Raw genomic sequence first — 60,948 nt, 5'->3', positions numbered from 1 at the left:
CTGCAGCTGATTTCTGCTTCGCTGGGTCAGCCAAAAGCTCAGGCTGGGCAAGTGCGTTTCAGCATCATTTGTGTTTGAGGCTCTTAGGGCTTGGGGTGAGGCAGAAGCACAGAAAACTGATTTCTAAGAGGGAGGCTCTGTCCTGACCAGTGCCCTGTTTGGAGTACCACAGGGCACTTTCTGTGACTGTGCATGATCAGGCGTGGTGTCTCTTTTATTTATCTCTTGCTGAACTGAGAAATAGGGAAGAGAGAGGGGGAGGAGTATTAAAGTCATAAAAATTAGGCCGGTGCACAAGTGTCAGCTGAGACGTTTCAGCATTTAGGAAGCGAATAATTTAATTCTGAAGAAGTCAATTTAAAATATATTCCAGCAGTTCTCACCCTGCGCGGTCCCTCCGTGCAGGCTGGCACTTGACAGCAATCTGTGAGGAGTTTGGGTTCCTCCAAAGCTTCATTTTTTGGGGGACTTTGGTCAATGAGCGATGAGGCTGATTTCTCTTTTTTGTACATCACTGCTCAACTCTTTGTGTTACTCTGTGTCGTTCAGCAGCTATTACAGTCCTGTCAAGACGTGAGGCACCTGATTAGGATCAGCCTCCGTCGCGATAACTCACTCCATTAGGTCAGGATTTTGGCCCCGCCGCTGGATGCCCTCGAACCCACCCCTGCTGTGTCCCACACTCGGTGCAGCACCACCCGAGGAGCAAAATGCCTTCCTGAGGTTTGCAAGAGCTCCGTCCGTGCCTGCAGGCACAGTGAGCGCAAAGGAACCCTCTTCAGAAAATCTGAAACTACGCGGTTTTAATATTCTCCTTTCTTAATGAGCTGACTGCCATATTTTAAACCTGTCAAGTGTGTCTCACCTACGTGAAATTCTGTTTACTTTTGCTGCTCCTCGCAGTGTCCAGGTCTTTACCACGCAGGCTCTTCCCGGCGTTTTCCCCCAGGTGCAGCGTATTGTAATTCACTGCTTGTGACTGCCAAGAGATGACAATTCCAAGGGTGTCCGTGGTTCACAGCACCGTTATCTTGCTGGTGGAAATTCCATCACTTTTTCTTTGTAGTGAGTTCAGCGGAAAGCAACCAGAAGGCTAAGAGGGATGAGCCTCTCCCGTAGGGCGGGGAGGAAACCTTGATTGCAGATTTTTGCATATTTCCAAAATGTCCGGTCATTTCCTGGGGTACAGACAGCTCTTGGTCTCAGTGGAACAAATGAGCGCCTGCGCATTGTCACAGTCTCAGAAATAACCTCCTCCGTCCTGCCGCTTCTGCTGTAAATTCCTCCCCTGTGTTCTCCATGAGGTTTGTCTCTCTACTGCCAAAAAAAAGAAGGATTTGGCTCTCCTGTGTTCCTGCTGGATGTGGACTTTGTCCACGTCTAGGGTTTTATTCCTTTCATCATTTGTTTTTCAGGTGTGTTTAAAACATTTTTAATAACGTAACTGCACTGACGAGACCTAGTATAGGAGCAGGAGTAAATAGCTCTTTCCCCTTGTGCAGCTTAATGTTTTCTTCGGTTCAGAGAGGGAAATTGGTGGCCTGGCAGAACTGGAGCGATCAGTCGAGGTAGTACACTTTGTGTTGCCACTGGTCAAAATGAGGGTTATCTGCAGGGAAGGAGTTTCACTGTCTGCATTACATTTTCAGTGTTAACCATGCCAAGGGTACTCCTGCTGAGAAACAGAAAATTTAAAGCTGCCATCTACAGACTCACCTTGAAAACCCATATTGAAATATCAATAATTGAGGATAGCTGTTTGCTGAAAAGGTTACTGACAGGCAGTAATGATCACCGATAGCTGTAAGTGTATTTTATGCCTTCAAAATTTTCCTGGCAGACTTTAGTCTTTCATTGAGTTGTGCAGTAGCAGCTCTGGATTTGGACGACTTGTACTCAGAAGAATAGTAGGATGCTTTTTGGCGTGGCAGAGGGAAGAAAGGATAGCTTTTCTGAAATCAGTGGACAGTAATTTTCCTCAGTTGCCAAGAAAGCATCACTCCACAAACAGAGAACTGCATTTCAATTTATTCTTTTGCAGTATTCTGTATGAGAAAGGAGAAGACAAAATAGCTTTTCCTGGAGAAAACCCAGAATGTTAGTTAAAGAAATGGCATTTGGACATCCATTCCTGCCTGGCTGGAGCTCATAGCCATACTGGTATGTCGTGTCTCGTCCTCTCGTGAAGAGCTTTCCAAGATGATTTTCTCTACAAACACTTTTTTTTTTCCTGCCACTAGAGGTCCTAAAAACAGTAAGGAAAGGAGGCACAACACACGTGCATTTGACACTGGAGCATTCTCACAAAGTGGACCTGAGAGCCGGGTCTGAGAGACCTCCCGTGGGTCTGTGCCCGTGTCGGCTGCTGGCGTGGGCTAGGGAGTGGGAGGTAGGCTCTTCTTACACTCCAGCAATGCTCTGCCAATTCGTCATGCCACCCATGTGCATCCCATAGCATGACGACAGCAGGGAGGGCTGAGCTGCGGAGGCAGGCCCCGAGGCTGCTCAAATCGACCTGGTAAGGGAAACGGTAGGGGAATGCAGGAGGGAATCAACTGCCAAGGTATTAAACAGCTGGGCAGCTGCCACCAGCTGAAACAGCTTCGAGGACTTGGTTCTGGGTCCTTAATCCCCAGCCGCCTACTTTGTCCTCTCCCCTCCAGAGCGTGCTTTTGCAAACAGAGAGACAAAAGTCACTCCAGGTGCCAGAGAGAACAACAGAGAGAGAAAATGGCCTGAACACATGAAAACGTACAGAAAAGCTTTTTCCTGCCAGGCACTGCAGTAGGGGCAGGATTTGCAACTTAAACCTCGGGCTGCTGCTGGTGTCGTGGCCATGCTGGATTGTTCTGCTGCGCTGCGGGGCTGTAAAAAGAAATGGATGGATGTACTTGGAAACTGAACTTGAACTCAGCTTTTCTCATTTTCAGCTTCTCTCTCTTCTTTCTCCCTCGTAAGGAATGAATATTGATTTTCCCCGTTCTGCTGAGTCTGCAGTGTTTGCTAGCATGTAGTTGCTATAAACACTTTCACTAGAGCTGGCTATGAAAACGCCAGCAAACCAATTTCTATCAAAATTTGCCAGCTTGTTGAAAGCAAGACATCTCGGAGGCGGATGCTCTTTCTTGTGTTGGGACGACGAGGAGGCAGAGCCTGGCCCCTTGCCATGGGCAGCCCAGCCCCGCCACCTCTCTCACCGTGCCTCTGTGGAGAGCCCCGGCTCTGCTTCAGAGAGTAAAGGGAACGTCGGTTCTTGTTCCACACTGAGACCAAGCTGAACCCAGGAACCTTGGATGTTCTGCAGAAAGGAATTCCCGTCCTCTGCCAAGCCTCAGCGTCATGTTACGACTTCTAATGTTGAATGCAAATGTACAAAATACTATATTTTTCAGAAACGGCTGTAATTTTCTTGTAATTGGCAAGTTACGGTCTCCTTGTACTTGTTTTGCGTACCAAGTTATTTTTCAGTGTCGAGGCCTATTTTGTTTCAGCCTCCCCTCTCACCACCGATTTAAGAGTTGTTCCTGGCACCAGGGGATCTTTACAGCGCGGTGCTGGCCGCACGCGTGAGGCTGTTCCGCTAGCAGGAACTGGAGCCGAAACAGCTCGCTGTTTACGTGAAACTAAAAGTTATTTCCTTAACATCAGCACCAGTCTCTGTTCTTGAGGTTGCGTGCGTGCCTATCTACAGAGACGCCACGGGCTGACCGTGGCTTGCTCCACTAGGAAAGTAATGTTTCCTTTGCTTCTGCAGAGAAAGGAATCAACGCACGTGCATCAAGGCACGGCCTGTGGGCTTGCTGTGGCAGCGTGGGATCAACTGACCTGCAGAGGCTCCGCCAGCGTCGCTGGCGCAGTCAGATAAGCAGTCAGTAAGATTTGTTGATTGATCTGTAAGTTAAAACATCTCTTGGCACCGCCGATGACAAGTTTTCCACGGGTATGACATGTATGCAGATTAGGTAAGGAGACCAAAAGCCCGTGTTTCAGCTAGACAGCTTGGCCGGTGAAAATTTTTATGTAAGGCTTATTTTTAATTGACGTGATGAGTTTTATGCATCTGCCCACTCAAAATATTCTGATTATGAAACTGTCTCTTTGTTCGCTGCTTGGCTTTTGATTTCTAAGCAGGCAAAGCAAGCAATGTGTGCTAATGAAAAGGACACAAAAAGAGAAAGATGTTAATGCAACGTACTGCATTAAACATTTCGGTTTGCCCACGGCTTTTTGACCACTTTTGGTTTGTTTAGTAATCCCAAACCATATGTAAGTAGAGTGATTGACAAGATACATTGTGTTTGAAGCAGCTTCCCAATGGATTGTACTCAGATATAAATATCTGATGTTCAGAATCTTTAGAGATGAGCTCCTGATACATCAAAATACCATTTGATTTTCTTTCATATCTGCTCTGAAATTTTTCATGCAAATGCCAAATTAAAATGATGAAAAAGAGAGACTAAAAAAACCCAGTGGTTTTAACTTAATAGGATACTAACTTGAGAAGTTAAGAAAAAATACTGCGAAAAACGTAAAACCATAGAATCATAGAAAAACCAAAGGATGTAATCCTTTGAAAATCATTTGTGCCTATAACAACATAAAGGACATTATTAGATTAATTCTTATCTGTCTGTAAGACTGAGAGAGTAATAAATAAATGGCAAAGAATGGAGATTTGTTAGCAATCTTCTGAATAATTATACAAAATAGGCTACAGTGTTTAATGAATATTTAAAAACAATGGATGGTTTTCATCATCTTCTGAATTTGTAACACAAACTACCTTCGATGTAAATAAACGTGATGGTATTATCAAAGGTCATGGACTTTACCAAAGGTCATAGTGCAGCTACTTAGAAACTGAATGATGTGTTCAGCCTTCAGGTTGGTGTGTGTATAAATTAGGGTCAAGCTGAAAAAGAGAACCTCGCTAACAATCCTGACACCTTTATCTGTTCTCTGTCATCAAAATTCTGTTGTGTCTTATGCACAATAACCCCCAGCCGGGCAGCTATTTTACAAAATCCACCATTTGCAGCTAGAAAGACAGCAAAAATGCTGTGCCTGCCATCCATAGCGGTGTAGCCAGATTGCTTTTGCAGAGCGCCCTTCCAAGCCACCTGGTGGAGAAACGCCCGTGAGCTGGAGGCATTAGCCGATATCATATCATAATAAAGAATACAACATTTCACTGTGCACTGATATACTTTATTGAGGGCAGAAGTGGTGCAGTTTGCATAGCTTAAAATCGTGAGCCAAGAAGTTACCAATATTTGCAAAACACTCCTTTTTGACTCTCTTGTGTAAGACTCTCCAGTACGTTTATAATCTGAATCAAACTGCTGGAGATAAAATGAGATATGAGGTGCAAAGGCAGAGACTGAAAGCTCTCACTTGCATGTCACCATCCAGATGTCATGAGAAGAAATCTAGGCTGCTACTGTTGCCTTGGTTGCCTCAGCATAGACCCATTCCATCCAGGGGAAATCTGTACTCACGGCTGTTGCATTTTAGTAAGCAGTGTTACAGCTCAGCCAGGGTCTCTGAGGGAGGACCTGCAGGCACTTGCACATGGACTGGGAGATGCCCTGAACGTTGCTGTACGGCAGGATTTAGCATAAAGCTTGCTCTAACCATCCCCTTGTTCAAACTTCGGGTTAATCCACAGATTAAATGCTGCCGTTCTCTGTCTTAGTGATGATGTCCTTACCCAACAGGACAAGCCCCAGACTGCTGCCACTACCGACTTCATCATTGGGTCTAGGTTTAAAAGTAAGTTGAATAATACTTGAGGCCTTCATGTTCTTCCATTTCCAGTTAGCTGGAGGAGGAATAAACCAGGCTGCTTAGGAAGCGCTGTTAGCCGCGGGGTGACCTGGTCTTTAATCTGACCTTTTAACTCGTCTCCATGGGTGGGTTTGGCTCCAAGCCTACATTATGCCTGGGTTGCCAAATTCAAAGGAACAGGTGGAGTTGGACTATAAGGTGTTTATTCGTGTTATGCTGGAATTCCTTTGCTCTTGCCTGAGGCTCTACTTGGGATGTCGTCAGAGTTAACAATGCTATTCCATTCTTGCCTGAAACATTTTGTTCTTACATTTCTCTCCTGTCAATTGGAATTAGAGGAACCAGAAATGTTTTTCCTGTCTAAATACAGAGCTAAAAGTAATTCCATGTTCTGTGATGCTCGGAGCATTTCTTTCTGCTTGTGTTGTGTGAAAGATATGCAAGAGTGAAGAAAAAAAAACAAAAACCTAGCACCCTTAGCAGAGACCCTTTATTGAGCTTTCTGTGAAACCTACATGAGGAGAAGGGTCTTGTTCTTAGATGTGACAACAGGGGCAAAGTGTACATCACCACAATGGGAGAACAATCAACCAAATACAGGGCATACAGGAAGGAAACTAGGAAAAACAGGAGATAGATGTTTTATTTTGTGTGCGCGCGCACCATAACAGGTTACGTTTATATTAGAGGGAAGTGCTCTGCACAGTATGGGCCACAATCCTTGCCCCCGTGCTGTCCCCATGTGGAGAACCCCTGGACCATGCTGTAGCTCCTTTCTGTCCTGTGCTCTGGAGATTAGTTCCCTTGGAAACCAAACACACATTTACACAGTTACTAAATGCAACAAGTATAATAACAATTATTCCTCAAATTGTACTGAACTATATATTTTCATTTTATTGTTGGAAGAGGTATTGTGTAACATATTATTCTATTGTACATATATTTACAGCAACCCTTACCTTCTAGGCTTTTATCATTATGCTAAAAAGCAGTATAAGATGAGGGTGTCCACATCTCTGAAGTTTTATTCCAAACTCTTCCTCTCTAAACAAAAATATTTTCATTCTTGGTGATAAATCCCACTTGTGATCAGTTATAGTATTTGTATAAACATTTTTAAGCATTAAGCTAAATGCTGAAGGAATGATATTCCCAGTGTAGAGTCCAAAATAGAATAAATAATACATAATTTAAAAATCTGGCATACTTATAATTTAAAAAATAAAAAGGAATCACATTTCCTTAAAACATTTCAATCGCAGCTTTTCTGCAATTTTAGCAATTTTCATTTCTCACCCTAGATTTGGGCAATGATCAGTGATCGCTTATTCTGGAAGAAGTTGTTTCCATCCTTTCAGCTGAAAATTGAAGCGTTTTCAAAGACGTCACAGGAAAATTTAAATGGCACAGCAGCAAATGGTGTTAGATTCTGATGCTATCAAAGAAGGAGTGAGTGGTGATTAGGGTGATTGGAGTGATGCCCGAACACGGCGTGGAAACTGCAGCACTCAAACTAAACAGGGACCCAACCGAGGAATTTTTTGGACAACATAACACGGAATGCTGTTCATGTCTTCTATTGTAACTAATTCTATATGCTTGAAACAAACTTATTATGATTTACTAAGAGCCGGTGACTGGAATACTCTGGGCAGAGTATTCTGTTATTCTTTCCGTTGTCTGAAGCACACACAATATGCTGTACATTTTCCAAAAAAAAGCTATTTTCTGTCTCAAAAGAAATATCAATAGCAAATTAGGTTTCATTAATGATACTATCCCCCTTTAATAAATATTTGTGTCTATGATTGATTTACATTATAAATCAAGTGTGGAGCTGACATGGGAAAACTCCCAGATCTTTGTTCTTCTGTCGTACAAGGCTCTTGGAAAGTGTCCTCATTGTTTCTTTTAACTCCCAAATCGAAAGTGCCGGAACAAAATACTGATAGAAGTTTGCTTTGCTAGTGCACACTGAGGCCATTCTCATTACCTAACATGAACTCTCATTGACTTCTGCGAAAGAGAGGAGGTCAGAGGGGATGCAGGCTCTACAGCAGCTTGTTTAGAAAATTACGCGTGTTAGTATCTTTTGAGGATTGGCTCAGAGACCCGTGACAGCAAGAGTCTAAAAATCTTGGCGAAAACTGACAGTGTAAGACTTACTCAGTGTAGTAGGCAGCGAGCAAGTGGAAGCAGACACCAGTATTTTCTTCCTATGTAGCCACTGTTGAAACCTGTTGTTTCCCTTCGCTTGCTCTTTCCAGCCAGCATTTTTGTCACTGGAATAATAATGAGCTCATCCCACGGCTTTTTAAGAGCAAATGGATGCCACTGATTCTTTCCGTTTCAGAATAAGCAGGGGAGCTGTTACTTTTCTCTCACGTCTAATTCAGCCATCTACCATATTCCACAAAAGTTTCCTGAAGAGTTGTTCTTACGTTGCATGAACACTAAAAAAAAATGTTAATAATTCAGTCTCTTTCTCCCATCCAAATTAGACTCTGGACGAAGGACATAAGGAAGGGTGTGCCAAATGCTGAAGACTGTTGGTATTCCAAATCAGTGAGAGCAGTTCGTGCCTAATTAAGTGCTAATTTATGCCCTCTGCTATCTCGTGGAGGGTAGAAATTTGTCTCAGGCTGGAAAATTCTTTTTCTAGTTATTACATATTGAAAGATCTACTACTTTTATGCATACAAGACCTACTTTGTTTTATATGAATTGAGTGCACTGTACAACAAGGTTAAACTCTCATCCTGATTTGGCTGACTTCCTCTTACAGTTTGAAAAGTTTCACAAACATTCATTTTCCTGTATCCTCAGAAGTCACAGAGTATGCTAAAGACAGGTTGTCTGGCAGCCAATATTCCACGTTTCCTTCAAAGGGCAAACTTAACTGTCTTCTGCAAAAGCAGAGTTGAGAATCTATTGATGCTCACAGTATCTTTATTCCTTGCTTCACGGAATAAATGGAAATTTTAGCTCGAGGTGAGTAAACCAGGAACTGGCAGCGACTAGTTGAGCCAGGCTTTGAAGGAGAGACCTTCCTAACTTTCCTGTATGCTACAGCAAACACAAACATCTTTCTTTTCTGTGTGGGAAATGTATCTTGAATCCCAAAGAGAAGTAATGCTAAATTTTGCTGACTTGATTTCTCCACAGACCTGTCAGTCATCTCTGACGTAGCCCATGGGAACGTTCGAATCGCCACAGCTGGTTTGCATTCTTGTTACATACACACAAAAACAAGTCCTCTTCATCTTCACGCTTCACTGCCTCTATGCATTTGCCAGAAAGGACATGGACGATCAATCCATTCTGCGAGATGAGAGAAGGGGAAAAAAGAGCAAATAAAAAAATAAGGGATTTCCAGTGAAAACTAGGCCATGTTTCTGAAACTTCTAATATACAATAGGTCATCAATAATGACTGGTTGTTCAAAAACGTATTGAACATGATGACTAGGTTTAGCTCTGAGCCCAGGACGTTGTGAGAACACGTAATTCCTTTGGAAGCTGACAGGCTGCAGAGGTGCAGAGCTCACTTTCTCTCTTTTCCAACACTATTTGTTTCCTGTACGTAAATGCTGTCATCAGCAACAACTACAGTATTGGAGGGTATCAAATTTCAAAAGGACCAGTGCTTCCCTTAGGAATCAAAGCATATTACAGTAGGTACTGTACCCAGGGATTGCAGACTGCCTATGACTACTGTAACTGCTATTTTCCCAGGCTGTCCAAGAGCATGACATTTTTCAGTCTTGCAGAGGAGTTTCTACTCTGTTGGGTGAAGTCCACTGAGTATTACTGAACTCTTCTAACAAGAGGTTTGCCCTTCTGTAATACAGGAGGAATTTTAAAGATTCCCCTACTCCCAAAGGGCTCTTATCTGGGAGAGTTCAGATTCACAGTGCCTTCCCCTATCCAAAAGAAGTGGGCAAGGATTTGTCCTGCTCTTACTTACGCAACCTCTTACAATTCTGATTCTATTCAGACAAGGCCAGGAAATTAAACAGATAAAACGAGGGCATGTGAATTTAGGTAGGATTTCTGTACTTTGTATTTGTAAACAAAATTTATTTTGCACAAGCAGTGTAAATGCATAAACAGCATCCTAAATTTCCTGGGTGAAAATGGTCCAGAAATGAAAACTGCCGTTCAAATATATCATCCTTCCCTGCACATGAATGCTGTCAGTCACTCAGTGATGGCACAGTTGCCATCTGCAGCCCTCCCCTCATGGCAGTGTCAGTACGGACCTCCTGGACATCCCAGCGCTGCTGGCTGTTGTCTGTCTCCTTCGTACAGTTGTGAGGGATAACCTTCCCGTGTCTGACATCAAAGCAAAACAGCGGAGCGGACCCAAGCCGGATCTCCTTCATGTCATTATATTCAAAGTGCTGGAAAAAAGAGGGTTTGTTTGAACAATGACAGAAGGACATCCTAATGCATTTTTAAACATTCATTCCAAAATTTCCCACTTGTGATTCTTAATATGCAACCCAAGTATGAATGAAGGAGAACCAACAGGCCTGGTCCTGCGAGGCAATCCCTCCAGCTAGTTTAGGCATAGATACCTGAGACTATTTTTTTGAGGAAAGGCTTTGTGGGCTGTAATTATGCATAAAGTAAACCCACCCTACAAGAAAATTTTCTAGTTTAATAAATATTTGAACAGAAGGGAGTTTCTGAAGTTGTCTGTACACATTGCAGTTAAAAATGTGCCTGCAGCTACCCTGAGCTCAGTGTAAGCAGTGGAACTTGCTTGGGACTTAGAGTAAATATCTGCAGTCAGTCTGTGCTGGCTTGACTTCTCTCAGCACAAGAACTTGCTAGTCTAATGCCAGCTTGGGTATCTACATGAATTTTCTTCCTGTATTTGACTGCAGTTTAGACACTAGAATATGGGAGAAACCACCCCTGTTATTCTAGAATTGATACGTATTTTTTATGCCTAGTCTTTTTGTTCTCCAGGCACTATCAAGTATACTAACAAATAACCACTCAATGATGTCTGCTGGAGAAAATTGTGGGGGTCAGGCCTCAGTGAAACATGGAACATTGCCATTTTGTAAACGATAATCAGCTGCACAAGGATGGGCAACATTGCCTTAGCACACATCTGATGTGTCAATATTTCCCCTAATGTCAACCCAGCCATTTACATGTTGGACTCACTATTTTCTTAGTGGCTCCTTAAATCTGATGCAGTACCCATATACTTAAAGTGTACGGTACCTGGGTGGGGCTGTCACTGCAAGGAGAGAGTTCGATGGAGCCGAATGCAGTGGCCCTTCCAGGTCTGTAATCTGCACAGAAGCCAACACCAGTATTGTAAAGCTGTAAATAAATGTTTATACTGAAATAAAGCACAGTCAGATACAAAGAAAATATCCTTCAGCTAACTTTTTTGTGATTACATCCCCTTACAATAGGTGTTTTTGCTTGCAGTTCAAACAACGGATTTTTTTTTCTTTCAGACTAGATCTTGCATTTTGATCTTGCAAAGTGATCTGATATACAAGGGAGAGTCTCACCAAAGGTCAGTGACACCCAATGAGTTTTGTTTAAGTTACTGTTACCCACTTCTGGTTTAAACTATTGCAATGGTTAAAAGAAATCAGCCAAAACTACTTTTCTGCTAATGGCAAATTGCACTTCATCCTGACACTGTAATGAGAAAAAATCAAGTTGTTCCAGAGGGAAAAAACATTTCCTGTGATCCACAATCAGTTATTATGCACTTCTCAAGCAAACTTTGATAATAAGGAACAGACAAAATAGTAAAAGGACACAGTAAAATCTGTCTGCAGATACCAGGATGTGACTTAATCAGTAGACCTTGTTGCCTTGTTGGGGGGAAATCCCTTCCAGTAAGGCTGCCTGGAATAAATTCGTATTTTAATTGATGATAATTATCCACTTACATGGTTTTAAAAATCATTGAGAATATCACCTCCTGTACACAGTCTGCCAAGTAACTGCTATTTCCACCACCTCTGCCTTTGGGGAAAGTGCAGGACTGGAGAAATGCTGCTTTCTCTTCTTGCACATGGATCAGCATAGAGATATCTCAGCTGCTGTTGCAGTTGCCATCCGTGTGAGGCAACACAGTTCTTTTTCTTTGCTAATAGCACCTAAAAAATCTAAGGTTAGGATCCTCTGATCAATGACACCAAACTGAAACAGAAAATCTGGGTTCATCTCCTGGCTGGAGTTCAAGGCTTATGTGAGAATTTGGACCAGCTGTTTGTCTCTGCAGTCCTTTTGCTTCTTGTTCCATTCTTGTTGTGTAGCCTGTTTGGACAATAAGCTTTTCAAAGTGGGAACAGCCTCTTACCGTACACTCATCGAGTACCTAGTACAAGGAAGCAATACTGGGGTCTTTGATCAATACAAAAATGCTAATCCTTTTTTTAGCGCATTTTCTCTTACTTTGCCAGAGAATCTCGGTGTGTCTTCAGTCTGGGAGAGTTCAGGGTACACATTTGAAAGAAACCACTGGAAATTTCTACAGCCCAATCTCTTCTGTAGCTGAAGACGCTCACTGCAGTCTGGCTTCTCTGCCTTCATGGAGAAAGCACAGGGCAAACAAGGTTACTAGTGTATTTGTGTTAGAGATGCTAGAAATGAAAATGACTGCACAGGAATTATTTCCACCGCCTCTCCTATCCTGCTTGTTATAGATATTGATACATATCTCTCAAGATCAAGCACAGGAGGAGGACCAGCTGTACCCTTTCTCTAACTTTGTGTTAAAACAGCATTTTCTCTGGTGTTGTGACAGAAGTTAATGTTTCAGAAGTAGCACACACTGTGAAAATTAGTATTTCCTTTAAAATTATTGTTATCCTGCAAGATAAGTCAGATCTTTTTAATTAAGAAAGTCTGGGTCAAGTTTGATACTTGTTGTACTGAAATCAGTGGGATTGTATCATATTGTCATTAAGTATAGAGTTTGCCCTCCCTCCCCCAAAAGATAGAAATCGTATTTCCTGACCTTTAAGAGTCCAAATTACCCAGTCATTGTCAGTCTTCCCTGATGAGAAGATGTAAGCGTAGGGAGAATTTGGCCTAACATAAAGCCTATCAAATTATTACCTGGCAGTTGCTAAATCTAGTGGGTGAATGTGTTTTGTGGCTATAAAGGCATAGAAAACTTTCCTATGATTTATGTCTTTTCTTAAGTTACATACACACGATCCTAACTCTTCACCCTCCTTAGTACCAACTCTTGTTCTGAAAAGAGACGGGCACCATCAAACCTCGTTGCAGCTATGGGCATCATCACTGCAAAGGACTGAGAGTCTCCGTATGTGAGGGTATTTAGCACCTGAAGATGGCTAACAGGATTCTGAAAACCTCCTAAGCAGGTAAGTGGTTAATCCTTTGGTTTCAAAACCATGCAAAACAGTTTTCTAAATCTCTCATTGCTCAAATACTAAAAAAAAAAACAACAACAAAAACAAAACAAAACAAACAAACAAAAAAAACACAAAAAACAAACCCACCACCTTTAAGAGTCTCTCTCCTCTTTCTTGCCAGCAATAGATTTCCCCCTTCACATTTCTACATTTAAAAAAATGCAGTTTTAGATTCCAGGACACTGGTGTGGATTCCTACGTCAGAAATTAAAATTGGTAACATAAGCAAAGAATTGCCTGCAAATAACTTTCCTCAGCCCAATCATTTCTCAGCATCTATAAGAAAGAAAAAAAACCTTTGTCACGTGGCTGAAAATCACTGACAAATAAAGGGCCTTGGAAATGAAGGGAGAGGAATCAGTTTCTAAAGATAGGTATCGATCATGCCAGCCCCTGTAAGCTTCACAGGCAAACATCAACAGTTGCAGTATGTTAAAGAGAACCTTATGGTCTGATATCAGTCCTAGATTCAATAAGAATAACAATGAACTTCAGCAATTCAGCACCACACAAGCCTGGCCCCGAGAGGTTTTCTTGGAACAGGAAAATAGAGGAGTAAAATGATTCCCCTAAAAAGAGGTGTTCCTTGAGAGGCTCTGCTTTGGCTGAAGAAGGCAATGGCAGTAAATCACGTTTTGTCATACTAGTTACAGCATGCATTTGATGCTGAATAAATGGTGTAAATATTGTAAAGAAAGACATTATCCCTGTAAACCAAGCTGAAAGGAAACTGTGCTTGTAGGTTGAATAAACAAACCACACACACACAGACAAAAAAAGGAGAAAAAGAGACGGTGGCTGAAATTGTGGAGACTGGCAAAGAACCTTATTCATCTATATTAATGCTCACGCCACAGGCATCCTGTGCAGGATGTAATTTCGACCGTAAAACGGGAAGACTTACAAAGCAATCTAAACGGGGGTCATTTTTTATTTTCAGTAGTAGGCTTGCAGAGATTTTTGTAGTGGCCAATAGGTGGCTCCGCTCACCCTTGCAGTGCAATAAATCCCCGCAGGGCTGATGGCAGCTGAGCGGCAGTAATGTCATTGCTTGCTTGTGTCTTTTGAATAACATCCCACTGCACTGACATACTGAAAATATTGGCTGTGAAAGAAAGGAACGGAGAAAAGGGCTTTTTATGTTATGGTGTGTTGAACAGAGAGATCGTAAAATAGGTCACTTGAAGGAGCATCGTACTTAGGAGTACTAAAAGTACCCTGGCTAGAACAAACTCTCAGGCAAAAGGTCATTGTACTTATAGCTAGTAAACTGAATCATTGATGGCTGTAGTTTTTAGTTCAGAAAATTGCTTCTGAGTTGAAAAGAAAGGCCTTCAGGAAATAATTAAATGATTTAAGGATCTATCTGCCCATCTTAAAAGACCTGGCCTAGCATTCATTCTCCTGTTACATGGCTGTAAGCCTTGCGAGTCAACCGATGAAATCCTGGCCAGTGGAGTTAAAATATACTACACAGACAAGAACGGAGAAGCTTTTTAAAAATGTGAAAATAAAATTAAAAAAAAAAAAAAGAATGTGTCTCAGGCTCTAGGATGAGCATAGCAGGCTGACTGGAGAGGCAGATCTGATGGATCGTAAGGAGGTCAGACTAGGTGACAGGAGAAAAGCCATGCTGACACACAGCCCTTTTCCTCTCCCCATTGTAATGCAGCTCCTGCTGGATCTGCTTTCTTAGATGATGCCCAGAGCTGCAATGGCTGAGGCACGCAGGACTGAAATGCAGGAGCAAAACTGAATGGAAAACTGCACAGTACCTACCTATGCCATGCCTAGCTGTTTTCAGGAACCTTTTCTCCTGAAAAGCACGGTATTGACCAATGAACAAGCAGGTGAACAACACTTTTTCATTCAAAACTACTCACAAGTATTTCTATTGCCTCGTGGAAGAGGATATTTTTACAAAGAAAGGTATGGGAGCCAGAGAATTCTGGAAAGCTGCAGCAACATTAACAACTTCGCTGCCATAGCTTCTAATACAGCACCCAGCAGTTTGTAACACATGGGATATACAGTCCCTTGACTGACCCGGACCTACAGTGGATTACACAGTGGCATAAAAACAGGCATGGCTGTTCTGTAGTTGTTGGGCAGTGTGTAGCCTGCAGATGTTTCAGGTGTGGCTGTATGCCAGGGCTGTGTCACACACCTGGCTGCAAGCCTGTCTTGGTGTGCAGGCTGCTGGCAATCCAGATCTCTGGAGGTTGGATTGCTGTCTTTGTGACCCTTCTAATGAAAACGTATCTTGTAAACAGTAGCTATGGTGAGAATTGATTTCCTGTTACAGACAGTTCTGTCAATTTAGGAAGAAATTGCCTTTTCTGATATTCCTACAGTAGGAGAGACACCACAGTTTGCCACGTGCCAGTGAATGTTACTTGAATCACGTGAGGAAGACCGTCAACAACGGAGAATGAATCCTCTGGAAGGCCCCTTCAAGCACACAATGCAATATTATGCACACAATGAATGGGTTCCATTTCAGATGACCCCCTGTACTATCAGTGGTGGAAAAGCAAACCACGACTTGCTGGGCAATCTGAAAGAGTCATTTGGAGAAGGAGTCATACTCTACGAGATTTGACAGCTTCAGCAAAAACAGGTTTCTCTCTTTCTTTCCTGATCTAAGAGCTCTTCTACTTGGCAGGTTTTACCAAAAGAAAAACTATCCCTGGTACCTTGCCCATTGAATGTTTGACTGCACAGAGACACCCACACTACCGTCCCACCCCTTTCACCTACCTCAACACACACTCCTTCCCTCATAAACAGACTGCCACTGATGTCTTTACCTTGCTGATTAGGAAAGCCACTGTGTCGTGCTTGTAGAAGTTCTCTTTGAAAGAGCCCAGCCAGGTCTCTGCTATTCGGATTTTGTTCCTCACAATGGCCTCGTCATAGGAGAAAGCACGGGGAACGTGATTTCGATAGACATGCCCAACACGGGAGCATGGAATTATTTCTACAGAGCCACCGCAGAGCCAGGTCTGAAACACAGGTGAAGTAGCAAAAAGAGATCATATTTTACTATCTTCTATGTAGTTGGTAAAGCACAATCAGCAGCATTGAGCAATAGACCAGCAATTTTAAGAACGCAAAGCAAAATGAGAGTCACTCATTGAGTTAAATCCTGCTCTGGGCAGTGGCTGAATGTTAATTATCAGTTCAAAAACATCTAAAAAGGAGAAGCTCTTTTACTACAGACTCCACCTCAGGAAATCCTAATCTGCACATTGCTAGAAACAGAAAGAGCATCATTATGTGCTTCTTCATACACTGTTCCCCACAGACACTGAGACACAGATACTGGGCAAGATAGACCTTGCAGTATAGCCATTTATATACTTTTATGTTTTCCTGTGCACAAACAGTGCAGTATAGCGAAGAGACCTGGGCGCATACCTTCTTTTGCCTTGGACAAAAAAGGCTCTGTACCCTTTGTGTCTGCAATTTCCATTGCTTTTAAACATCAGTTACTCTTTGTATTGAGCAAAAAACTAATGCACACAAATTAATATAAATGATTTAATATTTAAAGTACATGTTGGCAAAGACATAAAAGCTACTCTTCCTTTGGTGCTTGTTACATGCCAGAATAGAAGAGGTGGATTTCAGAAGGTGCCTAAACCAGTGACTTTGTCCTCAGGCAGATACTCATCATAGAATCATAGAATAGTAGAACAGCTTGGGTTGGAAGGGACCTTAAAGATCGTCTAGTAATAGTCAGTGAAACTTCTTGTCCTGCCATAATGCTCCTAACTCACAGCAGCTGCATATTCCTGTATAGTCCTGACAGATCATGGAGCATGGGGTAGAACTCTGCAAGTGATACTCTCCATACCTCAAGAATTTCTGCACTTAATTGCTTTTATAAATCACTTCTTGCCTTTTCATTCAAGTCCCTTCAAAACCCAATAGTTACCAGTGCTTGGTGTTTTAATTAAGTTTCTTACCCTTATAGATAGCTCTAGATTTTCTGCTCCCCACATGGTCATGTCAGAATCATAAGCTCCAGTGTTTTGGAAGTGATGTCGATCCATGGCAACTACTGCACCAGCTACCACAGGACTCCTGGGTAGAAAATAGTTCGGAAGTGAACAACTGTTTTGGATAGAGAATATGAAGGATGAAAACCCCACCATTTCTGTGATGGCGATAATATTGCAAAATGACTGAATGATACCCCTAATAATCTCAAGTTAAGTGTTTAACCAACCAAAATTAAGAGCAACTGGAACTGAATTCTAGGATTTGCATGGGAAAGAGGGCCAAGCACTGTGTTGTTGAACACACAGTGTTCAAGGCTCAGAACAGTGAGAAGTGTTACATCCATGTACACCCAAAACAACAGACAAACATAATGATTGAGACATCTCTTTTAACTCTGTATCATCCATTTTTTGCTTTCCCCACAAACCTCAGTATCTTGTCTGGTCGGATTGTATACTAGTTGCTTCCAGTTGTGTGGAAAACATTTGTCATGTTGAGAGTATGACTGCAGTCTACTTAGAGTGAATGCTAAAGGCCAAATAAACTCAATGTAAACCAAAAACCTGTCCCTTCAAAAAACATTAACCAAGCGAATGCAAGTAACCATGTCTCACTTTTATTAGCTGGAAGCTTTCCCAAATTGTACAGTTTTGCTGTTGAGCTGAGTGGAGGTATATTGGCTAATGAACTGTTACCTGATAGGGCTGATGGGAGACTGTCGTACCTTCTCTTCACGCTCTGGCACTGGTTCCCAATGAAAATCTAGCTTCCAATCAAAAACACCTCGACGCAGGCCCACAGAGTGATAGTACTGAAAAGTCTTCCAGTCTATGACATCTATGACAGGGGAGACGACACTGTTTCTGAAAAAAAACAATATCATTTCTTTTCAAAGCCAAAGCATAAATTCAGTACTGTGTTAGTGAACAGTGGTTCTCCTTTTTGATATTGTCAAGCACAAACACTCCTTTAGATGTTGAGTGCCCTCCTTTTCCCTCCTGACAGAGCTCAGATGCTCAGTGCACGGGAATGCTGAGCCTGCAGTAATGATTCTAACGATCAATAATTTAATGATAACCTATACATTACATTGCCATTTTAAAGATAGTCAGGATTTTATTCTGAATTTACCATCAAAATTCTTCTAAAGCTCTTTCACACAGAGGCCTCAACCTCTGAGGTTATAGGCTCTGTATGGATGCAAAGTTTACACTGAAAGATGATTCTGGGCTCACACACTTTACCATCCTTTGATTTTCCTCTAGATGTTCCACACTTCATGAGTTTGTCAGTTCAGGACAATGAAGCATGCACTTACCCTTAGTTCGTTCTGCTGGTAGCTTTACAAAAACATTTATCACTGCATTTGTAAAACAGTTTCTGTTTGTATTGCCTTCTACCACACCTTAACGTGTTTTTGCAAATGCACTGAAGAAAAATAAGTAACATTCACTAGGAACCAAAGTACACTGAAAAAAAATACTTCTATTCTTGAGTATCTATATAGGAAGTTATTCCAGAGTAGCTCTTTCGTTAGAAAATAACTTCCTGTTAAAACAGAGAGAAATTAAATGGTCCATTTTGGGGCAAAAAGTAAAAGGTTTTATCTCCCCTTTTTAAAGATATATATGTTGGTCAGAGATTACTCTTGAGAGAATATGTTTGAAACATACTCTAGCCAATGGAGGAAGGTCATCTCAGAATTTTTTAATGCAGTGGGCCATATGTTCTTTTCCATGGCAGAGACCAGAACCAACTGAGGAAGCTGGCAGCCCTCGGTGATGTTCATGTAATCCTGACATATCTTCTCTGCCTTTACAATATCTTTAGTCTTTTTTTTTTTTCTTTTTTCAGTAACAGGGTGAGGGGAGCTCAACATTTTGTTTTGTCATTGTTGCCCTTTCCCGTAGAGAATTTTCAAACCCCATGGAGAAAAAGAGATTACTGATCTTCAGTGAATTACATGAAAATGAACTGTGCAGAGGATAGCTTTAAAATAATTCAGTTACTCCTTTGTCTCCTAATGTGAGCAGACTGCCCTATGATGAGCTAAAGGCAGAAAGATTTAAAATAGAGAAGTGATTATATTTCTCCATTCGGGTATAAAGCCAGCCTTGCAATATGTTATTATAAGTGCTCTTGGAAACAAGCATTGAGTTTGTAAATAGATAGTACATTTTTATGGTCACCTGCAACATCTGTAGGTTTATATATCAATGCAATGATTTGTTGTCATTCTTCTGCAGGACTCAAGAAGAAATGCAAAGAAATGATCTTAAAAATAATAAAGCTGATATCCTTCCCTGATTCTCTTGATGAAAACCCAGTGATATAGTTTTGTATCCAGGACAGGAACAACCTGAAATCTCAAGCCAACAGGAGTCTTTCTAGTGAAAGCAGTATTTAACCTTTACTCACTAACAGCATGAAAAGGAAACTAACTACTTCTGAAAGTTACTAAAAGGTAGTGTTCTGTTGGACTCACACAAGCAGGTGTTTTTTTTCTTTGACATGCTGAGAAAAATAGTGCTAACAATTTAAATGGATTTTATAAGACTAAACTTCAAAAAATGAAAAATCACTATAATTTCTACAGCCTGCTGCATTCTCCAGTGTAGACATCACTGACAACTGTCTGGTTAGGGGCGTACTTGGAGCTGGATATTTCCTACCTCATTTTATTGCTCCTTGCTGAAATGCGTATTATTGCTGCTTGTCTATCCATTCCTATCCAGACAGGACTGAGGAACTAATGACTCCAGAGTAGTTTATTTTACAGTTTCCGAGTCAAGTGGGAAAGATCAGGAGGGCATGCTTGAGTGGAAGCCAGAGCAGGCAATGTAGACTAAACCATTCAAAACCCTTGGCCATGAAGACTAGGCCACATGTGTATATCCAGTATAGCTCAGAGAGAGAGAACACAGATACTCGGAGCTATGCTCAGATATATACTGGATCAAATATTCCAGACATTTCAGATGATCCCACATTTTCATGTCCAGCTATTTCAAACCCATCCTTCTTTTTGTATCCACCTTAAATTAGTTGCCACTGTAAAACTCCAAACCCCAGTGATGCTTCTAGCATTGCTGCAATTGCTCACAAGAGTCAGCACCACAGTAACAGTTCCAAAAACATGCTTTTACTTTGCTTTTTTTTGGGCATGATCATTCAATGTAATTCAAGAAGAATACCTGCACTAACGTCAGGGATTCTGATGGTTAGGAGACCAAAGAATTAGCCAAAATATCTACAAATTACGACATGGAAAATACAGTACCAGATTGGTCATATTGTAACCTGGATAAATTCAACAATAAACCAGAACAAAATAAAATTGAATATCCTTTCCCATAAAATTATACAGTACGAACTGGTTACTGTGTTTTAAAGCTATTACTCTAGCAGCTTTTTGAGAATACCAAGATTAACAGTTCTCAAGAATATGTTTGCAAGTGTCATGCTAGATCCTTTACCTTAGGATAAACTGGTGTAGCTCTGCTGAAACCAGTAGAGCCACATCTTCCTAAAACTTTAAATATTGGGAGTACCTTTCTGGTCTGGAATAGAGGAATTGAGTAATTTTATCTTTTGTGAAAAGTGGTCAATGGTCAATTTTAATCTTAATCAAGTAGTGCTTTAGGGTGGGGAGGCACTGGAACAGGCTGCCCAGAGAGGTTGTGGATGCACCATCCCTGGAGGCATTCAAGACCTGATCTAGTGGGTGGCGTCCCTGCCTATGGCAGAGGGGTTGGAACTGGGTGATCTTTAAGATCCCTTCCAACCCGAGCCATTCTATGATTCTATGACATCATTTGGTATTAAGGCTTTTTTTTTTTATAAAAGATCTACTTTCTGCATATTCTGTGATGGTTCAGTGTTTCTGTGGCTCTAAATGCAAATTTGCAGCAGAAGGTAATTGAAAGTTGGAAGATGTTCTTAGCTATTCTTTTTTGTTTTTAACTGAGTAACTGGCAGACAGTCAGCAGCTTCTCGGCACTTTGAAATGAAACACACTGGCAAACTACTGCTAATTTTACTCTGTGGAATCCAAGAAAAAGAAAAAAACAGGAAACTCAAATACAACTGGCAGCGAGGCTTTGAACTGTTTGACTGTGGTGATACTAATTTGTGAATATTTCAAATGCTTGGAACACACAGGATCTCCTAAAGGTCACAATTCCATGAAAAAGAGCAACCCAAACAAGAACGATTTCCTAGTTTGGGATTTCTCAACCAAATACAACTTAAATGAAATGCCTTCTCATGACCCTTTGCAGTCGCCATGGACATTATGTTCTTTTCTGTTTTTAGAATAAGTAACATGAGAAGAAGAGTTAATTAACACATCTGTTTTGAAGTTTTAGACATGATATTTTGAAAGTGTTTTTTATCGATTTATCTTTTTTTTTTTTCTGGCAAGGGAACAGATTTTAATCTGTTTAAATCCTTCTTTAAATAAGGGGGAACAACAAAAACAAACATGAAAATGCTATGTTTTCCTCAACCAGTTTCACAGTGGATCATTCCCTGCAAATATAAGATGGCTCAGAAATCCAGGCAGCCTGAATTGTCTGGCTCTGCACATAGTCAAAGCTTCAGCAAGTAATTGAGAACACAAGCTTGTTCCATGGCACACTTCATTTTCACTGAAATCACATTGCTTGCTGAAGTCTTCAGGGAAAAAAAGTAATTCTAAACACTTGAAATTTAGTGGGATTAATAAAAAGAGAAAATGTAGTGATCAGGAATGGTAAAGCTGTGGGATACAGGATTACTTACATATTGCCTTGCAGACCAACTTCTGGCTGACTGAAAGCATAAGGACAATATCCTTGAACTGATGCACTACCTACATGCTAAACACTAAGCACGTAATTCAAATCTCAGCTAGGCAGAGTCCTAAGAGAATGCTTTATTAAAATATATATATATATATTTAAACCTGCTTTTTATGTTAAAATATTCAAATCTGTATGTGAGGTTCCAAAATCTGTAGGAGCTGCCAGTACCTTTTAACACTGGGCAGTCAGGGCACTGTGCCATGAATCATGCCTAAATCTCTAAATCTTCATTGCTCCTACTTTTGCCAATAATGATTGCTTTTGGCTTTAGATTCTCTTCAAGTTTCTTTTCATCTTTAAAATAGGTCACCTGCTGATACTGATCAACTGTGAAAGATTGTAAACAGATAACATACCATGTAAGTGCAGAACTTTATCTTACTGCATTTGAAATTAGTGTTATCGACAAATGGATCAGGCTATAAAAAGATCAGGCAAAAAGAGAAGTCCCAGGAAGCAGGCTGCTATATGTGAAGTATATGGAAGGTTTTCAAAACAAGGAAGGCAGCATGGAAGTGCATGCTGAAATGCATGAAGGGGTTGCGTGTCCTCTGGCTGGAGAACATCATGCTTCCCTAAGCCCGTAAGAAGGCAGAAACCAGATGGCTTATGGATGTGATAGCTTGAAAAGCTGGGGTGTGGGCCACAGAGAAGTGGAGAGCTGGGCAAAAAAAGATGATGGAAGTGTTCAGTGCAAAATATTTCCCTTCTCCCTTGTGCACTGCCATAAAACCAGCACCACTCACGAATGTTTTGAACAGAACTCTGTATCTATTCCTGTATCTGCAGAGGCTCTGCTTGACTCCTGAGCCGATGAGATAGCTTTCCATTGTTATGCTCATTTCTTATTCTGTTTAACAGCATCTAGTGACCTAGAATTGCGGAGCTAAGTAGAGGCACTTTGTATTTTAGAAACCAAAGAGGCTTCTTTTAATAATATTAAAGGCTCCAGTTTGCTAATGTAATATTTGAGCTGTGGTATAGGGAGTGCACCAGCACAGAGGGAAATAGCCTTGGCGATGAGGAGCAGGGGAAAGGTCCTGAGGGCAAGCTACCCCTTTGCAACCCATCTCCCCCTGCATCGTTATGGTGCCCATGCCTCTTTTAGAGCTGGAATTCCTTTTCAAGAATATAATCAAGCCTTATTTTGCTTCCATGCAGTATTCTCAGGAACCACAATTTGAACCTTTTTTTATTTTATTTAAATCACCCTGCTGCAAGAAAGGAACCGTATGCTTCAGCATGATGGTCACTATTTTTAGGTTAAAGCAACAACCTTTTCAGGGCTTCAGGCAGAGTTCACTATATGCTCCCTCTGCCTTTCACTGCCCCTGGACTGAATAGCAGTGGTCTCCTGCAGTCTCCTGGAAAAGGCAAAAGCCTCAAAAGATGATTGTAATAATTGCACAGCTGCATTCCTACGCACCATGCTACTCACCTGGAATTAGGCTGGAACATAAACAGTTGTCAAATGAAATGATCTGTGGGGCATCTCATCTAGTTTTCTAATGTTGTCCAGGTGACTGTGGTATTCATCCTCGGATAATCGAAATGTCAGGGGATGCTTTACAAACCACTGAACCGTTCTCAGGTGATACACTAAGCTGATGCACAGCATCCCAGTCAATTTGTCAGGCATGGTTCAAAGAGCAGGTCCCAGGCAAGGTGTCTATAAATGCACATGTAATGATTCTAGAAAGACTTAATACTTCTTGAGGAAACAATTTTGATTGGGTTAATGAATAAAACCCTCATGCAGGGAGATGAAATGCACTCACCCAGAGCAGTCAAATGTCTGACAAATATGTCTGTACCTGTAAAATTGGGATAATATTTCTCATGTTTCTCATGGCTGTTACTACTACAGGCTGCTCAAAACTGGCGATATCTCCCTTTTGGTGAGTATGTTCAACCTGCAGTGAGGTCTCAGTTTGCCCAAGGATCTCTGTGCATCACTAAGATCACACTAATAGTGGTAGACTTGCTAAGGCATCTCAAAATTGGGCTTGTTCACAGTTTTCAAAGCTAAAATCTCTCTCCCAGCTCCCTTAAACTCTGGCAAAGGCAAAGGACTGAGATTTGGAAAGGCTGCATTTGTCCTTGCCAGCTAACAATTCACTCCCTCTACATGATTAAGTGTTTTCCCATCCTGTCTCTGCAGCACAAGAGCACAGGTAGTAGCTTGATTGGTACATTAAGAAGAGGAATGGGGGGTATTTCACTACTCACTATAAGCTTTTTTTCACTGTGCTTTCCTCATTTGGGCAGTCTTAGGGAGTGGACATGATTCAGTTTAACAGCTCCTCAACTGCTAAATGAAGCCAAGTTGCCTATGCTAATGCTTTACATTTCCATAGTGATCTCTGTGCAAGCATTGCAAGCAATTTAGGAAAAATAATGAATTAACCTCCTTATCAAGTCAGTGTTATTATCACCATTTTTCAGTTAGGGGAGCAGGGACAATGAGGGAAACTGATTGCCAGATGCCTTCGAGCATTCCGGTTTGTGCACTGGAGAATGGAACAGGTTCCCCACACTAGGGTGACAGAACTTCCAGCAGCAGACACAATGCCTGGTACAGCAAGCAGAAAGGGATGATTTAGCCCATACTATTATCCAAAAGTCCTTCCACCTTTTCCCCATTAGTCCAATTAGCCATTAGCTAATTCAGTGTTAAAGTCTACCCTCATAGAGGAATGAATGAGCATATGGGCCTTACAGGGAAAAAGAATCCTTCTTCCTCACCCCCTGGTGCAGGTGTTACAGAGATCTCAGAGCTCTGGTAGGCTCGGTGGTTTGGCATCCCCTTGGCAGGGAGAATTTTTGACAGTGAATCACTACACTTGGAGACCTCAGGGTCCCAGCTTCTCTCACGCCATTGCAATTCTCCCAAAGTAATACTTTACAGCTCTCCTTTAAGGCTTTTTGCAGCTCTTGTGATTTCAGCAATATAACCTTAAATAAGGACTGACCGACTGATACAAACAGGAGTTTTGCACAAACATCAACAATTGGCTAGAGCTCAAGGCAGAAAAATCTGCATATTTTTAATAAGCCATCCATTAAGTCAGCAGACAAAAAAGAATCTGCTTTTCCAATGAGAATCGTTTAGAAAAGAAGAGTCATGACATCCCAGGGCTGCATTCCACTAGCTTGTAGTATTTTTCATGTTTTCATATGAATGACGTAATCGTTTCTAAAAGCTCAAATTAATTCTCTTATGAGCAAACATAATCAGCCATAAAAGCAGTTTGTTCCAGTGCCTGGGAACAGCCTTTGAAGGTCTTTATTACTACTCTTTAGTGGTCTGGTAAGACTTTTAAAGATGTATTTTTCTTTTACCCTCTCAAGCAATTATTCATTTTTTTCTCAAGTGGCTTATGGGTAATGATAGACAAGTTAATGTACAAATGTTTCTTTCAGAAAAGTCCCTTTAATAAAGGATTTACTTCCATGTAATTCTAGAAACATTTTCAGTGATTTAATCTCTTTGAAGGACTTGGGGACTACACAGATGAGCTCAGCTGTATGTTAGAGAGGAGGCCCAAGTACCTACCTAAATCTGAAACACTCAGAAAATACGAATCTGTATCTTTTTCTGTGAGTTTGGTGTCAGTGAAAGTATAAGAGATCAGCTAGAGCTGTTGAGGCTGCCTGTAAAGTCTTATTTTTCTGTGGAACAGAAATGGTGCAGGTGAGATTGGTATGTAACCAAGCAGGCTCAGGAGGACAAAGTACTTTAAGGAAACACTCCCATTTTATCCTTGGCTTCATGACTGAGAGAACTAAAAAGCAAAAATAATAATGGAGTGTTGCAGTAGTTTCTCTGGTGGACATTTCTCAATTTGCAAACAGCTTGAGACTGTAGCCTTTTTAATTCAGACCACCAGGAAGCCTTCTCATAGCTCTAACAATGGCTAGATGCAAACTGACAATTTAGTGACTCTGGGTGTAAAATGAGGGTCATCAGCTGTGTGACCTACCCTGCTTCCCACATATCATGGTGATGTATGTGGTGTTAAAGTAGAAAATAAAAGCAATGTGACCAGCAGGAAGAAGGTAACCAAGCAAGGACGGAAAAAAAAATCCAAATCTTTCCAAGTACATCTTTTTCAACAGGAATTAGAAAATGCAGAGAGCTGAGAAGTAATGAGGACAATGGTGTTGGGCAAGACAATTTGTAAGGGTCCCCTCCAACCCAGACCATTCCGTGATCTTATGGATCCCGTGGTTCTGTATTTACCGGTTGCTGGACAGCCGGGCGAGGAGGGGTTCCAGCCAGCCCTTCTGACACTCGCAGTGTGAATCCATGAAGACGAGCACGTCCCCAGTTGCTCGTGCAGCTCCCAGCATCCGACCTCGGATGACTCCAAGCCTCTTGTTGCTCCGGATCAGTTTCACACCGTCCAGCTTTGAGATGTATTCGCTCAGGGCTGATTTCAGGGGCCCTGTCATAAACAGAAAGGTTATTTTAGCTTTGATTCAAGCTCTTACAGGGAAGCAACAGATAGTAGGAGATGTCAAGTGTTTGCTGGTAAAATGTTTTGGGGGCATTTTTTTTATATGGCCAAGCAGGCCGTGTTCCAAACACTCCCACAGCAGCGTAATGTCAAAGAGAAGTAGAGACTAATGGAAATTGAGATTCACTAGGTGTGAAGCTATTCCTCTGGGAAACTTAATATCCTTCTCTCCTGTTTTCACCAAAAGGTGGATACTCTCATCATCTCATAAAAGGCACAGATCAGAGTGAGATACTACAGGTGTTTGGCTTCCCAAAGCACTTGGGATTACTTTAGCAATGTGGAGTTTTCCACTCCATGCTTCAGCCAAAGTCCACGTCTGGAAATTATTACAGCAGATCTGGTCCAGTGGGAAGATTTGCATACTGTGAACTTATTTTAAAGTAAGAAAGCTCAGAGTGATTGGAAGTGATAGGAAAAAAAAATAAAATAAAAAAGAAACATTTCAAAGTTGAAAGGCTAAGCTGAATTCTGGGGATGGGAGAGCGAAACCTGGCAGTCAACTCATGGCTTTGCTTAGCTCCCTTCCTGCAGGTCCCATTTGCCTTCTCCTCTCTTCATGCAGGTCTTGGAGGAGGACAGTTTCCTCCCTGCAGCTTTGGAAAGCAGAGCTCTCATACAAAGAAGTGTGGGCTACCTTGCTGGCTCAGGTCGTCTACTAGGATGATATCCTTGAGGGAGGCCTTCGGGGCTGTGTCCATAATGCTGTGCACCGTTCTCAGCAGAGTCGACCAGGCTTCATCATGGAAACAGATGATGACACTAGCAGTAGGCAGGCTGGAGTCATATTCTTGCTGCAGGCACCTGCATGGGATCAAATGAGGGAGACACTAGTAACACAGGTACAACTGGCTACTTGTATCTCAGACCAGAGTTACAGGCTATACCTTGATCTTCAGGGATGGAAAGAAATTTAAGATCTCAGCTCACGAAGAAAAGGAAGTACTAAAGTGTCCCAAGACTGGAACACAAAGTAAAAATATGAGAATGACATTACAATAATTGAAATACAAATATAGGAATATTTTGTTGTATTCTGGGGTTCTTGTGTTCTGGCTGAGGCAAAGAAAGAGAAACTGAAGACAACTACAGCAAAGCAAAGAGGGAGATAAAGCAGATCAGTCAGCTCCCCCCACAACCCTTCCATATTTCTCCTATAACAGAGAAAAGAGCAAGTTGAAATGCAGTACCTTGGAGGCTAACAAGTAAAAAAACTCATCTGCACAACAGATAAGTGTGTCTGTGGCCTGCCTGACCAGGAGCATAGTGAATGAAGCCAACATCTCATCCCGGTACACGAAAGAAATGGACCCCTACATAGGTAATGAAAACAAATACAGATACACTTCAGAAAGTAAATCCTATATACAGACTATAGAGCCTGTACACCTTGCTCTTTCTGACAAAAATGGGTCGCTGATGAAAGAGGCTCCCAGATGGGGGAATTATCCCTATGCCTTTTTCTGCTATTTCCTTTACAAGTCCAGGTACTGTTACAGTCTACTGCAAGAAACCTGGCTGCGAGGGGCACGGTGTGGCATTTCTGGAGAGTCTGCAGAGTGCCAGCTGGGGCCCACGGCTCCCCAGCCTTCCCTGGTGCCAGGATTGCACCCATCACATCAAAACATCAAACGCCAACATGACAAAAAGTGAACGAGATGGTGGCACGTGATTTTGGTTCCAAGGTTGTTTGCTGATCCAACTTTGTCCCTGGTGTCAGTTCATGAAAACCTGTCGCACGAATCTGGCCCATTGTTATTTCAGCGTTCTCGTATTGCCAAGCAAATCATTATATAGATTTACAGTGCTTATTAAACAATTAGCTGCTCAGCTAGCTCAGCTGCAGCAGAAGCTCATGTAAGGGATATCATTTTAATAATTGCTATGTTTATTGCCATTTTACTTAGCGCTTTAGTTCACGGGCTGAGGCCCTATCATGCTAGACGCCACCCAGACACAAAGCTGCTTATCATTTAATAGCATCCACAGGCTGAATGATTTAATAACAAATACAAATAAATGAATACTACAGATACACTTCTGGGAATATAGATTTTAAACAGCCATAATACTTATAATATTTTACACTAATATCTTCTTTATGGAGAGAAGCGTTTTTCCTGATGATTTTTACATTGTAACTAATGTATTTTGTTCTTGTGTTACTAATCTTCTATAATCAACAATGCTGTTGTTTCATTATTGCACATGGGAGACTTTGTGTATTTTTCAGCAGGGTGGAGAAAAGGATGCTCTCATGACTTGGCAGTATTTGTCTTTTCAGGCAGAATAATCTGGAGATAATTAAGAAAAGCGAAGGTCTGATGCTGTCCTTTCACTAACAGGCAGCTTCCAAACAAGAATACACAATACAGCTATAACCACCTGTGCTTTCCACCATCATACTGCAACGCTGTGTTGCTACTATTGTGGTTATAGCAAGAAAATAAGGCTGTTGTGGAATCTTAATTGGAAAATAATTGAAAATAACTGTACTTGAATATGTAGCCTAGGTGGCGAGTATCTAGTTGCCATGGAGATTGGCAAAGGCTTGCAATGTGGGTATCTAATCTTCGGAAAAACGAGAAAGGGTACTGGTGTACAGCAATGCCTTCCCTGTAATTTGGAGCAGGTCCACAGGCTGTCTGTCATAAATTGACATTTCAGAAAGTCAGGGCTGTGACTGATATAAGACGTAGTGATTGAATCCAATTTGTGAAAAATAAGGAATTGTCACATGCAGCAAGGAACGGGAGAGCAATTCTGACAGGGCACAGGCTCTGCCAGTGAGGACTCCCACTCACCTGCAGGAAAATATCTCATTGAGATTCAGCTCCCAACTGCACTCAAGTGGAAGCTGTGCTTTTGTAACAAAACTTAAAATCTTTTTAGATACTTGTGTGTTTGCATTTGCCTGCATACGTACGGTTTGACGCTCAAGGCCAAGAGATGAAAATGGACCTTTTTTTTTTTTTCAGGCAGAATTCAAAGAAGATACATTGACAGGCTTACTTCAGGTCCACAGTCCCAGGAGGGTGTCAATGGCAGCTGGACAAACTGATAGCACCGTGAGGGATGAAAGTACCTTACAGGATGAATTTTGGTGTGGGAGAAAAACTCTGTAGCACAAGACAAGTTATGAGGCTTGTTCACCAGGAGACCCTGGCTGTGTCAGAACAGTTATTTGAAGGAATGGGACTAAACCAGGCACCTGATTTATCCACCGAGGTATGTTTTACTGCAGGATCAGTAAGAATGCTGGAAGAGATGCAGTTTTATGCATCTACTTTCTGAAAGGTAGCATAAAACATTCACCTGGAAAGGCATGCAAAGAGGTGTGGGCTACGTTAGAAGCTGCGGTCTGGTGAGAGAGGTCTGAGGTATCGCTTTCCAGCTGGGGAGGTTGGATCCAGGGCTGTCAAGGCAAAGCACAGCCAGCAGGCTCTGGTTTACTTCCATCAGAGCTCTGTACTCTTCATATAAAAAGAAACTGTAGTTATGCTGCTCAGTGCTTCAATGCAAAGCACAACAGACCTTTTTATGTGAATTTCTAAGGAACAGCGGCTAAGTGTATCTTATGGCATTTACGTTACATCTTGCACTCTGGTTTAAAAGTAAAAAGGCAGTATGTAAATGTGAAGCCTGGCCAGCCTTATTTTACAGTATCCAGAAGCGCTTCGCAATTGGTAGGCACAGCGTCTGGTCTGAAGGGTTTGCCATTTTAAGTGAAATGAGAGAAACTGAGTCTGTGGAGCTAACTTGCTGAAATTTCTCCAACTGGCTAGTTTCTCTCTGATAAATAATAATAGACATTATTACAAGCAACACGATTCAAGCAGAATAGAGTAATAGCCATTCTGATTCATTACTGTTTCACTCTCCTTTTACATCAGTATGAAACAGGACTGACACAGCTGTGAGCTAGGCCCCCAGAGTAAATTATGTCCAACAAATATCATTGTGGTTTGCGTGCTGTGCCATGAAGGACAGGACTGGCTTAGAGGTAGACCTCTGCTGCAGGTTTATGATCTGGATTTAGATCTGAACAACTGCAAAGCCTCAGATGTTCAGATCTGTGGTTTCAATCTGGGCTTCTATAAGCTGTGGTGTTGATAGGTCCTTAGGCTGTCACTAGTCAGACAGGAAAACTCATCCAAGAGCTCTGAGAGCATGGCTTAAATCTGAGTTGAGATTAATATTAGCTAAAACCGCCTCTTGTTGGATGGCCCTTCAGCTGCCAAAGTAAAACTGTTTTTTGGCTTACATCACAGGCAGTAAAACAGGGTCATCATTCCTCCTTTGAACATTACATAGTTCAAAGAGCTGCCAGTGAAGCATGGTGAAAAATAACCGAAATAATATTAGCATATCATTATTCAATAGAATTATCCAAATTAACACTGAATCTAGTCAGTGAATGTAGAAAACAGTCCCTGTCTTTCATTTCTCTTTCCTTAAGATTGTGCTCTTAATTTAGCACCACCATCTGGTTTTAGACATGGGAAAATGACCGCTAGAGAAATGATCATATAAATTCTGTGTCTTAAAATGTTTTCTGGCACATCTTTCCATTGTGTCCTAGGGGAAAGCTGCAATAGCTTTTGTTACAGAAGGCAAGAAAGAAAGATAGCCACCTGCGTCTTATTCCTTCTCCAGTGGGCAGGGGAGCATAGATACTCCTCAGCCCCTTTTAAAGTAGGGTGAACTGCTCCTCCTGGGCTGCAGGAATAACTGGTTCACAAGTCTCCAGGCTCTAAACACAGTATGTGGGGCTTCAAACACAACACGTGGGGCTTCAAATGCAATGCATAAGGCTTCAAATGCAACACATGGAGCTTCAAATGCAGTATGTGGAGCTTCAAACACAACACACAGCATTTCAAATGCAACATGTAGGACTTCAGATGCAAAGCTTCTTTGATGTGGCCTTGCAGCATGGCTGCTGCTAGTTATGGTGCTGTTTGGCAAGCCCGGTCAGACACCCTGATCTGCACCTCCCTGCCTCCCTCCCGGGAGTTTCCTTTCGCAGAATGACAGAGTGGTTGAGGTTGGAGCTCGGCTGGCCCAAACCCCTACTCAAGCAGGGACACCTACAGCAGCTTGCCCAGGACCATGTCCAGGTGGCTTCTGAAGATCTCCAAGGGGGGAACCCCACAAACCTGTGCCAGTGCTCTGCCACCTGCACTGCAAAGAAGCATTCCCTATGTTCAGGCAGAACCTCCTAAGTTTGCTCCCATTTCTGATTGTCCCAGCACTGGGCACCACCAAAAAGAACCTGGCTCTTCTTTGCACTTTTTAGACATTGATAAGGTCCCCCCCGAACCTCCTCTTCCCCTGGCTGAGCAGTCCCAGCTCTCTCAGCCTTTCCTCATGGGAGAGGAGCTCCAGCCCCTTCATCACCTTGGTGGCCCTTTGTTGGGTATGTCTATGTCCTTGGGGGGCAGAACTGGACACAGGGCTCCAGCACTGCTGAGGGGGGGCAGGATCACCTCCCTTGACCTGCTGGCAACGCGCTGCCTAGTGCAGCAAGCACAAACACCACCACCCTTCAGCAGCGGGGGCACAAACCCAAGCGGGGAGGAGGCGGCGGGGTGGCCACTCGCTCCCCTCTGCTCCCAGCCCTCCCTCACGGCGCTGCCCTTCCCCTCTCCTCAGCGGGGCTGCGCCGTGCCCCCCGCCCTCCCCTCAGGACCTCCCGGCACCTGCCGCGCCCGGAGCCCCCGAGGCCACCAGCAGGCGGCGCTGCCGCCCGCCCGCCCGCCCGCGGCGCCGTGAGGGGACGGGGAGCGAGTGACGGGACCCGATAACGGGGACCCGATAACGGGGCCCTATAACGGCAAACATCGCCCGGAGCCCGTCCTCCCCCTTCTGACCTGGCGCCCCCAAGAAAGCCGCAACCCCCCCCCACACACACACCCTGCCCCCGGCGCCCCCCATTTTTGCCCCACCGTCAGCCCGCGGGGCGCCTCTCCCGGCTCCCGCGGCAGCTGAAGCGTTGCCCCAAAGCGAGGGGACAGTTTGGTTAGGGAGACGTAGGGTTTACAGGAGGAGAGGTTCACGGGGGTTTGGGACAGCATCAGGGGAAGGTGCGGGTTTTCTCCCCGAGATCAAATAGGCTGTTTTACTTACAACGGGTGTCGTACCTCAGGCAGCTCCCTGCGCAGAGACAGCCGCTCGCTGAGCGCTTCGTTAAAGCCGTGGGTTTCCAGGCCGAGCGGCCGCTGCCCCACAGCAGCCCCCTGCCCGTCCTGCAGAGGAAGGGGTACGAGCTGGGACTCCGGGTCCCCCTCCTTCGCCTCCGGCCGCCTGCTCTGCTGCTTCACCACGCGATAGCCCTTCCTGGCCTTGCTGTGGTTCCTTCGCCCGGCGGGCGACACGACAGCCGCGATCAACTCGTCCTCCCGCAGGGAGATGAAAGGCGACAGCCCGTCCAAGGGGTAGTACTGCTGGCTCTCCTCCTGGGTGTCCAGCATCTCCTGGGGCTCCGCAAAGTCCATCTGATACCCTTCCTGGGGGTTGAACTCCACCGGCTGGAAAGTCCCGTCCTTGCTCTGGTTGCTGGGTAGTGGATTCAGCGTTGTAACCATCAGTAGCAAAAAGCCCAGCATCAGCAGCAACAAGAGAAACTGCAGCTTACGTGATCCATATCTGCATTTCTTCCTCAAGAACATACTGTTGGTGACAAAATGATACAGATGGTCATGTTAAATACCACTTGGATATCGCTCAGATTCCAGTCCTCGGGTTGCAGCAAAGCACTGGTTTTCACTATCTGCCAAGAGGATTTTCTGTTCCCCTCACATTTCACTGATGCCGTTTCATGCTCTCCTCTCTATTTACAGACAAAATAGAAAAATGCCTATTAATATTGCACTTACTGTAGTAAAAGGCAGCATGGATCCAGCGAGATGAAGTAGATCCGTTATTATACAGTCCCAGCTTAGTTAGGAAAGAGCATGTTTAGCTGATGAAAAAAGTAGCTAAAGTTTTGATTTTTTCCCTTCTAAATTCTAAGTAAAAAGAAAATCCATTTCTTATAGCTCCCTTGCAGAGTATTTCCTGCTTCTTCAAAGTTTCCCGTTGCTGCCTGGTCTGATGTGCCTTATCTCTGAAAGCAGATCTGACAGCTTTCCCCTGTTCTGAGGCTTCAAGTTCACTGTGATCAACAGATGAGAGAACTAGTCAGTCCCTGACTTTGTTTCACACATAACTACAGCACTCAGTCAGGAAGCACTTTGCCAGACATAATACAGAGCAATGTGTGCGTCTTTCTCTTGGTCCTAATGCCCTCACTGTTCTTGTCCTATCAAATCAAAACTTTGCAAAAGCTGTCAGAGGAGAAATATAAGAAGCAAAATGCTGTGTTATAAAACAAGTCAAGGCATACCACGAATCACCCGACTTCTGAGTAACCTTATTAAGCTAAGAATGCTCAGAGTGAGAAGCAAGAATTTCATAAACTGAATAAAAGATGGAGTGCGCATGATTTATTTAGTGTTAGATTTATTCATATCATAATGTGCTAGCTGGAGTATATGAGTATATTTCATCTGCAATAAATATTTACAGCTGTAGGGATTTTAACACTGACATAAGGATGCCAAATTATCACCTGGCAGACTGAAGTTGTCTCCTCATCCATAAATTTGGTGTTGCACGGGGAGCAGCACTTCAAGTTTTCAATAGTCCAGGAATAACATGTAGAAAGCCTGGGCTGGAACAACGACTACTGACACTGGAAGAGAACAACTTTTGTGAGCAAAAGGGGAGCTCAGTCTCTGAGGTCTGTTTGCTAACGCTGCTGGCAAGGGTGCTAGTGGGCACTGACTGTGGCATTTTTTTTGCTGCAAGATGGATGATTGTCCAATGGGAAAAGGGTGAGACACTCCACATGCTTCAGCATCACATGCCTCTTGGTCTGGCAGAAATCAAGTACAGAAGACACTCAGGTGTTACCAACCTTTTGATGCTGGGGACATGGGATATGTTGGTTTTTTTTTTTTTTTCTTTTTTTTTTTTCCCCATATTCTGTAGCATTTGATGATCAAAAAGCTCCAACCTCCAATTCTAGGAGGCATCTTACTACTGGAGAACTTCCACATTCACCTTTTGTTAAAAAGTAAATTTCTAGACATTATAGGTAAAAGAAAAACCTGAAGACATAAATGCAGTACACTCTAAAGGGAGCCAGGCATTCATTCTTTCTTTCCTTCTTGCCCATTACTTCCCTATAGCCTCTTTGCTTAAAGCTAAAAGGGACGGGACACCAACTTTTCAACTAAATTGGTTTCAAAAGGAGGGACTGGAGAGAGCACCTTACAGTTGCTGGAGGCACGTAGCATCTGGCACTTGTGTGTACTCCCCTGTCTTATACAGAATGCCTTGAACAAGAGAGACCAGTCTGCCGTGCCTTGGCACCTTCCCTACCTCAGCTGTTGTTAAAATGATATAATACTGCTATATCCTGGGTAGAAGGAAGATTTAGCCAATATTTTGATACTTCACCATTGTGCATACCTTCCCTTTTTAGCTTAAATTCACAGAAAAGTAACATTCCAACCCACCTTCTGTCTTGAGAATATTGCTCTTTATCCTTCTTTTCATAGGGAAAAAAAAAGTGTTGATGTTTTCAATTCAATAGGGAAGCAGTACACATTTGCATTAAAAAAATCTGAGTTCAAAAGCATTCATTTAAATAACAATACGTGTCAGACATAGAAAGACAAAATGAAATGGAAATGAAGAGACCTGTCCTAGATATTCTGCAAAATCTGGCACCAGTGACTTGCAAAATGTTTGGTTACATGGAGTCCTAATACCAGGCATATGGAAGAAAAGGAGAAATTAAGGAAGATTTTGTGTGGACTAAATAGGAGAAAGTAGTATTGTGTTTTGTTTTTTCCTTCTTCTTTTCTGATCTACCCAAGTATTTTGATTTAATTAATATATTTTTTTTCCCTGACTAAAGTATTAAAACGGGATGCTTTAACAACTCTGATCAAGATAATTCTAGTCTGCAGTGGTAACTGCTGTATAAATTCTGTCCTTGCGTGTTCTGTGTTGCTGAACAAATCCACCTGGATCTCTCATGCAACTAGGTTTCAGCTATAGATGAAATCCAATTAACAAATTTACAGAAATATTTGCGACTTTTGGGACAGAGCTGATCAGTAATGTTATCACTGAAATATATGCATATGGAATCTTACCTTTGAATATATCCTTACAATTTTAATGAAGAAGAAATGAACAACTGCAAACAATTGCAGAAATAAGATGTTTGGAGATTAGTCTAGTAAATTATATGTATAAAAGTATAAAATACCACATGGCACTGTTCCAGCAGACCTTACTCCCTGTCCAGCATGGACTTCTCCTTTGAAGCTTTCCCTCAGCCAGCCCTAATGCTGCAAGACGAGCCTTCCTAAACCATCATCTGTCAAGCAGTATGTCTCACCTCTTAAAAACAAGCCAGGAGAGTCCTGTGGTTTCCCACTGCCAGCATACAGAAGAGAGATTGGTTTTCCAATGTGTGAGCTTTTTAGTGTTTGGGAGGGTATGTCTTTTTCTGAATTGCACTTGAAGAACAGCATTGCTTGCTTATCAGCTCCCCGCCCAGCAGTAATGAAGGCCATGTCAAGAAGACAGCGTGTCTAAGCCTGGGTAGAGCTGTCTTCTCCACTTCCGCTCTCTAAGAGCTGCTTCACACAGGTAGCCCACAAAACAGACTGTCCACAGAAGATGTTGCTGTCCTCGGACTGCTGTTCATACAGTAGACCTAGGGGCAGCCGGAGAGAAACACGTTACAGGCTGTGCCAAATAGATCAGCAGCTGCTCCTGAAAGGGCCAGCCTCCAGCGCCAGTATTGACCAGTGCCAATATCGACCAGTGCCAATATCATGTTGTTTGTCCTGCTGGGCAACCCATGCAAATGGTGAAAGACAGGCTTCTAACCAGTCCTGCTCAGGCAGACCCTGTTGTAGAAGGTGAAGAAACCTTAAATACTAGGTCAAGTCATATCGACTCCTCCATTCTCTAATGCTTGCTTGTGTCTCTGACTGGTAAGGAAGAAAACATTCACCATCCTTCACTGTTGCAAATTTTGCTCACTAATTGATGAGAGCTAGGACACGAAATCAAATCTAGGTCTTGGTATTCCTTTCAAACGTATTAGGAGTATCCAGAGTAATAAGCCTTTCAGTCACTGTGGTGTATCTGTTTGTACTTGCCCTTTCCTCCCCACCTCATTTTTGTCTTGCAATTTTGTCCAGACTCTTCCCCATCGCATACTTGTTAAATGTTACAGGACATGTTATGTTATCCGTACGTGAAGAAACAACGCATACTTTCAATGTGCAGAGCCTGTGTTTAACTGCCAGGAAAATAACAAAGAACAAAACCAAGGCTGGATGGAAGAAAGAGCACGTGGACAGGTTGTTATTTACTCTTTAATAAACATCTTGGATTGATTTACGCTTCTATGCCAAAAGCAGATGTGCCACCTTCCATTTAAAGACTCAACAAGTAACAGCACTCATGGTTTCATGGCTGCATGTATTATGTGCCACAGTGCTTCATGCATTTTAACAATAGCTTTATTTGCACAGATGTGAAGAAAGTCAGTGTATAAAATGTGACTGATTACTTGGTGCGCAGGATTTGTGGGGGTTTTATAATCAAATTACTTTCCTTGTTCTTTCCAGGATACAATAATAAATCCATATTTTTAGATTATCTTATTTGCAGGTATTTCAGGTACTTTGAGTATTTGGCATTGTAATGAATATTGTTAGTTCAATGACATTTTCCAATAGCAAGTTAATAATGAATTTGAACAGGATATTATGGAACTTGGTTTTAGAGGCTATCAAAGCTTGATAGAATCTGTTTGATCACTGGCAGGGATTTTGGCACTAGCAATGTGATTTATAAGATGTTTGCTAACCTGTCAGTGAAGGAAATGCGGCTGAAATTTCATTTTTACAGGATTTCTGCTCATAAATCACGTGACCAATGCAAAACAGAGCATAGAAGCCATTGACCTCTGCACTACCTTGCAAAAGCAGTTGTGTGGACATGAAGGTCAGCAGCCCTTGATGGAAAGTTAAGGGAACCTATCACGGGAATGACAGCTTCTGGATTTACTGCACCACAGCCACTGGTTAAATCAGAAAGAATAGCTTACAGGACTTTATGGATCAATAGTAGGTACTCTCTGAGTGAAAGCTCACCTCTAACACAACCTCAGAGAGTTACCAGCTATCTGCGAGGGGTGATCACTGGAGGGTTGAGACTTCTGATCATCATTAGCCCACCTAGAAATGATACATCCCAAGCACTGTGGGCGATGCCATCACAACCTCCTGCCTGTTGTACTCAACTGCTGTTTATATATACCCTTAAGCTGGAGAGGGTTCTGTACACCTTCAACCCCCAGTAAACCAACCCAAGATAACCTGAGTCCAGCTCTAAACTGGTTGGGACTATGTTAGTGTCAACATTCCTTCACTTGAAAATCATCCCATGTTGACCATGAAATCTTACCCAACGTTAGTGGCTATGGGGCAGGTTTTTAGCTGGCTCTAAATTGTTGTATCTGTACAGGTATAAATGGAAATATGGTGGTTTACTCTTTTGGAGTGGGTGGCCCTGCATCCTTGGTTTTAAAAGTAAAACAAATGAGGTAAGGGAATTGGATCGCTCACATAACATTAGCAATGTCAGTCAAGTTACATCAGGGATAACTTCAGCCCTAAAGGTGCAGGGTCACGGGAAGGCAATCTCCACCACGAGCTCCCCCTGGGAAACTCAAGCATCTCATCTGTGGTTGGAAATGCACTTTATTTCTACAGAACAGGCCACGAAGCCACTCGTGAGCGGAACATCTCTAGAGATTTGGGAGATAGTACAGGAATAGAGAGAAAAGCCTTTTTCGTCACTACATGCTCTTTCCCTGGTGTGCAGCCCTAACTTCAGACCTACTCTATTTTTTTCTGTATATATGGAAGATCATAAACAGCATATGCTTCGCACAAGCTTTAAACGCAGACAGAATTTAAAAGCCACGATATTCATATGGAGAGGCTGTCCCCATAACAGGTATTTTTAGTTAAAATGGTGTTTAGGCTATGTGAAAAAGAAAAAGCTTTAAATAGTCCTTTCACCTCCTTCTGACACACTGAAGTATCAAATGATTTGCAGTTACGCAACTGATTGCACCTGTTTTAGTGCAATTGTCACCCACATCACCTAAGCTGGAAAATATCTTTTACTTTTTTTTTTTTTTAATTAAATAAATTGTTACACATTTGTGTGTATTTGGTAGAGTAAATAGCTGTTTTTCAGCTACCTACTGAATATTTGGAGTTTGATGAGTTAAGGAAATTAGCAGAGAGTATCATAGGTGTGAAAACCCTGAGGAGAAGACAATATTTAATGACAGCATGCAGAGTAAATGCTTTTGCTGGTTCTGGGCTGAGTTAAAAGCTGAGTAAAGCCCAAGTTAAGTCACTGCAGGTGTACAGCTTAATGAACTGCACTTGGGCAGCAGGTGAGCATAAATGGAGAGCACAGAGGGCAGGTTTTGGAATGCTGCTGCAAGGGAAGAGCTGCAATAAATGTACGATGGATGTATGAGGTAAGGCTATAGTAGAAGGTATTTTTCTGTGCTTTAATTTTTAATGTGAAGAAAATACAGAGAAAATAGAAGTAAGTTATATTGATATTGGATATGTGCATGTTGGGCCTATGACTTCCCTCCATATCTCCTAGCAAGGACTTGTATTATTTAGAAACATTTAGAAAGCAGAACGTGGAGAATACTGTTTTTTGCTAGTCTGTTGCCTGTATTTGTTTTGTTTTCTTTTTAGAAACTGAGTTTTAAAATACATTATATTCATAAGAATTAATACTGAAGTTATGAAGCAATTCAGCTGTGTATGTGAAAGTTAACTTTCAGTATTAAACGCCTGGGTGCTATTTATTTATTTGTTTTCCCTTCTCCATTTAAGTGCAGCTTGTGATGGGATAGGCAGCTTATAAGACTTGAAGCATTGTGTAGTGATGTAGACCTTGAAATCTTTGTTTAAGAATCCAAAATAAACCCTGTGCTTTTCTTTACATCAGTGTTCATGTAGAGTGGATGGACTTCAAATGCAATGTATTATTAAAAAGTGAATCTGGGCTGTATGCCTAAGATGTTCTAGATAAGCTAGGTTTAGCCCAAAGATACACACATGCGCTGCCACTGATATCTGTGGGAGCTGTGTGTGGCCTATGTTTAAGAGCAGGATTGAATTTAAAGAGAAAGATAGAAAGAAAATGTGTGTATGTGTATAGAACTACAGTTTGTATTTATAATAATATAAACACAAAATAATTATATTTGTAGATATAAAGAAGAAAACCCTTTTCACTATAAGGGCACTTCAGCATGGGAAGGGGCTGCCCAGGGGCGGTTTGCTGTCTCTGTCCTTGGAGGTCTTCGAGACCCAACTGGATGAAGCCCTGAATCAACCTCCTCTTATTTTGCTGGCCTGTTTGACCTGTTCATTTTGTCAAGAAAACTAAAGACAGGTGTGAAGCAACTACTGGAGATGCTTCCTTTCTTTTTGTGTTTGTTTGTTTTGTTTTAACTGGAAGAGATTAAGAATTTCCTATCTTCATCACTCTAGCAGTCTAGAATTGACTTCTGTATAGCTGAATTTAGTATATGGTTTTAGTATGTATGTACTTGTAAATTTCACTATCAATGTATATTTTTTTGGCAAAAGGTTAATGCTGATGCTTTGGAAAGTTGCTTGATAATGGCTGAAGCAATTCAAAGCAAATTCTTTGGCAGAAGCAGACCTACTTCCATGTCGTGGCAGTCTCTGAGTCCTGGTTTGTTTTGGATCAGCTATTTTCTCCTATCCTAAAATAGGACCTAACAACTTTTTATTTTTTTCAAATCTGCTGAGGGACATCAGATCCCTTTGTTCCTTTGTTTACTATGTAATGAAAATATCTTCATGTGGGCAAGCCATTAAAAAGTATAACAGGATAGAAGGAAGCAGTGCGACAGCTAGGATATGTGTTAAATTAACACATTTCTTATGCAAGTTTGTCTTTCCAAAGGAACCCCTCTGGGTGAAGGGAAAAGAGCATCCTCTTCCAAGTATAGCCTTTGAAGGAAGTGATGCATGGAGCGGCAAGAGACACTTGCTACCAAAAAAAAAACTCTTCATGCCTACACTTTGGAGGAGTTTTTTGTGTGGTTTTATGAACTTTTTTCTATCCTTAACAGAAACTCTTAGGCAGGAGTGGGGGTTTTGGAAATCTATTTGTAAGAAATAGAAGTTTCAGAGAGAGAAACCTGTTGTGGTGATAATTCTGACTTCTTGGCATCTTAGGAAAGGGGCAGGTGTAGTGGCATAACCAGGCTGTGGTCATTTAACTGCCAGAAGAAAACCAAAAAAGAATAGACCTGAACAGTTTTTATTGCTTTGATCACAAGCAAGACACTTCATTAGCGGACATGAAATGATCTTTTAAGACATTAAGTGCAAATATCACTCAGGTTGAATTGTCATTGAGGCAGGGATTTTTGACTGTCAAATGCTTGGAAAAGTAATGTTCATCAGATTCTGTGTCGTGCAGCTCAAAGCATGTTCGAAGTGAGATATGTGGTTGACTATTCCAGTTCATTTTCAGTGCTTGTGGCTGATGTATAAGCTGGTTTCACTTATTTAATAGTTGCATGTAGTGCAAGACAATCCAGATATTTTTCATCAACTCTTTTTCCTCTTCATGTGAAGTCTTGGTGTGTGTATTTTCTGTATAGGAGAAAGGCACTCTAGGTACAAGCAGGACGCTTTAAAGATGATTAGCAGCTGTAGTCTGAGATGCTAGTTGGCTGGTTCATGCTCACAGAAACTGAAACAAATGATAGAGCTGTTAAATAGGGAGGAGGAAAAGTTCAGAAGATAAGTTTGCGGTTAATAATCAGAACAAGGCCTTTTTTTTGAAGTCCTTAAGTACTGCTCAGAAGTAATGCTATTGGCATTTATACAATGGAGCTTAAAAATGCTAAGCAGGCTATTTTAGAAGAGGAATACCCCTTTTAAAGGCACTTATCTGGACTGACTGATGTTTTTGAGGAGCCTGGTGATCATAGACTTATATTGTGGTATGCTTGCAACCAGGTATTAGAAACCTGGGCTGTGCTTTGCTAGCGGTAATGTTTCTGTCCTTTGAAACCTCAAAGGAATAAACTCGTGTGAGTTTTGATACTTCACCCAGTGATTGAGACCTGTACCAAAGGACAATTTTTTTAAGCAGAAGTTTTTCTTAAAAGAAAGCCCTGCAGGGTTATGGTTTTATTTATTTTTTTTTTTAAGGATTTCTACAGTGTAAAGAAAGTTGTCATGGTGGGGTAGATATCATAAGTGAAATTATCTTGGGAGACTTCTGATTGGGATCAAAGACGGTGAGAATTTGGCATTGTCACATCTGAACCCAAATTCACCAGTTTACAATCTGGACAGAGTCAAGATCAGCATCTGACTCTGAACCTGGGCTCCTGGATCATCTCCACCTATAAAAATGCTCTATCACTTCTAAGTTATGGTAAAGATGCAGTTCAGCACAGCTGTCTGGGTTATAGAAAGGCTGATCTATAGCCCTGAATTATACAAGAAGCTGTACGTCAAGAGCTGGAAAAGTGGCTTACAATTTTAAAGAGAAGTGCTCCAAGCCAGAAAGTAAAGTGTGTTTGGGGGGGGGTGGGGAGGGGGTGCTGTTAGACTTCTGGAAACCATCACTCAGCAGGTATATGAGCAAAAATAACAAGTCTTTATAGCAGTTTTAATAAAGTGTATGTTATAGCACTTTTCATCTTCAAAGAGCGAACCAAATTTATTGTTGGTATAAATTCACTGGGACCAATGAAGTTAAAGAGGGGGGTGCAGCTACCCCATTACTAATCAGGGTCACAGTTTCACAGGACTATTATTTTGTACCTTGTCAGTAACTATTACAAAATCTGTGAGGCTGCGGTACAAATTTAGCAGCAAAAGGCAGACTGAATCTTGTGACTGCAGGCTTAATGGCCACCGTTAAGTATAATATATGCATAGCTGCAGTACACTTCTTTTGCCAAGTTTCTGGAAAGATCAGTTAAGCAACTGACTACAGGGGTGTAAAATTTATACTTCATCTCACTAATGACTATTTTTATTCCTACTGCACGCAGTGTGGAAGTCTAGATCACGTTAAGTACAAAGCTGCACCTCGTTCTCCCTGTTGCGCAGCATCACTTTCAGTGTGTTCCTCAACAATATGGAAGCTGTCAAACCTTCAAGTTATGGAAGGCAAATCACTGGACATCATGCAGGCACCCAAAAAGAAGCATTGTGTTTACTCCTGTTCTATTAAAGCAAAGGCCTTGGGACGCAAGGATACAAGCAAGCTGGCCTGTACAGTTCAGCACGGTACAGAGAACACTTCTTCCATGCTGCCTTAGTCATTTTACGGTGTGGAAAGGGCACAGGGCCAAAAAGTGAGTCTAGCTTTCTGTTTGTTTTCCCCTTGGCCCTACATACTGGGAGTGCAAGCTAATGCATTTTGCTTGGCTCCTGCTAAGGAGTTCAAGGATCCCCTCTTTATCTGAGCAAGCTTTGGCAAATCTTTGTGTCCTGCTTTTTCTTTCTTTTTAGTGGGGGCTTTACACAGAACTTGATTCAGATTGCTATAACTGGCAAACTAATGTGCTGGAGTTTCTCAGATGTGACTAATCTGTGCTACACCTTTGTGGTTTCTTTTAAGTAACACTAACAAAGGAAAGGAATAAACTCATATTATGGGCTTAAATGCAATATGCAGAATAAGAACCATTCAAGTTAGGTGTGAGGTTGTCTCATTGCTAGCTATCTTCATAGTTTGCACATGGGATTCTTTTAAAAAAAAAAAAAAAGTATTAGTCTCATTTCATATGACTCAAATGAGTTCCTGGTGGAAAAACTACTGCCCATATGAAAGTAGCTGGTCAGTGTAGGACTTCCTGCAAATACTATGCTGTTCCACCTTAATGACAGAGTTGTGTGGTAAGAATGGATTCCAGCCTTACCTTTCGAATTACATTTTAGAGTTTAATTTACAAAAACATGGGTGGCCATTGTCCAGCATGGAAAAAAGATATTCCTGAAAATAAATATCAGTTTGCACATATTTCCTAAATGCTTAAAATGCTTTGATTTAACCTACTTTGTAAGTATAATGTGCCAAATTTTTGTCTCTATACTGTAATTTGTCTCTGCACTTAGGCTCTTTGGTTTCTATGAAATGATCATCTGTTCTTGGCATATAAACATTGCAAAGAGAAGTAACCAGGAAACCATATGAGTATTATGATAACCACAGAGTAAGCAACCAGGAATTCCTTTGGAAGTTGTACAGACTATGCTGTTACTTGTCGTACTGTAAACAACACTAGAGCGTATCCCTTGTGGCACAGTCTGTGCATGGAGGAATGTAAAGGGAGTCAGCAAATGCCTTGAAAGTTGCCTCAGAAAGGTGTAGCTAATGGTGACGATGCCGTGGAAACCGCATGAAGTGGGACAGGAGGAGGTATGGATTCCCCCTGTTTTTGCCATTGCTGGCAGATTGCTTACCTTCGTTCCCATGTGTCTGTTTAGATTACCACCTTCTCCAGATGGGAGCTGTGTTACATCAACTGTTCCTACAGCATCTCTGCAATGTCAGCCTAACCTTAATGGTAGCCATATAAACCCTGGAGTTACTATGGACAGCAAATTAAGGAAATGCTTAAGTTCAGGGGAAGCTGGTCTTTGCTCAGATCAGGATATTGTGTCTATCCCCATTTACAGTAGTGTGGTATCAGATATGATATGTAATGAGGATATTTTACAAAGCTGAAAAAGTACCCCAATAGCTGGATGTAGCTGGAACTGAGTGGTGTAAGCACCTGTAGCTCTGAGTGACAGATTTCTTGTAAGTGGAAAACTTATTGGTGGAATGGTGTTATTCCTGCAAATGATCAGAGGTATGCACAGTTTGTTCCCCTCTCCTTCTGCAGACAGCAACCACCACCACAGGACTGTCATCTCCACTGTCTCCTAACAGATTTGTGTCTGTTTGCTAGTCCCACACCACCTCCTGGTTTCACTGAACTCAAAACAAATCTGCACATTTCCAGGCTACCTCAGCTGCTCCACACTTCTGGTGTGATGTAGAAAGATGAGATTCGAGGTATGTGAGGATCTTGCCATTGTCTCCAAATATTAAATATTTGGCATGGAAAAAGTGTCTGACCTGATGAAGATGCCAGCCGTCAAACCAGGAGATGAGTTTGAGTGTTGACAATAAATAATACCGGATATTTTGCAGTTCTTGATTCATGGGCTGCCTGCTAGTCTGAGAGACATCTATTCATAGACTGAGGAATCGCAGCCCATGTCTGGAGGGGTGTGCACCCATGGCACATCTGCCTCTGTGGTTTGTGCTCTGTGTTGAACCTGTGATAGTGGAAATATGAGATGCATGCACTATTGCTCAATTATTGTGTAGTGCCAAGGGAGGACTGAGGCAGAAGAATGAGTCAGAAACAAAGAAATAAACAGCTGTAAATTTCCTTGGCTGGACCTGGTACCTCAGTTGACAGGAGGGGAGTGTTCAGTGGCAGGATGCCAGGCTGATCATCTGAGGCCTACAGTTGTGGTGATGTGGCAAATGGGAAACACATCTTTTGTTTGTGGTGACAGCTCTTTAGGCTCACAGACAGGGATGCTTGTTTACTTTTGGGTGGGGACAGTGTGGAAAAGTGAGGGGCAAATGGTTTGAATCCTGGTGAGTGTTGTCACTACTGGTGCCCCACAGCTCATTGAAGTGCTCCACATCCATACTGCCTTATGCTCCTTATATGCCCTCATCACCCCCTGCCATCCTGGACTTGCTCTATTTCCTTTATCTCAGGCCAACAACCTGCCCGTGGCTGCATGATTTGACTCTTGTTACCCACAGTTACTCCATCCATGCAGGTAGCAGTGAGGTGGTGCAAGCAGTAGCTGGCATGCCTCATCAACATGTGCATAGCAATTGTGTTGGCTTAGCAGAGAACTGGGGATGTGATTCCTGCCCGGCCTGTCATGGGACATGCCTTGATGCAGCGGAAATCAGAAAGCTGGAGAGTCAAGTGCCCCCTGGACAGCTGAACATCCCCAGCCATGTGTAAAAGCAGGCTGTTCTTGGTGCATATGGAAAGGAGATGTGGAGCTTCTGGGTAGGCCTCTCCTGGTGGGGTCAGCAGTGTGGCTGGCTGGACTAGGCAGAATCAGTGTGAGGCTTTTATTTTTATTTTCCCCCTCTGCCTAAAGGTGGTCTGCTTTCCTGTGTTCAAAGCAAGTGTGTGTATTAGAGATTGCTGTGGTTGGGAAGGAGGGTGGCCTGTAAGGAATGGCTTTTCCAAAACCTGGATGGGGCTCGAGATTTGGGGTGTGCCTTTTGCTTTGTTATGCGCAAGGGTTTCTGTTGTAGCTACAGTGTCGAGATTATGGTCATTTAACACGTGTCTCCAGATAGCTGTTCAGTGCATTGGTGTTGATGGAGATCCATGGGCTGAGTGTTTCTTTTAACATGAGTATAACAGGCCTTTCATGTTTCTGCCCAGACAGACCAAGTTGTTCATACATAATGATACTGTTACTACCCCAGTAGTTACCTGACCATACCTTGTCTGAACAGTCCTGACAGCTGATAACCATTCAGCTTCTCTTCAAACTCTTTCTTGTCAATTTATAATTTACTAATGGGTAACATTTACTGGTCTGAAATGCAAAGCAGCTTTTCTGGGAACTGCCACTGTCTCTTTGTAAAGAACACCAAAGGCTCAAGCAGACATGACTAAATTGTATTTAACCCACAAATCTGAAGTCCAGAACCATTGAAGCAAATACTTTCTGAAGTGGTACTTATGACCTCAGAGTTGCGCTGTTTGTAATTAATTTTAAAAAGAGAAAAGTGTGGTGCGGGGGAAGGAACCAGTTCTGAAGCTTTTTCTCTTCTAACAATAAGTAACTAGCTAGAGGAGCATGTGTTTCATGGTATATGTTCTGTTCACTCAGATATATTGAAGTGACTTTGTTAAAGTGCTTGTGGAGTTCATCTAGTGGCAAATTAAGTTAACAGAAACCTATAATCACAGAATCGTCTAGGTTGGAAGAGACCTCCAAGATCACCTAGTCCAACCTCTGACCTAACACTAACAAGTCTTCCACTAAACCATATCACTAAGCTCAAAGTCTAAATGTCTCTTAAAGACCTCCAGGGATGGTGACTCAACCACTTCCCTGGGCAGCCCATTCCAACACCTAACAACCCTTTCAGTAAAGTTCTTCCTGATATCCAACCTAAACCTCCCCTGGCGCAACTTTAGCCCATTCCCCCTCATCCTGTCACCAGGCATGTGGGACAATAGACCAACCCCCACCTTGCTACAGCCTTCTTTAAGGTACCTGCAGAGTGCGATAAGGTCGCCCCTGAGCCTCCTCTTCTCCAGGCTGAACAATCCCAGCTCCCTCAGCCGTTACTCATAAGACTTGTTCTCCAGACCCCTCACCAGCCTTGTTGCCCTTCTCTGGACTCTCTTGAGCACCTCCATGTCCTTCTTGTAGCAAGGGGCCCAAAACTGAACACAGTACTCGAGGTGCAGCCTCACCAGAGCTGAGTACAGGGGGACAATCGCTTCTTAGCCCTGCTGGCCACACTGCTGCTTATACAGGCCAGGATGCTGTTGGCCTTCTTGGCCACCTGAGCACACTGCTGGCTCATATTCAGCCGACTATAATGGAACTGAAAGAGCTCTTACTGTGGCAGAAGTCCCTCTTTGTAGGGAGGTTTTATCTGGAAATTCTTGCTTCAGACAAACCTCAAACTCCCTGAAAACAGTTGCTATATTGCTTCATTTGTTCACTTGTGTTCAGTAAGGGTTCGGTCCAAATCTCACCTAGGTGAATCTCTGGAAGTGTTTCCATTGATTTCCGTGAATGTGAGAACTGGTTTCTACCTCGGAACTCTAAGGTTCCAGCCAAATCATGTTCTGGGCATCATTACAGGCTCATCTGCCAGGCAAAATATACCTTTGTCTTCTGCTTGTGCCAAGCTCATCTCAGTCTTGTGGTGTTTTCTTGTTTGTTTTTTTTTTTTCTCCTGCCTTGAATAAATGCCTGAATTGTAATGGTGTTCTTCCTGGAGCAGGAGACTATCACCATCTCTCTGAGATGCTCTTTGACTGTTCTGAGGGTGAATTTATTTTTAAAACTAGGCAACTGGCCCTATATTTTCTGCTCTGATTGTTATGGAACAGGTAGTTTACCTTTGTCAGAAATGAATAGGGGAAAATATCCCTGTCTACTTTGTTCTCTGGCAATGGACAGAGGTATTTGCCCTGATCACCTGCCACCCATCTGGGCTCTCCTCTGAGGGTGAAAATAGGGTTCTTGTGCTGCTCAGAAGGGCTCCTGTGGTGGGGTTGCACCCTGCTAATGAATGTTGTCTGATGGAAGATCTGTTCCTGACAGGTCTTCCTCTTCAAACCAGAAATGTACTTACTGCATGGTGCTTCTTCAGATAGATATCTGAATGATGGTAATTTACAATCCCCATTGATGCAATACAGAATTCCAGATATGTTAGAACAACCTAAGGGCCCCTTATATTCAACTAGTCTCTGAGGTGTGCTCTGCTACTTATTATATGATCTTCTTGTCGCCCCAGGAACATCTGCAGCAGTGTTGCTGGAGAAAATAAGTCTATTTGTGCTATGCGAGGATGGCTGGCCGCAGTGGCCTGCTGTTGTCGCCCATCTTGAAGAATGAATGACCATGTGCATGTTTATCTCACCTTTTCTGGAACAAGATGAAAATGTCTTACTACTTCAACACAAAGTTCACTTACAGTGGTGGTTTTGTGTGACTATTGTGTTATGTCTTCTGGAAAAAGAAGAGAATGTCTTGTCATGGATATGTACAGAATCATTCCCAGACCCTGAGAGGTCTTGGGGTTCCTAATTAGACCCAGGACTTTATTTTGTGTATTTACAGCTCTCCAAGTCCTCAAAATCTAACATTAATTGGTAACAGTGCAAATACCTGTTTTCAACTTTCTTGCAAGCAAAGTATAATCAGGCAATAGTCCATTCTCCACTTGTCTTTTTAAGAGTATTAAATATGGGTCACGGTCTGATTCTATAGCTTTTATAGTAGACACTCTGTTTTCTACCAGCCCCTTAGTTGGAGTTAATAGGAATGGCTTGTTAAAGTTGCAAATTCAGACTTCATTGCAAATGATTTAAACTCACACTTGCTAAGATGTAACCTGTTGTCAGACATAGTCTTAGTTGTACCATGTCTAAAGAAAATGTTTTTTACACTCTTCAGTAGAGTAGTCAGTTTTGTAATGTTCTGCACAAAGCTGCAAGAGAAGTACTTTTTATCCCCACATTAAAATATAAACAAATCTTTGCCCATGTTCTTCTTGAAGTGAAGATGGGCTTGTTAACCTCAGCAGGTCTGTTGTTGCAAAAAATCTTGCCATGTTTCAAAGACCTCTAAGTCCAAAATAATTGACATCCTTTTTTAATAATTAAGACCAAGACCACCTAAGTTCAAAATAATTCTGCTTCAGTCATGGTCTAAGCTCTGGCTGATTCTCTGACTGTAATGAAAGACTGGATTTGGAGCATCAGCTAGACCTTAAAGGCACAATCTTCTATACTTGCTAGGGACTCGCCTATGCTTAGGGACACCCAAACTCTTTCTAATCTTTTAGATCAACCAGTTTGTCTGGTTCCTACCCAAGTCTGAGAGACGCTTGCCTCTTTGGGCATACAGTTCTTAGCTTTGTTTCTTCTGCAGGCCTCAGAAGAGTTGAGAAAACTCAAGTCTGGCTCCTCTGCACTCCAATGTGCTGTGCCAGGGAGTCTGCTTGCTTCTTAGGTAAAGTTTCCTGTTTCAGACTGGGGAATCTTGAAGTCTGACAACCAAGTATGGAGTGAGAGAGGATTACAAAGAGTGACTATAGTTCAGGTTAAAGTCTCTGTATAATATTCTCTGTAGGTTTGAGAAAAATATTCCATATGAAATTGTCACTAGAGCATTCTACCCTTCCACAGGGTTTCAGCTCATCCAGGGCACCACATTTGTTGTCCTCTTTCCTCTGTGGAAGAGGACATCCTTGCTGTCCACTTGGGGTTACTCCAGTAGCTGCTCTCAGGTGGTTATTCCTCCTGGAAGATGGTAGCTTTCTCTAGCAAAAGGTGCTATCCTTTGAATGCAAGAAGCTATTTCTGGCCACTATATTGTCTATTCCCTAGAGTAGTTAATGAAGAATCTCTTTCACTTAACAGTCAAAACCTCAAACTTACACAGTCTTGGGATATAGAGCCCATGCCAGTGTTTTAATGCAGGGCTATTACTTAGCCAATTTTGCTTGTTGACTTTCAGTCTTGGTGGGTTTTTTGTTTGTTCTAAATATTGGCAAAATCTTCCTTATGTTTTGATGCCTTCAAGAATGTGACAGTTGTTACCTGTCTTGTTTTAGATGCATGATTTTAAATAGATAGGTTTGAACCATGGGAAACAATTTGTTAAAATAACCCTGCAGTGTATCTTTAGACCTTAGTATTAAAAAAAATAATAAAAAGGGAAACCCCCAGACAGGAGAAATGTTTTCCTATTACATCACAGGGGTTACAGATTGTCTGGAAGAGAGAAAGCCGTTGAAATGCAAGGGGATAACCTGCTCGATCCTGTTTATGTAAAACATCATCATTAGCTGCATCTAATCTCTGTTCCTGCTGGTCTAAATGGTTCAGTGCTTCGTCCTGCTATGGAAGTCTGCTTTTGCTCAAAGATGTTGTGCCAACTTCATTATTTCAAGGGCAATTCTGCATGAGTTGGGAATACTGTACCTCAGCCTGTTTGGATACGTTCCAGTTCTTAAAATCATTCAGAGTTCAGAATGCCTCAGTAATGCTGTGAGGTCGTGGGACCCATGTATGTCCTTTTGTAGGCAGTTGCTGTAGCTGCAAAGACTTGATTAAGCTTTCTACTGCAGAACCAATATGACTTTAAATTATGAGTTTTTCTCCATTTTAATGTAGCCACTCTGCTGTTTATCAGTTCTGACTCCTCTGTGCACAGTTGTATCTGCTCTTGATACTTCATTTTAATAACAATTTCTTTCTATGTGAATTTATGTTGCTTGGAGACGTTCAACTGGGTATTTATCTTATCAGCTGAATTGCTTTATTTCCAAACATTTGTGTAAACTCACTGTAGTTTGCACAGCTATCGGAAGGCACAATATTAAATAACAGTCTATACAACTGCAGTGAGAAGTATAATTTGATGTGGTGTTTGAGAAGAATTACAAGCTATGCTAAATTAGGTTTATTTTCATATTTCAAGAGTGCTTATAGGAACTGTAATTAAAAATCCTTAAAGAACAATGGTTTGGATAAGAATGGCAAAAGAAATGGAACTTTGCTGTGCCACATCAACAGTTGGCAATCACACTTTGTAAGGAAAGGCATATTTCAGACTTTGATCTACCATGTAAATCAAGAATAGGAAAATAATACTTTGGCTGATGATAGAGGACGCTTAGTAGGAGATCCAGCTGGACCAGTGTAGTATGGCTTGCTTGCTGCTTTAGTCTTTGTTTAAATTAACTGTTTTTATTTGTTGTTAGTGTTCAGAGCAACTATTTACTGAACTCTTAAAAGGTATTTGATATCTTTTGACAACTGAGAGATATGTAGCATACCTGCTGACACTTTTCATCTGTTCTTTTGTTAATATGTATTTCTCTTTTTATTCTGTTTAAGATTAGATCATCTCATCTAAATCCATCATAGATAGTGTTATTGTAGTCACAATCATCTAGGATATAAGAAGCAAGCCTCATCTCTTCCTATAGATTGGAGTTTCTTATACAATTGTTAAATGGCTTGCTTTGCTCCCATCAAATTTTTATTATTTTGACAGCTGAAATAATTTGAGATTGTATTTCTTAGGATAATATCTCTGATCACTTTAAGAGGGTGTTTTCTTGCACATAAATAAAATCCTGTCACAGCAGCTGTAGTTCATCTTAAAATGCTAGCTACATAGCAACATGTTCAATGTCTAATTAGCCTTGCCATGTTATTAGCAGCTCCTTAATATTCACTCAGAAATACTTGGCAGTTAAAATGTAGAATAGCTAATGTATACATATAGCTTATTTATATGCATAAAGTAGTATAAACATGAAAAATGTAGGCTAAATGCCCAGATAATCATCTCTGACAGCCTGCTTTACTGAATGATGGAATCGAGCCTCCTTGCAGGCAGCCTTGATCATGAGGAGGTGCCCTGTGGTGCAGAGGGGGCAGAGGTCTGGATTTGCTGAGCTTTGGGCTGGATGACCAGGCATTGCTTGCTGCTGTAGTGACCTGCCAGCTGATAGCAGTGCTCAGCTGCTTGACTTATGAAAGGGCAAAACTTGCTGCCTCTGGATAATGGGTGATTTATGTTTTGTCTGACCTTCTGTCTGCTGGGTTGAGAAGAGTATCTGACAAGAGACAACCAGCAGTCCCTGGGGTAGAGAGTGTCTATGAAAGCAAGCAAAATTGGGAGTGGTGACTGTATGAAATCTTGTTGCTATTGCAGGAAAAATTTCTTAACTGAAAGGGTTGCAAAGCATTGGAACAGGCTGTCAAGGGAAGTGCTTGAGTCACCATCCCTGGGGGTATTCAAAAGCTGTGTAGATGGGGTGCTTAGGGATGTGGTTTAGTGGTAGACTTGGCAGTGCTAGGGTAAAAGTTGGACTTGATGATCTTAAAGGTCTTTTCCAACCTAAATGGTTCTGTGGTTCTATGCAGGGTACACAGCACGCTGCTCAGTGTGGTGGTATCAGGAATCAGGCCCTGTTCTCTGGGAAAAGTTCTCCTGTTTCATGTATCTGGTGTTATTCCTGTCCTGAGACTTGTGCGTATGTCTGTACTAGCAAACCTTGCCCCTCTGGTGGGGCGAGGTATGGTTCAACTTGCAGCTAAATGGCTAGAGACCCTCCACCCCAGGTAGGGTGCCTCTGACCACCTTGTCTATCAGGAGCTTTCTGTGGTCCATGGGGACTGGGCATAGTTTGAGTTGATAAAAGTCAAAACCATGTCAGGCACCATGTTGACTAGTTAAACGCTGTAGGTTGGTCTTAGGCCTGTAGTTAAGGATTATGCTCTGGCCGTGTCTTGTTTACTACTACAAATTAAGGTACTATAAAGGCTTCTATATGTTTCAAAATCCATTTTCTTGGCTGCTTCTGAATGTCCAGAGTCTTTGTAAGAAGTTTTTATCCTACCAAACTTGTGTTCAACTTCACTTTTCCAAAGATCCGTTCAATCAGTGAAAAGCTGCTGTTTGTGATGAGCCTTTATCTCATTCACTTCCCTGTGAGGGAAGATGGGAGTCTGACTAATGCTGATGAAGAATGAATTGCATGAGTGGTATTCAGGTATTACCACAGGTGGACAGCTCTGGAGAATCAACTGAGAAAAACATTTCCTCAAAGCGTAATGTAGAGTGGAGTGGGGATAACACTAAGCAGCAAAGTAGGAGAAAGAAATGAGCTTTACATCAGAGATCCTGATTTGCTGAGAAATGAAACCTTTCTGACCACTTGGATGCTGCCAGTTCTCCTACGGCAGCTGCTCATAAGCCCCTTGCTGCCTCTAGCCAGCTACTGTCTCCTCTCCTGTGGAGTGGCTGAGCTTGGAGGAGGGGAATATAACTGGAAATAGTTCCCCTCCTTTCTTGGCACAGTAAAGAGACATTCAGATTTGCTTCTGCTTTTCTTCCTCTCATATTCTCCTTTTTTCCCTTTCATTCCCTCTAATAGAGGAGCTACAGGAGAAGAAGGATGGAAAACTTCACTGGATGTATTTCCAAAGCAAAAATCAAAGTTCACAGGAACTGGGGAGCGGGAGGGACAACACTCACTGCATTAAAAGAAAAAATTGTGGATGGAAGTAAGAAAGGCAGCTAAGGTACAGGTAGTTGACTGAAGCTATCTGACTTATAAGGCAGCTTGACATTAAGGTAAATTATGTACTATTCATATTGGGCTAATTGCATGCACTTTTAATGCATTCTGAGAAGAAAATTTCACAGGGGTTATGGCAAGGTGGTAAGTTCCTTACTGCCTTAAATTTCACAACTTTGTCTGTATTCATAACTGTAAGAACACAATGCCAACGCTTGGTCTCTACCTTTTACTCAGCTGCTGTGACTCATGAGGTATGTTTGGATACATTGAGTTGTATTACTTTAGCGCAAAAAGCACATTCAAAGATTCCATTTTGTGCAGAATGGAAAGGTTTTGTCAGCAAAGTGCAAGGCTAACTGGTGTCCACTTAGAGAAACAAGAATAATTATAAACTCATATCATAATATTTATTAGTGAAGCCTTGGAACGTCTCTGACATAATTATTTGCTTCTTTCACTCTGAAGGCAAAATGCTGCAAATGTTCCCACACTGTTGTTTGACAAGGCATAATTGTGGCACCCACAAGGCACAGAAAAACTGTTATCCTTGCAGGCTCGAGTTGTACTAAAGCCCAGGCTTGCTGCCATCTCACTGATATATTAAATGCCAAGCAGTTGAGAAGAAACTGTTACTTCATCCATCTTTGTGACTGAATGCCCTTGCTCCCTTGTATCTTGTTTATTCATGAGTATTTGGAGACATTCCTCAGTGTGGGCTGTGTAGCAGCAATTTTGTCTCCTTGGAGTTTGCACCCTGTCCACTTACTTCGTTAAATGTTGCCTTTGTGTTTAAGGTGATGCTGCTTATCACTTGGTCCACAGCAACCTGTTTTAGGAAAAGTGTACTTGTTCTTCTCTTTATAGTTCCTACAAAGAGGTGGGTGGGTGTGCAAGAGGCAGGGGGAAAAGGACCACACAAGCGTCTGTTGAAATACATTCAAAGAAATGGGAGGGGGGGAAAGAGGCATACGTATTGCTGGGAAGGCATGGGGGGGGGAGGGAAGCCAAAACCAACCTTCTAAAATAGGAAAGTTGAGATGGTGGAAAAAATGTGAATTCCTTTGTTAGAACGTAACCTATTTGTCGGCAGTTTCATTCTTGGGTGGTGAGACATGGCTGGTTACTGGTTAGAGGGAACGAAAGGGGGAATGGGCTGTAATGGCTAGACTTAGAGTGAAGGAGACTGGCTCCCTTACTGGTTAGCCCCTGTGATAACACTGGGAGCTCTCTGGTTTTCCATCCTTTCCCATCCCTCAATATAACCAGTGGCTGCAGTCAGTCACACATGGAGAGGACTAATAAGCTTTGCTTCAATGTAAACTGTTGACTCCCTCTAGAATCATTAGCAGATCTTGTAGTACATGAGACTAGATATTCATTCATTCTTTCACCTGAGATTCATTTGATTCTTATTTCCAGCTGTTTTGGGAGTCCTAAATACCTTTAAATAGTTGAGAGTCAAAATACCACCCACAAATTCCAGCATAGTTAGTGGAGGCCTAAGGGCTTGCTATTGGAAAAAATGATAGGAGTGGACCAAGAGCGTCAGGCAGGCAAGGAATTAAAATACCCAGATTGAATGGAATTCCAAGTTATTTGCCTATGAAGTTTAAAATCAGCTTACAAGTATGCAGAAGTACTTGGCCCCCATTTCTGAGAGAAGATACTGAGATAAGTTGGCTGCCTGGCTGATATGAAGGACAGTAATTGTCCTGTTGTTTCTCTGGTGCTCTGTGGGCATTTGGTAAGTATTTAAAGAGTACTAGGATAAAGAATGCAGGATAAAGCATATACGTTGAAAGGCATCAGGTAGGCCAGGGGCCTCCATCCCACCTTGCCTGTGTGGGCTGCCCTGAGCAATGTGCTGCTGCCTGGAATGGATGTGGAGGAGGTCTCTTGGACAACTGAGCTGTCAGTCCCTGTCCCTGCAGTGATGTCCCAGGCTGTGCCCTCGTGAGGGCATTCCATCCTCTTTGAGGGGCCCAGCAAGGCATGGGGGCTGGCCTTGCAGCCATGTGCATTGTGCTCCAAACATTTGTATGTGCTGAGTCCCACCAAAGCATCACAAAGCGGAAAATCTTTACCTGAAATCTTTACCTACTTACTGATTCTCTACCTCCGTTATCTAGTATGTTACAACAATGCTGTTTTTGGCACAATGAACACTATCACGGCATTGTTCCTTTCTTGAATTAACCATCTGGATTGGATTCTGACTTTGGTTACAAGGACTTAGGTGGTGTATATGGCTGGTAAAATCCAGCTGAGAGGCAGCATTAATATTATATTTAACTGAAAAGCATATGCTTAAGTGTAACGATAGAGAAGCCACAATTTGTCAGCTATGGAATCATGATAGATTGGGCTTATTAATGCTGTGAAAATGGCGTGGTTTTTTTGTAAACAAATATGTAAAACACATCTTGCCACAAAAATAGCAACCAGTGTTATTCTGGTGCAGACAAAACCAACGCCAAATCAACATCAAGCAGAAAAAGAACAAAATGCATTTTCAGAAAACAGTTGAATAGAAATGAAAGTTTATGCAACCAATAAAAAGTGACTCATCTGTACTTCTTCCACCCCAACTGCGGACTGATGTTCCAAAAATCTTTCCCAGAATCAGTATGTAGGGAGTGTTTACAAGTTGAACTCTGTTTATAAGTTTAAAACTTAAGAGCAGGCAGCTCACGCCTAGAGGGGTTTATTCTTTCATGCTGCTAGATGTGTTATTCACAAAGAGGATGACCATCCAGATCAAGTGGTCTGTAACTGGTCCGTGAAGGCTTCTGGCATATGACCTGACTGAAGTCGCTCTCTCTCCTGATGGCATGGGATTTACTAGTGCATATAGGAAGTAATGGAAGTGCAGCACATCTGTGGGCTGACTGCACCATGCAGCCCTGCCAGAGACCAGAATAAACCACGTAGCCTGCCAGGCAAGAGAGGGTAGTGCATTGCTGGGCTACAACTTGCTCATCAGCATTTCATTCTACTTCCTGCTGCTGTCAGTGGAATTGGTATGCTTGTGGCCATGTGCAACCATCAGTAGGGAATATACTGATTATTCAAAGCTGTTTTTTTCTCTTATCCTTCCATTTCCTAAGACAAAGAACTAGTGCAGTAGTTACTTCCCCAGTTCCTGATAAATTGCAGGTCACTCACTAAAACAGCTTTCTCAGGTTATATTGCAAAAACAGTTTTTTATATTTACTTAATATTATTTAAAATCACTGTGTAATTATTTTGTTGATCATAGAAACCTTCTTTTGAATAGTTAAACCACCAGGTGTTACAGTGCAAAAGAAAATGATCACATCTGGTACCATGCTTCCAGGATACTTGTTTTAATGCAGAGGTGCATATAAGATTTTTCTTTGTTGGAAACATACCTGAAATATTGCAGGGTAAGATGTTTGTTTCACTGATTCAGATAATACCAAAAGGATATTGAAGTAATTATTCCTAACAGATTAGTTCATCAAGAAGTAGTGATAAGCCCTTGGCTCATGCAAGTTCTTCGTTCTAATGTGTACTGGAGAAACAAAATGATCTTTTTTATTATGAGCAAAACTCTTTTCAGTTGGTGAGGCTTCTAGTTTCTTCACTCTAGAAGGAGCCAAAGCAATGCATCATCTTAATGGAATGATAACTGCACAGTTGTTTCCCTTTGGGAACACTGATACGCAGAGATGAAACTTGGGTTTGGCAAAACTCAGATATTCATGTCTTTGTGTTGTGGTATCCTTATGAATGTACTCTGACATAATTTGTTTATTTAATGACTGCCTTTTTAGAAAGAGAAGACATCAGTTTTTCTTAATTTTGAGTGCTTTAAGTGCTGTTTTGTTTCTTTCAGTGCAAGCAAGAGAAACTTTTTCTTTTGCATGCTTTTTACTGTGAGCATAATCCTCTTCAAAACCATTAGCACAATGGATTAGGCATACCTATGACATCTGGCTCTGGCCAGATCAGGAATTCTGATCTACGAGTATCTAGAAAGGTAAAATCAGCAAATACAAAAGCTTTGGGCAGACTTCATTGATGCTAGTTTAAGTTCCTTGGTTGGAAGATTATGTGGCTTGAAAGAGCAGGAAAGTTTGGGGAACTTTACAAAAAAAAAAAAAAAGAGCCAAAATAAAGAAATTCAGTCCAACTGAGGCAAGGCTTGGTAGGTAATGCATTCACACAGCAGGTGTATTTTATCTAAACCACATAAATATTTTATATGATCCTTTGTAGAATTACTGCATGCTCATGTATATAAAAAAAGCCGTCATGAATCATTTATACAAAATAGATAACAGAGAATGGGGAAAGAACTGGCTTAACAATTTCACATGCAGAACTCAGCAGGTCAACTACTGATTTACTGAGAAGTGACTTTTCCTGCTGGTGGAGGATATTTCTTCTCCTGTAAGATTCATCCAGTACTTAGTAAGGAGCAAAAGAAATGGCATTAAGATGGGTTGAAAGGGGAGTCAAAGTGCAGCTGAAGAGGTTATACCAAGAGTTACCTCTACAGACCTGGAAGAATGTGTGTTTTATATTGTTTTTAAACATGTAATAGAACTGATATCTTAGCATCAGGCCTATTGTTTGCAAGAGGAGAGTAACTTTTGCGAAGAAGCTACCTAAGCAGTCTTCTCCCCTTTTTCTGACTGCATTGGCTTGAAAATTGCTGGTAAGTGTATTTTGGTAACTAAGCTAAATCTAATTGATCAAATCATTTTTTTTAATGTGGGGGGTTATGTTTCCCCCAAATATATGCAGTTTCCTATCTAAGTTACTTGACTTTGTAGTTGAGTTCATCCCAGGTGGTGGAATTTTATGAAATGAATGTTGAATTTCTAGGGTTTGTGGGATTTTTGTACCAAATTCTTATGTAGTTTTTGGCACTGGTTAGTTCTAGTGTTGCTGTGATCCTGAAGTTGTGCCAGATTTGCTAGATCTTTAAAATTGTTCAAGTAACTGAGTGGACAGGCTGTTGTAGAGCACTCTCTGATAGAAGCTCTCCATGCCACAGAGCTCTTACTTTCCTTCCACCCCACACAAGAAAATGCCAGGTCTGAGCTACTGTTGTGTTATATTGGAAAATAGCATATGTTGAGTCACCACAACAACTGATTATATTAATATTTTGCTACTGAGTTTATCTTAACTTGGTATTCCACCTACACATTGCCCCAAAATGGACTTTCTGATGCTGCAGCAGAATAAGCTGATCCATCCCAGTAGCAAGTGATGTGAAGAACACTCCTTGAGGCTGCATTTATTTTGTCCCTTAGGAAAGTGCAGCATATGAAAAGTTCTCAAACTGTGATATAATACTAATGTTGTAAAGGATCACAAGCGTATCTGAGTTAACAAAGCAATAACATTTTTTGTAATGGCTGGAAACTAGATAAATGCCTCAAAAAATGTACTCAGGATCTTCCCTTTTGAATATTGAAGTTACTGGGGTTGGGGGGGGGGTGGGGGGAGGAGGGAGTTACAATCCTAGCTTGCTTGCTTGGGACCTTTCAGAAGCCAGGCTGCTTGTGCTGATGGAAGGGCAATAGGGTATCTGAGGTGTGACCGAGTTAAGGACTACCAATTTTCCCCTTTGCAGATATACCGATTTCAAAGGTTCGCAGGTCTTTTTCTCTGGCTATGCACACCTCTGCCCCTTTTTCTTTCATCCTTCCCACAGTAAGAACAGCTTAACCTTGGATTTGAGCTCCTTATTCCAGGAGGTGAAATACAATTTTGCCTGCACTGCTGAGAAGTCCTGAGGTAGGTATGTTTATAGTCAGGCCTTGCATGGTTCTACAGAGGTAGGGAGTATCTTATGGACCTTGCTCAGTCTCTGTGGGTCTGATATAAACTTTTCAGTAAAAAGCTCAGTGTTTTCTCTCATCAGAAGTAAAACCTGAAGCTTTTCCCTGAATGTTTTTACAGGCATGGCTAATAATCTCTCAACACTTTTCCTTGTAGGGGTTCCTTTGGAGGCATTTCTTAGGTATTAATGATTGAGTTTGCAGAAGATGTTGCAATTGGATAGGAATGGAATCAAGCTCTATGAAGTCCTGTCCTTTTCTGTTAAGACCTGAAAATAACAATTTTTAGACAGTAAGTGAGAAGGGTAGTCAATTATTTGAAATATTGCTCCTGGGAAGGAAAAAAAATAAACCATTACACAAATGGGCATAGGAATATAAGCAGTAACTGCACTGTTAGAGCCTGAAGTTGTTTTCAACTTGTTGCTTTTTTTATTGAGGAAATGTTGTTCCAACTCTAGTGCTGCATGTCCAGGGAAGTGTAACCCAATAGCATCTGGTCCTTTGCTGTGTACAGTCAGTGATCACTTTATACCAATAATTTACTTGAAAAAAATTTGCAGCTGTAAACCACAGATTATTTAGACCAAAATAATGGAGACCTTTCCAATAATCATGCACACATCACAACTGCCTTTTTTAGCTTGTCATAACAGAGCATCTGCCACACAAGTTGTTCTCATTTCATGTTTCTGATGAAGTTTTGTCTAGATAAGAGGGGGGGAAAAGTAATCTAACTTTCCTGGGAAAGTAAGCTGCTGCTTAGGGAAACAATCAGCAGCATTTGAAACTGGCATGAGCTGAGGGTTGTAACAAAGATGTTTTCTGTAGATGGTTCTTCTCTTACCTTGCTGTGAAAGGATCTCACCTGGAGCACAACACAGGGCTTGCGCTCATAGGCAGTGCTGTCACTACCCTGCTTTAACTTTCTTTCCCCCATTTTGGTCTTTCTTCCATTCTTATGTTGTTTATCTCAGTTGGAATTTGTTTGAGCCGAGGATGGTGCTGATGTAATAGCTAGACCACAGGTCTCAAAATTGATAGGAGACTCTAAAGGGTATTTGTAATAATTCTCATTTTGTGTGTTCATTCTCTTTCCTTTAAAACTTTCTCAATTTCATTTGCAAAGTCCTTGGAGAAGTAAAATCAGAAAGGTGAACCATAACTCTTTTTCTTGATGGACTTTGCTCTGGCTGAATTTGTTCTGGCTCTGCTCTCATGCAGGTCATTACATGGGGGCTGTTGACCCCTTTGGTAACCCTAAACCAGCTGAAATATACTTGAGTAGGAAAACAGACCATCTCAGGATGGAAACCAGCCAGTGATAGTATGCTGTGTGGTAGCTCTTGAAATGAGCAGATGCCTGGAGGGACCCTGAGCAGCACCGAGCACTCCTGTGGGTAATGCAGGGGCCAGTGCTGCACTTGGTAGTGAGCCCCATGGATATTTATTTTGGGATG

The 60,948-nt window shown here is 41.9% G+C and overlaps 1 protein-coding gene across 7 annotated transcripts; it reads right to left on the bottom strand.

Moving 5' to 3' along the window:
• Window positions 1-6,262: 6,262 nt before the first annotated feature.
• Window positions 6,263-34,403, bottom strand: GALNT15 (polypeptide N-acetylgalactosaminyltransferase 15). 7 transcript variants are annotated; one of them, XR_004780244.2, is made up of 12 exons: window positions 32,721-33,843; window positions 27,229-27,395; window positions 26,315-26,519; window positions 17,923-18,090; window positions 17,191-17,308; window positions 16,030-16,224; window positions 12,231-12,362; window positions 11,034-11,135; window positions 10,055-10,195; window positions 8,961-9,114; window positions 7,960-8,246; window positions 6,263-7,228 (listed from the first exon to the last, which is right to left on the bottom strand). XR_004780244.2 is itself a non-coding variant. In XM_050708443.1 (12 exons), exons 1-11 carry the CDS (start codon window positions 34,227-34,229, stop codon window positions 8,968-8,970), a joined length of 1,944 nt encoding a protein of 647 aa, XP_050564400.1. In that variant the 5' UTR covers window positions 34,230-34,401; the 3' UTR covers window positions 6,263-8,246; window positions 8,961-8,967. The 7 variants fall into 7 exon arrangements, 4 of the variants coding, with proteins under 4 accessions (XP_050564400.1, XP_050564399.1, XP_035412326.1 ...); XR_004780245.2 differs by having other exon boundaries at window positions 6,263-6,593; window positions 6,753-6,837; window positions 7,960-9,114; window positions 32,721-33,840; XM_050708443.1 differs by adding an exon at window positions 34,204-34,401 and having other exon boundaries at window positions 6,263-8,246; window positions 32,721-33,263.
• Window positions 34,404-60,948: the final 26,545 nt, after the last annotated feature.

The sequence above is a fragment of the Cygnus atratus genome, chromosome 2, assembly GCF_013377495.2.
Source record: "Cygnus atratus isolate AKBS03 ecotype Queensland, Australia chromosome 2, CAtr_DNAZoo_HiC_assembly, whole genome shotgun sequence".
Taxonomy (NCBI): Eukaryota; Metazoa; Chordata; class Aves; order Anseriformes; family Anatidae; genus Cygnus; species Cygnus atratus.
This window is presented reverse-complemented; position numbering and strand designations above follow the sequence as displayed.

Coding starts and splice junctions, on each gene's coding strand:
- GALNT15 (XM_050708442.1), bottom strand. CDS start 34,229: ATGAGGAGACAACTTCAGTCTGCCAG. Junction 26,520..27,228: donor AGACGACCTGAGCCAGCAAG/GTAGCCCACACT, acceptor TGTTTATGACAG/GGCCCCTGAAATCAGCCCTG. Junction 11,136..12,230: donor CACCGAGATTCTCTGGCAAA/GTAAGAGAAAAT, acceptor ATTTATTTACAG/CTTTACAATACTGGTGTTGG.